This window comes from Brassica napus, chromosome A1 (assembly GCF_020379485.1).
Source record: "Brassica napus cultivar Da-Ae chromosome A1, Da-Ae, whole genome shotgun sequence".
Taxonomy (NCBI): domain Eukaryota; kingdom Viridiplantae; phylum Streptophyta; class Magnoliopsida; order Brassicales; family Brassicaceae; genus Brassica; species Brassica napus.
In genome coordinates this window covers 26,483,687-26,539,549 of record NC_063434.1, presented here as the reverse complement: position 1 = coordinate 26,539,549, position 55,863 = coordinate 26,483,687, and the positions used below count along the sequence as shown (strand labels likewise).

The 55,863-nt window shown below is 32.7% G+C and overlaps 6 protein-coding genes and 1 long non-coding RNA gene across 8 annotated transcripts; 2 read left to right on the top strand and 5 right to left on the bottom strand.

Annotated features, from left to right (window-relative positions):
* Nucleotides 1-1,223: 1,223 nt before the first annotated feature.
* Nucleotides 1,224-3,977, top strand: LOC106380584 (polyadenylate-binding protein-interacting protein 9). Its single transcript, XM_013820377.3, has 10 exons — nucleotides 1,224-1,949; nucleotides 2,054-2,164; nucleotides 2,247-2,291; nucleotides 2,555-2,627; nucleotides 2,712-2,824; nucleotides 2,918-2,977; nucleotides 3,065-3,112; nucleotides 3,210-3,278; nucleotides 3,440-3,501; nucleotides 3,623-3,977. Exons 1-10 carry the CDS (start codon nucleotides 1,548-1,550, stop codon nucleotides 3,681-3,683), a joined length of 1,044 nt encoding a protein of 347 aa, XP_013675831.2. The 5' UTR covers nucleotides 1,224-1,547; the 3' UTR covers nucleotides 3,684-3,977.
* Nucleotides 3,978-7,548: 3,571 nt separating this feature from the next.
* LOC106348970 (terpenoid synthase 25-like) lies at nucleotides 7,549-10,743 on the bottom strand. Its single transcript, XM_013788823.3, has 7 exons — nucleotides 10,128-10,743; nucleotides 9,778-10,051; nucleotides 8,863-9,238; nucleotides 8,552-8,770; nucleotides 8,321-8,459; nucleotides 7,993-8,241; nucleotides 7,549-7,911 (listed from the first exon to the last, which is right to left on the bottom strand). Exons 1-7 carry the CDS (start codon nucleotides 10,383-10,385, stop codon nucleotides 7,618-7,620), a joined length of 1,809 nt encoding a protein of 602 aa, XP_013644277.2. The 5' UTR covers nucleotides 10,386-10,743; the 3' UTR covers nucleotides 7,549-7,617.
* A 7,743-nt stretch (nucleotides 10,744-18,486) lies between these two features.
* LOC125577733 lies at nucleotides 18,487-20,885 on the top strand. Of its 2 annotated transcripts, XR_007316130.1 has the most exons (4): nucleotides 18,487-18,884; nucleotides 19,021-19,094; nucleotides 19,272-19,857; nucleotides 20,680-20,885. It is a non-coding gene; the product is annotated as an uncharacterized LOC125577733 (long non-coding RNA). The 2 variants fall into 2 exon arrangements; XR_007316129.1 differs by lacking the exon at nucleotides 18,487-18,884 and having other exon boundaries at nucleotides 18,988-19,094.
* Nucleotides 20,886-25,148: 4,263 nt separating this feature from the next.
* On the bottom strand, nucleotides 25,149-30,858 carry LOC125577731 (putative geranylgeranyl pyrophosphate synthase 8, chloroplastic). The gene has a single exon (XM_048739426.1). It carries the CDS (start codon nucleotides 28,559-28,561, stop codon nucleotides 28,115-28,117), a length of 447 nt encoding a protein of 148 aa, XP_048595383.1. The 5' UTR covers nucleotides 28,562-30,858; the 3' UTR covers nucleotides 25,149-28,114.
* LOC125578566 (geranylgeranyl pyrophosphate synthase 9, chloroplastic-like) lies at nucleotides 29,505-29,900 on the bottom strand. Its single transcript, XM_048741677.1, has one exon. The coding sequence runs from the start codon at nucleotides 29,898-29,900 to the stop codon at nucleotides 29,505-29,507; it is 396 nt and encodes a 131-aa protein (XP_048597634.1).
* A 254-nt stretch (nucleotides 30,859-31,112) lies between the features above and the next one.
* On the bottom strand, nucleotides 31,113-39,705 carry LOC125577724 (terpenoid synthase 25-like). The gene is made up of 7 exons (XM_048739425.1): nucleotides 36,876-39,705; nucleotides 36,531-36,804; nucleotides 36,065-36,440; nucleotides 35,754-35,972; nucleotides 35,499-35,637; nucleotides 35,179-35,427; nucleotides 31,113-35,099 (listed from the first exon to the last, which is right to left on the bottom strand). The coding sequence occupies exons 1-7, from the start codon at nucleotides 37,122-37,124 to the stop codon at nucleotides 34,806-34,808; spliced, it is 1,800 nt and encodes a 599-aa protein (XP_048595382.1). The 5' UTR covers nucleotides 37,125-39,705; the 3' UTR covers nucleotides 31,113-34,805.
* Nucleotides 39,706-41,159: 1,454 nt separating this feature from the next.
* LOC125578555 (zinc finger BED domain-containing protein RICESLEEPER 2-like) lies at nucleotides 41,160-42,792 on the bottom strand. Its single transcript, XM_048741617.1, has 4 exons — nucleotides 41,741-42,792; nucleotides 41,473-41,662; nucleotides 41,273-41,363; nucleotides 41,160-41,191 (listed from the first exon to the last, which is right to left on the bottom strand). The coding sequence occupies exons 1-4, from the start codon at nucleotides 42,790-42,792 to the stop codon at nucleotides 41,160-41,162; spliced, it is 1,365 nt and encodes a 454-aa protein (XP_048597574.1).
* Nucleotides 42,793-55,863: the final 13,071 nt, after the last annotated feature.

Here is a 55,863-nt window from a genome sequence, read left to right as displayed (position 1 = left end):
ATTCGCTTTATGTTTATCCTACCAGGTTAGCTCATAGTCCCACCCAATTGGTCGACAACTCCACATGTAATAAACGAAAGTATTTACTTTTTTTTTCGAAAGTATTTACTTGAAGAATCATTTAATGTTAAAACTAGACTTGAAACTTATTATCTGAAATTCGGATTCGATCCGAGATCCGTTTCGGATCCGCTCCGAAAATAAGATATCTGGAGTGCCCAGATCCAAATCCGAATAGTAAAATCTTGGATCCGTCCAAACCGAATCTGAATCCGGATATCTTAATTTTTAGGTCTGGATATCCGGATCCGGATCCGGATCCGTATTTTTAAAACACATTAAATTTTTAAATTTCATTAATATTAATATTTTATATATTAATACTTATACATATAAATTAATATTATAATATCATGTTTAGTTTTTACAATATTATAGACATATATATATATATATATCTATATTTATAAATATTGTATAAATATTTAATTAATGTGTTATTTTAAAAAATGTAGAATTTTTCTAATTTTTTTTTAATTATTTTTACGGATCCGGATCTGGATATCCGCGGGTAATAGAATATTGAGACGGATATCCAAAATCCAGATATCTAAAAACCACAAATACGGATCCAGATATTAAATCCACAGATCCGACGGATCCGACGGATCCGGATCCGAGTACTCTAAATATTCTGGATATCCGGATCCATCTCAGGTCTAGGTAAAACTCCATAAAGCTTTTTATATTCACGACGAAGACTGTGGGTTCAGTTGTTGAATCATAAAATTATTTGTTCAAAAATCCATAATCGCCGAGATTTCAGAACCTATACATATAATATTTTTATAGAAAATTAAGTTTAAATATATAAAAATCCTAACAAAACCCAAAGATTTATGCAGCAGTAGCAGCAGGAAACGGACTTATTAGTTATTTAACGAGTCTATTTTGCTGGTCAACTATTTAACGAGTCTATATGAAAAACTTATTTGGAATGTCCATTTTCTTTTAACGTTCTTTTTCTCACTTTATATGGTTCTTTATACAGTAAAATATCAAATTTACTTGACTCGGCTTACTTTGAAATGTCAAACAATACTAACTGAGACATTATAAAAATAAAAAAAAGAACGAAATAGAGGTATGCATTATGCAAGGATATAAAATATATTGCTTAACAACAAAAATAAACCTTTTAGTTTTCACTATTATGAAATTTAACGTCTGAAAATGCCAAAATAGATAGCGGCCAAAACGGAAGCATCATTCCTTTCTTTTACTTCATCTCCTCACTTCGCTCATCACCATAACCACACAACACAACAGAGAAAGCTCTCTGTGATCGCATAATCTTTTTTTTTTCCAATGACCTGATCATTACATTTTTCACTCAACTCCTGTTTATATACAATATATCAACAAGATCAATCACACGTTTTCGGATTTTACTCATCATCTTTGATCAACTATTTGCATTTTACGAAAAGGGGAGAGCTTACTCTTCCTTGTTTTTGATTCGAATAAGTTTTGTCCATTCTGATCCAATGGCTGCGATCACTGAGAATGATCCAATGGCTGTGATCACTGAGAATGTACACACTGAGAAGTACATTGATGTTGCCAAAGATGTTCATGAAATTTGTGTCAAAAGCGATAGCGAAAAGACCATTGGTGATGGAATTGAGAAAGTCGCGATCACGAGTTCCAAAAAAGAGTCTCAGCTCAAACCTGAATCCGAGTTAGATATGAAGAATGTTGTAGCGATGTTCAAGAAACTGAATCCTTTGGCAAAGGAGTTTTTCCCTTCTTACCACAACAACACCAAGAAAAACAATAATACTGGGAAAGACAATCAAATTATGCCGGCTGACGATTTGGTGGCTAAAAAGAATCAATCCGGTGAAGAATTTGATCATGATCTCAAGAAGGATGACAATAACCGGAAGGTATGATTGATCTGATAATTTACATGTGACTTTTTTGTTATTGCAAAGCTAACTTTATTGAATTGTTTTGCTTGTGTTACATTTGATTCTGTTTGTGATTACAGAGAAGAAACGGTTACAGCCAAGGGAGGAGGAGGTTAAATGGAAGAATTTCTAAGGCTGAGAGAGAGGATAGTATTAGAAGAACAGTATATGTTTCTGACATTGACCAGAGTGTAAGTTTGTTACAGTCTTTTAAAGGTTCTTGTAAGAATTAAAGTTAAGAAAAATGTAACACAACTGTGCCTTGTGATTTAGGTGACTGAGGAGGGTCTTGCTGGCTTGTTTAGTAACTGTGGACAAGTAAGATGATCCTTAAGCTTTTAAATACTTGTTAAATATTTTTTCGTCTTGGATCCTGGACAATGTGACTAAGTAAGACAATGTTTTCGGATGTTTAGGCCAATTTTTTCTTAAGCCTAAGCCGATTAAAAAAAAATCCTTAAGAAAAATGGCGCTGCTGAGTTCTTAAGCCTAACATCTTTAGGCCAATTTTTTCTTAAGCCTATACCGATTTTTAGAACACTAATGTTTGTGAAGTAACACTGAGTTCTTGTTATGTGAAGGTTGTTGACTGTCGAATTTGTGGGGATCCACATTCAGTTCTTCGATTTGCATTTGTCGAGTTTGCTGATGACCGTAAGTTTGGCTGATGGATTCTTGAAATGCTATAACAAAGAAATTCCATGTCCGTTCTTTTAACCCATATAGTTGGCATTACAGAGGGTGCAAGGGAAGCTTTAAGGCTTGGTGGAACTATGCTTGGGTACTACCCGGTGAGGGTTTTACCCTCCAAAACTGCTATTCTTCCAGTTAATCCCACATTTCTTCCCAGGGTAAGCTCAAGTGTTCCTCAGAATATCCATTAAATTAATTCTGGTTTGAGTTTTGAAGTTGGTTTGATATCTACTATGTTGGTGTTTATTTAGTCAGAGGATGAAAGGGAGATGTGTTCAAGGACAATCTATTGCACAAATATTGACAAGAAGGTAAATGCTGAACAATCTACGAACATATTTGTTTGGTAGCATCTCCTGGTTTGAGCTTTTTTCTTCTTCTTTTTCTTACTACTTCAGGTTTCTCAAGCTGATGTGAGAAACTTCTTTGAGTCGGCATGTGGTGAGGTCAGAACAGAACCTAAACCTACCTGATCTTATTTCTGTCCCTCGTTCTCTTTCTTTGTTTAACCTGAAGTTTTTCTTTGTTTTATAAATAATTTAGGTAACTCGCCTAAGGCTTCTCGGCGATCAACTGCATTCAACTCGCATAGCTTTTGTTGAATTTGCTCTGGTGAGCTATTTAGCTATTCACTGGATGTGTTTGAATTTCTTTTGCTCGTTTTACTGTTAACTGGAAGTTGCTTGAGCGCAACGTCTCTGACTAAGAGATGCATGAACATTGACAAAATGACATGCAGATTGAAAACCTTTTTTTTTTTAATATATGAACAGGCAGATATAGCACTTAGGGCGCTCAGTTGCAGCGGGATGGTCGTTGGATCCCAACCTATTAGGTAAAATTCATCCGTGCTGTGCCTTAACGCTTCTTTTTTTTTTTGTAACTTAGCCTTAACGCTTCTTCTTCTGAACATCACAACTGGATCAACATTTGTCTTTGTTTATTTTCATTTTCAGGGTAAGTCCTTCAAAGACACCGGTGAGGCCACGAATCACTCAACCATCTTCCACAAACTAGAAAAGAGACCTGACTAGCTGGCTTTCTGGAAGAGAGATGATTTCCTCTGTTTTTCTCTGTTTTTTCGGTTATCTTTGCGTTTTAGAACAGTTATCTCCAGTTATGTTTTTTTTTTATTTTTGAAACACATCGCCAGTTATGTTAGTAGCTGGAAACACTATGATCCTGCTTCTGTCTTTGGAGTTGTTATTAGTCTCCCTGCCTTTTCCACTGAGATACTTTCATCTGTCTCATCATCATTCCTCTATGGGATTTTTTGAGGCTTTGCTTTTGAATGTTGTTGCCTTTTCACAAGCTCTTTGTTTTTTTTTTCCAACAAATTTCATATACTTAAATAATTGTGAAAGTCTACATTCACCGCATCTTTAATAATATACTGAATGTTAGTATGAAAATGAAATCTGAAGTCATTTGGCATATCTGCTTTTGCTAGTAAGTCTGCAACCACATTTGATGTTTGTCGAATCCATTTGAACTGCACTTCTTCAAACTTTGCCTCGCATTTCCTAACTTCTTGTATCCAGTTCATTACTGCAATTTTTTTCACAAACTTATTCAACACATTGTGTAGTTGTTGATTATCTCCTTCAGAGATGATCTTAGTATAATCCAACAGCTTTGCATTATTTAAGCTCTTTGTTTTATTCAACGTTATATCAACATTTCTGAAAGGTCATTACTATATGAGATATAATAGAAGAAAAGCTGAGGAAAGTGTGAATTACAGTGTCGTGTGCTTCAAGTAAGGTCGTTGGGGTTATGTTTTTATATATATGCACAATAATATTACCTTTTTTTTTTACTTCTAGCCGTCGATTTCCACATGTGGAATGTTCAATACCTTGAAGTACTCTGTTTCTGAGTAATTCTTCAGCAAGATTCTCTGTCAACAATTGACACAAGCTTATACGAAGGCAAGAAAAGGAAGGAAAGGCAAGGAAAGGAAGGAGGATGATCTTCACACAGCGCCGGCTAATTAGAGCGACGGTGCGACCACCCCGGATCCAACCCCGAATCCCCGTATATTAATAGTTAAGGGGTCTAAATATAGAGTGTATTCAGATTTTATGAATTAAGGAAATCAATCCTTATTTACGCTCTCTCTTAGTTTTGAAATACATCTCTCTATTTCTCAGATATCTATCACTCTTTCTCTTGTTCTTCAGTGTTCTTCATTTACTTTCATGGTATCAAAGCTTCTAAGCTCCTAAACACCTTTCTACTTCTGCAAATCTACATTACTCTCTTCACTCTTTCGCTTACTCGGTTCAGTTTTTCAAATTTCTCTTGTGAAACACCCTTTTATCTAATGGATATTAAGTGTCTCTTCTCTGTTTTACTCAATTCTCTGGTTCTGTTTCATCCATTTCTCACTTGTTCTTCATATTTATTGAGAGTTTACCTTGTTCTTTCTCGGTTCCTCCCCGATCCAGTTTCAAAACTCAAAGTTCTTGAGAGTTTAGTCTTTTACCCACTGGACAATAAAATTTCGAAATGGAGCTACACAGACCAGTCAACGTTCCGGTTGTTCTTAAGGGTTTAAACTACCTACTCTGGTCAAGATTAACGAAGACAGCCATTGGTGAAAGATGTCTATGAGAGCACATTACTTCAAGTGGAGCACCAAGAAAAATCACTAAAGGAAAAAGATGGCAAGGTGATTGTAGTGACAGATGAAGGCAAATGGGGTTAGGAGGACTTTATGGTGATATTTGTCTTGCAAAGCTCGCTTGAAATCTCTATTATATAGGCATATTCTAACTCTGAAACCGCAAAGGAATTGTGGGATACCTTACACAAGGTTTATGGCAACACTTCAAACCTGACCAGAATATTTGAAGTGAAGAAGGCAATCAACAACTTACAGCAGGAGGACCTTATGGTGCTATTTATCTTGCAAAGCTCGCTTGACATCTCTATTATAGAGGCATATTCTAACTGTGAAACCACAAAGGAATTGTGGGATACCTTACACAAAATTTATGGCAACACTTCAAACCTGACTAGAATATTTGAAGTGAAGAAGACAATCAACAACTTACAGCAGGAGGACCTTATGGTGCTATTTGTCTTGCAAAGCTCGCTTGACATCTCTATTATAGAGGCATATTCTAACTGTAAAACCGCAAAGGAACTGTAGGATACCTTACACAAAGTTTATGGCAACACTTCAAACCTGACCATAATATTTGAAGTGAAGAAGACAATCAACAACTTACAGCATGATGAAATGAACTGTACCAAGCACCTTGGGAGATTCAGTGAACTGTGGTCTGAGCTTGAAATGCTAAGGCCAAGCACCACTAATCATAGCATTCTCAATGAAAGGCGTGAGCAAGATAAGGTCTTTCGGTTACTTCTCACACTCAATCTGACCTTCAATGATATTATCAAACATATCCTGAATGCTAAGGAGCTTCCAAGCATGGATGATGTATGTCCTCAGCTTCAGAAGGAACTAGGCTCATATGGATTGTCTGGTGGAAAAGGAGAGCTGTCTATGACAAGCAAGGCTGAGAAGGTGGAAATTGTTGCAGCAAACAAAGCAGCTTACAAACCAGGAGGAGATAGGCGTGTGACTTGTGAACATTGCAAGAAGCAGGGCCATTCCAAGAGCAAGTTCTGGATTTTTCACCCTCACCTCAGACCAACTTCAGCAAACAAGTTCAATCCGCCTAGAGCTCATGAAGCACCACATCCAAACTACAATCCTATGCGCATGGGAGAAGATGGACGAGCCATGGTCTCCACCACTCATGATGTTGGGTCCACATCCCAGGCCACATCTCAGCTCCCTCATGATGATGCATTTATCTGCAAGTCAGATATTGAAGTTCTCATAAAGGCTCTCAATGCAAACTCTGGTAACATTAGTATTAATGCTTTAAATTCTACTCATATTGCATCATAAACAAATAAGCCTTTGATCATTAATTCATGAGCTTCTCACCCTATGATTAGAGATGCTAGACTGATTAGTAATGTCAAACCAGCTCTAGGTAGTGTAGTGATTGCAAATGGTGATAGAATTCCCTTTGAGAGAATATGAAATCAGTAACTATTTGAAAAGGAGTCACGTTTTTATATGCCCACTTTCACCTCTAACTTACTATATGTTAAGAATGTAACGAATGATCTTAATTACAATGTTATTTTCAGTCCTAATGATACTTGCTTTTAGGATATTAAGACCAGCTTACTGCTGGGAAAATGTGTAAGTAAGGGCGAGTTTTATTTACTTGAAGACACCAAGCTTATATCAGATTTATTTTGTGCTTTTAAGTTTGTTTCTGTTTAGCTAGTATGTGTTATGACATGCTAGATTAGGTCACCCTCATTCTTATGCTTTAGGTTTGATGCTACATGCGGTGGATGCCAAGCGATATCGGTGGATGCCATTTTATCTCATTAAGGAAGAAGCTGAGAGTGCTAAGCTTCTGAACAAATGGGACCTATTCGAATTTGAATTCCTGCAAATATAGCTGTTAAGGCAGAAGGAAATCAAATATCCAATGTGTCTTTCTATGTTCTTCTTTCTCTTCTTTGTCTTTAAATATAGAGTGTATTCAGAGTTTATGAATGAAAGAAATCAATCCTTCTTTATTCTCTCTCTTAATTTTGAAATAGATCTCTCTCTCTTTCTCAGATATCTCTCACTCTCTCTCTTGTTCATCAGTGTTCTTCGTTTACTTTCATCACAAGCTTAAAATCGATAACCGCAGTTTCTTCAGCTCTCGTAACTTATCAGATGAAATTGGGTAGTTTCTTATTCATTTATGAAAACAAACCAAATTATAAGAGGAGGCACGAGCAGTTCTCAATGCACACGAAATAGAAAGAACTAAGGAAAAAAAGTTGAAGAAGATAGAGTAAACATTTTAGTCTATTCATTATTTTATATATCTCCCAAAATCACTCAAACTTTCATAAATTTTCAAAGAGGAATCGGACGGAGGAACAAAGAGGTAACAAGATCTCTTAGGTTTTGATCAGGATGACTAAACCCATCACCGTCCTTGTAATACGAATCCAGCACTCGAGCAATGTTTACGGGTCGCAACAGAATCTGTCGTGGCACATCTTTTGACACAACAAATTCCTCCCTCAGTATCTTATAATTCTCTCGTTCCATCTTGCTCAATACTTCAACCGCTTCTTCTTTGGTAACACCATGTTGCTTCATGTAACAGTTGACGCCATTCGCAACCTCTCCTCTGCCCACTTCTTGCTGCTCATTAGTATGAGAAAAAAGGAGTTATAAATTGGGTAGTAAGACTTGTCCATGTTGAATATATATACACATACATACCTCAAAAGTGGCAATGTCATTTCTAAGACGAAATGCAGTATTTAAAGCTTTAAATATTTTGGGTTTGGAGTTGAACCACTCATTTAATTGCCTCTGATCACAATCGTCCATCGATATATATCCGTAGGCCGACAAGCCATGCAGTCCAGCTGTGGAGATCCCAACCTCCATGTAATCCTCAAAACTTGGCACGTGACCTGCGCGTGCCCATTTTGCTGTCTTCGCATACAATCTCAACAGGTTCTTGGTCTGCAACGATCATTGTTAATCAGGTCAATCATGTCAAATTTGAATCTACTCTGTCTACTACTTGAAATCGATTGCTTACATCATCTATAATTGGTTTCATTGTACCGAACTTTCCTCTAGCTTTCATTTCTCGATCAATATACTCAAAAGTATCTAACACACTTTGGTATATGATTCTCATATAGCTTGGTAGTTCTTCCGTGGCACCAAGATCCCACCTAGACAATTGATTTCTTTGTTAGTTACATTAATCCTTGAAAACACATGTGGATCATATAAGATACTTGTCGATAAGACTCTACATAAATACCTCTGAAAAGCATCATGAAGACTAATAACTTCTGGAAGAGTGGCATATGCATCACATGTATCATCCACAACAGTGAGGACCATTGTAAGTTTAACGGTATGAATTCTTCCAAGTGAATATCGTGGCTCGAAAAACATTCCTAGCATCCCAAAATAGATCTCCACGCTTCGGTCCCTTATGTAAGATAGCTGAGACGCCATACCTAGATCTTTCCACCATCTGAAGCCATACATTAAGTTTAATATCAAGTAGATTGATGGTCATAATTATAAGAATATAAACACAAAAAAGAAAAAAAAAAACTTAATTACTTGGTGATAAGCTTAAGCTCTTTGATGTAGTGCATTTGGCAAAAGTTGAAGTTGAGCTTTGCAAACTTGAGAAGGGTCTTGTCGTGGCCTTCCTCCTGGTCGTAGAAAGATATGTATTGTCGTGCGACCACTATCTCTATGTTATTATATCGAGATCTATACAGTGCACGTTGTATCTGCTTACAGAGATTTGGGCTAGTTTCTTGGCCAGTCAACAACCCCAAGTGATGCCGCGTGAAAGTCAATGCATTGTCCATTATATCTTCAGATGGTAGTCCGAGATGCGCTGCTTCATACAATTGTAGCATTCCTCTAACATCATGTACCAGACTTTCCATGAATTTCCCATCTTCACCTTTAAATCTCTCAAACACATCTATACAAAATCAATATAGTCATATATTTGAGCTGTTAGCTTCAAGAGTATGTGAGCTGAGAGAGAAAGTTTGTTAGATTTCGGAATGTGAAATCTGTATTCTCGTTAATGTTTCTGTAACAATGTTTAAGGCCTTCATATAGGCACGGTTCAACCGGAATAAGTAAACCAATCAATAATACATTGAACTACTAATACGCTAATGTATATGCATTTTTTTTTGACAACACTCTAATATATGCAAATAAGCAAAACTGATGGAACACATTGAAAACTATTTGGGACAAAGACGTTCCACAACCGAAGTTGAAAAGAAGCTTATATAATCTAATATGGTACACCACCTAAGTTGTACTATCTAATTTGATCCATAATCCATACAGTCCAAAATTGGCCACAAATCTTTGCCCGAATATTTTGGAGTTATCATCTCAAATGAACCTGTTAAAGACAAAGTACAACATCCTAGTGGAAAGGAATTTAAGATAATATATATAAGTTATAACACCAATATATTTATCACCAGTTTGTTAATTTACCGCAAGACATCTTGTGTCCGTATAGCCTGAAAACTTCAAACATGATTGCAATTGTTTCCAGGTCATTTTCTTCTGAAATTAAGTCATCCAACTTTAGGAAAGCTTGGTGTAGAATCTCTTCTATTTCGCTCCCAAAATAATGAGCGATAGCGAGGCTGATAAGCAAATGGATAATACGAATCTTCTCCTTGTTATTATTGTGAGGACACATGAGGATGTCTCTTACTTCTGGCTTCATTACAGATTCAATTTCTTGCTCAAGTGCCTCAAATTCCTACAAAGAGAACAATGTGACTTAATTAAAGAAAACTTGTTGATCACCAAATACATCAGATCAGGTGTGTACTTACAGAGTCATCGACGGGAACAGAGAGGAAGTAATCTCCCCAAGTAGATGGAGAAAAGTAGGTCAAGGGACGAGTACTCTCAAGGTCGCCACTACTCTCAGTCTTTACCCATGACAAGTGCTTTGTGGGTTTCTTGGAAAAAGGAGTGTTGTTTTGAAGCAAACGGCGGGGAATGAGAGAGAGGTTGGTCTTATGACAGAGAGGGCCATTGTGAACGTTAGGGAGAGTTTTAAGACCAAAACACATTTTTAATGCTTCCATTTGTAGACACCGTCACTGGAAAATAAACACGAGAAACTCTCTGCTCTATTGTTGTGGTAGGATGTCTTGTTTTACTTCAGTGTTCTGTTTAAATAGAAACGGATTCAAGTGGAGAGGCTAATATGATTAAAGATATATAATTTATTTTTATTGAATTTTAGGAAGTTTTTTAAGTAAGTGAAATCTTTTTTTTTTTTTTTTGTCACGAAAGTAAGTGAAATCTTTTTCTGTTAAAGTCGTGATTGTCGATAATTCTTTTTAGTCTAGTGGCTATCCGGAAAGCCCCAAAACCATCAAAGTCAGTGAATTCAGATGCTGTTTTGAGCTTCAAACAGACTATGGAACGTTACTAAGTGTCGATGATTTGTTTTAGTCTAGTGGCTCACCATTATGAAAATGTTATTTATTATTCCATATAAACAGAGTAATTTCTTATTCGTTGTGTCATAGTATAAGTATATTATATGTCGTTTTGTGTTGCAGCTGATCCTACCGAAGGTCTGAGTTATAACTCATATTTGATGGAGTGTGAAAGAGATGATGAATAGACCTCTTTTACACGTTCTAAGCCTTTCTGGTACCCTAGCTTATGCTGTTCAAATTTGACCAAAGTCAGGTGGTGGTTAGTACTTTATCTAATGCAGCACTTGAAAACTGCAGAATCTCCAAAATATAATACAAATTCCTTATCCAAACCATCTACATTTCATGTAAACATCCCTAAAACTAAAAAATATTAAACCAAAATTAATTATTTTATTATTAGAATTTTTTTAACATCATACTAAACTAGTAAACATAGAGTAATTATACATCCCAGAACACTTTTTTATTGTTTATAAATCATTATAACACATTTACAATTATTCTAAGCGTTTAAATTTATAAAATTTAAAACTATTTTAAACATGTTTAATAAATTTTTAGGAATTCTTTTTAAAATGAGTAAATTGTACTTAAATGATGAAGAAAAAAACACATAAGGAAAAAAGTTAGAAACAAGAATTTGGGGAAAATGTTTTTTTTGTAAAGGAAAATTTGAAACTGGTATGGAAACTGGTTTTTCTTTCACCAGCGGGAATTGAACTCGAGATCTATATTAACTCAGTTGATCTACTAAAACAAAATTCATATCAAACTTAGTGTACAATAAAGCATGCAAATCCCACACGGACCCTTGTATACTTCTATAGTCACCATACCCTTTGACAAAGTACATGCAAAAGTTGATGTCCTTTTCTGAGAGGAAACATAGGTAACTAAAATTACATCAATGGTCAATAGTACTAAATAGCTTAGTGTTACAACAATAATTCCAACTAGATGATAACACCGTGCGCATACGCTGAATGAGTTTTTATAATAATGTTTGTGTATTAAATAGTTTTAATATTTTGCAACACTACAATCTTTATCGATTATAAAATGACGATCCAATTCTGAAACAACCCATGTTCATGTCCTTTCTTTGTTTTGTTGATCTATTCATCTTCACATTGTCTTTTTGAAAAAGACTGAAAGTATAGGCTATTGACTCCATGGTCATAAAGAGATTTGAGGACTTTTCTAAGTCCCGTTTTGTATTGGTCTCTTAAATATATCATCGTTGTTGAAGAGTTAATGTATTACATCTCATTTTAATTATTTTAAAACTTCATATGCACAAAAAATTAAGTTTTGCGGCTGACACAACCAAAACCAAATAGGCAACATTGATTGTATAATGACGAAAGAGGATTAGGTTTTCTGCTCTCGATTTGTTTACTATTAACTCTCCATAATTGAGTTCATTTTCTACCTCTATAAAATTATGCTTTCATTCTCGTCTTTGTTTTATTGATATGAGTTAAGTTTCTTTTTTTAACTTATATGAATTCGGTGAACTAAATAAGTGTCAATTTTTTTTTAAAAAAATGGACATCTGTAAAAATTAGTTTCACTCCAGATACATATCTAAGAATCAAAATTTTAAAAAAAAATCACTGGCAAACTATATTAACATATTAGTGTTCAAATCTAATATATCAAGCTGTTATAGAATATATAAGTGTAGACTCAAAATATAAATGTCTGTCTAGTATATTTTCACCAGCCCGGTCTAAAAAACAATCTAATTCTAGAACAGCAAAATATATTACTTATTTCACCAGTTCGGGTAATATTTGAATACAAACGAGTAATATTTAAATCCGGATGGATATCGAAAAATAACCAAACATTAACACCATGTTTCTAGTTTACTTCTCTCATTTAATTCAAAATATTTATATTAATGATGCTTATTGCTCAAAATTAGATAATATACATATAATTATGAACGAAATTATTTGCTACTCACTTAAAATATATATCAAGCTCTTGTTTCTTTCATTAACAAAAGTTACATCTAAAATTTCAAAACAACAACTAAATTAATGTCTTTCTATTTTTAAAGTTTTATCTCCAAACCTATTAATTTTTTAATTTTCTAAAAATTAGAAAACCAGTTAAAATATATTTTAAATACAAAAAAAACTTAATCAATAAATCATTTATTTATTTTTTCTTCAAAATTTAAATATTCGAACCCAACCCGAAATATCCGAATCTGAACATAAAATATCCGAACCCGGCTCGAAGTGTAGAAATATCTGAACGGATTTTATACTTTTATACTGAAATATCCGATACGAACCCGAACGTGTATCCGAACGCCCACCCCTATGATATATGATCATCATTTGTATTTTGCTTAAACAAAAAAAGTTAAACCATTGACCCCAAAAATTTCAATGTGGGACTTTTACCATTTTTAGTAATTTATAGTCGTTTTTAAAAATTCAAAAAACATAACATGTAAGAAAAAGTCTAATTTTTTATTATATGCTTAATGTGATTTTTAATTTCTTTTAATAGTATAAAATTAAACAAAAAAGAGAGAGGTTAGAAAAATTGTTATCAAATATGTATATTCATAATAATTAATTTTCATATATATCTTAACCATATTAGGTAATTTCGTAGCTTTTATCTAAGGAAATAAAAAATATTCTTTTGTACACTACTAATTAATTTGATAGTTAGTTTAATAAAAAGAATAATATATGTTTATATGAACCAACTTATTTTTCTAAGAATTCTAAGAATCATTCTCGTGATGACACGTGGCTATGAAAATATGTTGTAATGCTCCATGATTAATATATAGGGGGATTAGCTTGAGTAAATACAAGATTATGTCATACCAAAAAAACACAAGATTATGAATACTTTCAAACAATTATACTCCTTCCCGTTTCAAAAAAATCTATATTTTAGAGAAAAAATTGTTTCAAAAGATACATGTTTACATTTTCAATGCATAAATTAATTGTAAATTGTAAACTTCAAATAACATAATAATGTTTATAAATAATTTATTGGTTAAAAGTTGTGCGGAATAGTTGATAACGGAAGATAATGCATTGGTAACTAAAATCTGATATTTTTTTAATAAGTGTGAAAAACCTAAAACATACATATTTCTGAAACCGAAGGAGTATATATTATGTTAGACTTTTCAGGTTGGAAAGGCAGCAATAAACAACCTGTCCATGCAAGTATCTCTCTAATAGACTGCTGCTGAATCCAAGACTATGCAAGAGACAACTTAGGGAACTGAAGCATCTTACTAGACACTGATGTCTTGAGATTTTACATAGTTTTAAGCATGATTTTCATACACATTTAGATAATTTAAGATGCATTTAGAGTCTAATTAGGTACATAGCATATGCATGTGTAGCATGTTAGGTTTGGAAAAGCTCAAGTTGAAGTTTGGAGAGTTTGATGGGTAAGCATGAAGAAAAGGGGCAAAGGCAAAAAGATGGACCTTCCCGCGGACGGAATCCGCGAACAACACCAGTCCGCGGAATCGGACCAGAGGGCTCGAGGTTGGTGTGGTCGGCCGCGGGCGTGTACTGCGGACGAAGGCAGTCCGCGGATTCTTGCCCGAAAAGTCGAGTTTTGATGGGACAGACCGCGGACCACGGCTGCGGATTGAAGCCGTCCGCGGTCGATGCCAAAACCAACTCACCCATTTGCTTTTCGGGTCAAACCCGGGCGAAGTCACCAAGAGTCTACTATCTCACATTATATTTTGTTTTGTCTACTTGTCATTAAGTCTCATGCATTGCATTGTGAACAATTATTTGCATGAAACTTAATGACAAGTACACAAAACAAAACATAATGTGAGATAGTAGACACCAAAGAAAAGCTTGGACTTTTTCTCTATTGGAATAAGAGTCTTTGAAAGTTGTAATCTTTTCCAAAAACACGAGGCGTCAATTCAGATAATCTGGATCTGACAGACTGAACACATGTCATGAAGGATTTAAAATAAAAGCAACGATTACTTACTGAGGAATCTACACGATCAGGTTTTTATTGCACATTGTTTTCAATCCACAACACTGCTGATCATTTAAGGTTTCACTCTCTCACATTTTAGTCTTTAAGGAGTTTTTCATTAGGAGACTGATTGGATAGCTCTCTGAGAGTAAAAAATATGGAATAAAAGGCTTTACTCAAGTTTCCATTAAACTTTACCAACCAAGTGAAAAAATAGAAACCAAGGTTTACTTGCATTTTCGCTGAAATATTTGTCCTTTCTCAATTTATGCCAATATCTTTCCTCTCTTCGGTTAGAGAGAAACTCAGAATGACAAAAAGTTATAAATATAATTATAGACAAATAATTTAGATTACGCAAAATATATGACAACAATATACAGGAGCAGAAAAAATTTCAAATAGCATTAAATAAACGAAAAATGACTAAATTATTCCAACCTAACTGCTAAATACTAAACTTTAAACTATAATCACTTAAAACCAAATAAAAATAAAAAATATCTTTTCATTTTTAATTAGTGCTATTTTACGAATTTTTTCATGCGATTATTTTTAAGTAGAAAGATGTTTTAAATGACCATCAAAAGCAAGTAACATATCACGCTAGAGATGCTTCACTAGGTCGCCTAATCGACTAGTAGCAGAATTCTGTGGTGTAAATATGGGTGGCGCAGAGTTTGAGAGATTTGAGGATCCAGGATGTGACAGTTGCTTCAGACTACCATGAGATAGTAGAAGCTATAGTTAAACCTGATCTATAGCCATGATACAAAACACTCCTGGAACAAATTTCTGCGCTGAAAGATGGTTTCCATAGCATATTTTTTGAAGTGGAAAAAATGGCTGAATACTCGATTGCAAGAGACATTGCTCAAAGTGTGCTGCGGGATGAGCGTTTCAGGTCTTACTTATCACTTGGAGGCCCCTCACATGATCGGATTCAAAGAGAAACAGCAAGAGACGACGTGTGACTCTTATTTAAAATGTTGTCGTATTAAAGGTTTTTAATTTCCTTAGCATACTAAGGTATTCGGTATGTATTTGAGGCTCATAACCTCCCTATTATTGGAATAAATTCAGATGTTAAAAAAATGTTATTATTATTCCATCTACACGGAGTCATTTCTTATTCATTGTGTTATAATATAAGTACTAGATCTCGATCCGCGCAACAGCGCGAGTTTTTGTTTTCATTTATTTTTATATAAATATTTTGTTTTCAATTATAAATTGGTATATATTATAATATATATATATATATATGTCTATCAATTTTTAAAACATGATAAGTATACGGTATATTTTTTATTGAATAAATTGTTTCAAAATTTCTATGCATTTGTATATTTTTCTATATATATATTTTCGGATTATTATTTCATTATTAAAATCGTAACTATATATATATATATAGATTAGTAAAATATTGTTTTATTGTCATATTCAAAAATATTACACATATAATTATTTGTTTTATTTACCGGATCAGTGTAAAACGACCGTAGTCAGAGAAAGATCTACATCTCGACCCGCACAAGGTATTTTTTCCATTTATTTTTATATAAATATTTAGTATAATGAGTATTTTGTTTTGTTTACCGGATCAGTGTGATGAATATGTAATCATCTATGTATATAATGTGTAAGAGGTTGAAAATTAAAACCGCCGGTTTAATGTTTCTTTACAAGTGAAATGCTTCAAGGGGATGTGTAAGAGGTGGATCATCACTTGATCATATATTATATAACGTTTAAGTGAATATAACAGAGGTTCTAATGCATTTTTTAAATAACAAACAACTCACATTTACAATTCTAGAACTATACGTTAATGTTTTAGTCTAAGGACTGTTTGTTAATGATTTATATTTACGGTTGAGCAAAAACGTTGATGCATTGGTTTGATAATGATTTACAATTACAATAATTAAGGAAGCAAATATTGGTTTGTAAACCAAACCGAAATTGTAGGCGTGTAACTGAATTTTAGGGAATGATTTAATAAGCCATATTAGTAGTAATAAATAAATAAATGATAACTGATTTCTAGTGATGGTCCACTAAGGGGGTGATTGGTAGTTGCTGTAGGTGCTGTCCACAGCCCTATTTTTTTCCACAGCACCAAATTCAGAGCAATCAAGCTTTAAATTTTTTTTTGAAACCACAGCTCTTAAAATATCCTACAGCTGTACAAGTGCTCTGCAGAGCCAAATATCCAAAGCAATTTTTTAGTGCTTCAATAAAATTCTACAGCAATAAAATCTAAAGCCACAGTAAAAAGTCTACAGATTTTTTTCTACAGCAAAATATTTAAAGCTACAGCCATTACCAATCGGACCCTAAGTCTATTTTTTTAAAAATCACACGTGAATCAAGGTTGTGACTTCTGTTTTAATATATAAGATATTAGATGTGGTTTTATGTTGCAAGTGATCCTGCCGAAGGTCTGAGTTATAACTCATATTTGATTGACTGTGAAAGAGATGATGAATATACCTCTTTTACACGTTCTAAGCCTTTCTGGTACCATAGCTTATGCTGTTTGAATCAAGCTTCTGTGCTTCTAGTAGAAATCCAGCCGCAAGTAACTTTTTTGGGTTTAGTTATCTGATTTATGAAATTTAAGTGTGCATAGTGTCGATCGAACCATTTTCGGTTCAGGAGGTTGGTTTTTGCCCTTTGTTTCTTCTTTTTGCTCTATTTCGACACCAGCGTAACCGTTTCTAATATTCTTATACATTTCTGCAGAACTAACCATTGTATTGTTTTCAAACAACTTAAAAGATAAAATCTAGCATCATCAACTATTTTGTTTTTAAATTTGAGCAAAGTCAAGTGGTGGTTAGTATTTTATCTAATGCAGCACTTGCAAACTGTAGAATCTCCTAAATATAATACAAATTCCTTATCCAAATGATCTACATTTCATGTAAACATCCATAAAAACTAAAAAATTATTAAACCAAAACTAATTATTTTATTATTAAAAACATGTTAAAATCATACTAAACTAGTAAGCATAGAGTAATTATACATCCCAGAACACTTATTTATTGTTTATAAATGATTACTAGATTTTGACCCGCGCTTTGAAAGCACGGGATTTGTTATTTTGAAAAATATATATGTTTATTCATTAATATGTTTATGCATTTGCATTAAATTTTCGGTTTGATTGTAACTTTTGTTTTCTTTTGGTTTTTGATTTCGGTTTGGTCGTGATTTTTTTTTTGATTTAAGAGATATGATTTTTTCTATTATTTTTGAACTTAGTTTTGGTTTCGGATGAATTAATTTTGTTCTTGGTTTAACTGGGATAAAAATGTTAATTTTATCTAAACTGAAGTTGATTTTAATAATGAAAATCAATATTCTTAAAAACTCTTACAATATAGAATAACTTCACAGCAACTATCAAGATTTGTTTTATGTAACATTTAGAATATAAGATAAGAATCAATTTTAAAATCAATACCATTGAAAGATGATCATTCCCCTTCATGAAAATTACAATTTTCTCAATAACTTATAAAAATTTATTAATGACATTTAAGTCTTTTGGTTTTGGGCCTACATATACACCGAAATGAATTTATAAATAATGAACATATATATATATATATATATATGTAAACGATATGCTAACTTTAAATTTAATATAAATATTCTAAGTATAAATATATTATGAACAATAAATAAATTAACAAACACTATTATTTTCATAAACACTATTATTCTTTTTGCCCTTCCAGAATAATTTTTTTTTTATTGATCGAAAATGATAAGTTAAGGGCACACCTAAAAAAAATTCTTCGCTTCTCTCTCAAAATAATAATCGAACGGAAGCAACATGATGCATCATCACCGATCTACGAAGGAATAACACGAATCCTTTTTTTTTTGTTGATCAATAGACTGTACGCTCATAAAAACCAATATTTTCGAACTAAAAGTTAACGTTTTTTACTTTTCAGATAAAGTTGCATGTTTTCTCCGATGATAGATCTGTTTAATCAGATGAGAATCTGTTGTTTTTGTTTATGTCCAAAGACAATATGATAAAATAAATCACTTAATACAAACCAAGCTCGGACACCTCGGATCCAGATTTTCCTATCTCTTCAGGTAAATTGAGTTTCCTCATTTATCTTAATATGTATTCGTATGTTCATTGGGACCGATTAATAAGTAAATAAAATTTGAAATCTAACACTTTTTACTATTTTTTTTTTTTTTGAAATTTTGCATGTGATTTCTTCAGTTAAAAATTTTCTGGATCTACAAAAGAAAAAAAAATCGGGTGAAACATGCTCAAAACTCACCGATCAAGTGCAGGTACATCAAAAGGATCGAACTCTTTTCAATGTTTTTCCAAATGTCTTATAAGTTAAAGAATGGGTTTTGTACTTCATCGGAGTATATTAAGATGGTTTCGGAGGTGTCCGAGACAATATGTAATAGGTGTTATTCTTTCACTGGGTATAATAGATCCGTTTTTTCTTCATTTTACAGAATAAAGTACACAATGTATGATGATGAAGGACCTGAGAAAATGTCCAACCAAATCTTTACAGTACACAGATAAGTCTCAGACCATAGGGTTATTGAGCTGTCTTATAACTATCTAGGCTGTTCTATAATTTTTTTATTGTCTTTTTAATGCTTACGATTCATCTGCAGGTCGTGCAGTGACAGAAAGTAGAGACATAACTTTATTCATGTGACTCTAACCTCAATCACAAAAACCTCAAACCTGAGAAAAGATAAGTTTTTATTTGTAGACATAAATTTCAATGCATAAAATGACTATAATATCTTTAATATTGTTACATATATAAACTGTTAACATATAAACATTTACTCCCCAAACTAATCAAATAGACCTGTCTACATGTTGCGTGAATTTTGTCACCCTGCAACATAAAACGATTTCACGTTAAAGCCTTATAAAATCAAGATGTGAAACTCCATAACTTAAATTACTATGAATTTGTTCAGTTTACCTTGTCAGCGAAAACGATTTCAAGGGTTTCACCAAATGTTGCGTTTATTTGCTTCCAGGTGTGAATTACCAAGGATTTCAAGGGTTTCACCAAAGGTAAGAAATTTTCTGCATTCTACTCATTTTCGAAGAGAAAAATGAAATTTTGTTTGTGAGGATTGTTGGTTGATCACGGTAGTTATATATAGCTTCCAATAGATAGGTAATGATTAAATATTTGAACTATTTTTAGTTGAGATTTTAACCACATAATCTAGATGTAAATCGATTTATTAGTTTGGAGTTAGGAGATTTCGGTAGGATAATAAGATATATTCTGTAAATAAACTAAGTGAAAATCGTTAGAAGGGAGGATATCTGGTTGATATTAAGTAAGAGTTATTAACTGTAAATTGGTGAATAAAGAATATTATTTGGCATATACTTAGTTATTGTTTAACAAAATATTTTCAAAACATAATATATTGTTATTAGAGTTACGCAAATTTTGGATGTGTTGGTTTTATATTTTGAGATTTAAATTGCTCATATTTTGCGTGCGATTACTTTTTTATCCATTTAATAAATTCGCTTATAATTAGATAACTTAATGGTTTTAATAGTTAGGATCTAATTGGTTGTAAACTATATTATTTGTTCATTATTCAAAGTAAACACAATATCAAATTGGGTTTAGGGTTTCGTTAGGTATTAAGTTAGGTATTATCAATGGTTCTTCACATATCAACGAATCTGTAATATATTGACTGATGGTTGGACTTATTGTCTTACTTGATAGGTCTTACATGTAAACGATAAGCTATTGGTCATTTCGCAGTTTATACAAATTATATACATAGTCACTTTATATGTTTCGTTCTACACATTAATTAACAAAAACAAACCTAAATGATACATGGACTATATATTGGTTTGCAGGTTCTTTTGTGTGCGCATTGGCCTTACGATTGGGAAACTTCTTTGGAAATAACTACTAATCTAAGATAAGGTTCTTTCCTAACTAAGAGAAATGTGTAGATGTATACTGAAAAATTTGGTACATTTATTTTTTAAGCAATGAAAATCAGTGTATTCAAGAAACTATCCTGATGGTTTTTATTATATGTACAGTTTTGATTGCATACGTAATGTGATCGGAACAATATATACCGTGGAGCCCTGTTGGTTTAAATGATCATAGTTTAAATCGTTTAAATACAATAAATGGTTTAAACAAAATATCTGTGATTTACGAAATTAAAAAAGAAACATTTAATTAAAAGCATAGACTTAAAATATTCTAGTGGCAGAGAGTTGTAAATATTGTTGAAACAGGAGGGCACCTCAAAAAAAGGCCCTTCAGTTTTAATAGTATTGATAACACATTTATAATTATTCTAACCGTTTAAATTTATAAAATTTAAAACTATTTCTAAAAAAATTAATAAATTTTTAGGAATTCTTTTTAAAATGAGTAAATTGCACTTAAAGGATGAAGAAAAAAACACATGAGGAAAAAATTGAAACAAGAATTTGGGGAAAAATATTTTTTGAACAGAAAAATTTGAAAATGGTATGGAAACTGGTTTTTCTTTCACCAGCGGGAATTGAACTCGAGATCTTAACTCAGTTGATCTAATAAAACAAAATTCATATCAAACTTAGGGGGCCTTATTGGAATAGGGGTTTGAGAAGGTTTTGAAGATTTAAGTTTTTGTGGAATTTTGAGAGGTTTAATTGAATTCATAGATTCTGATGGAGATTTAGTAGGAGAATTTGGTAGGATTTGTAAGATCTATTTTTTAGTATTTTAATAACAAAATTAACATTCAGACTATTTTCTAGCACCAATTTATTTTTTTTTCATTTTCGATGTCCACCTTTGTACACCCAAAAGAAGAGTGAACAAGTCTCCATTTTTTTTTTTTTTTTTGTAACAGAACAAGTCTCCATTATGGTTGCAGAATTGTACCCGAAGATTACAAAGAGAAAAACTTCACACTTCACACTTCACAATTCTGTTTACTGATTTGTTAAGGCCCTTTCGGATCAAAGGATCTCACATTCAATGCAATCATAATTCCTGCTTAATTTTCTGACGAAGAATACAATAGAATGTAAATAAGCAGCAGGTACAAGGAGAGGAATAATGCTCAGACCAAACAAAAAACTCAAGCTTCTTCTTCCACGTAAAAATAGAACGAAGAAGAATAGGGTTTTTGAATAATCTGACACGTCAATAATCTCTTCTCGTTGATTTTTTTAAAATACCATCTATGTAGATGGTATTCTCTCTTATTGAATTTAAAGGGAAAATGATGTTTTTTAATTACCCAAAAGAACTTTTTATGAATCCCTTTGATAAAATCCATATTTTTCAAAATCCATATTTTTCAATAAGAGGAGATTTGATAGGATTTTTATAAATGCTATTTCCAATAACCTTAGATTTGTAAAGGTTTTTATAAATATCATATTCAATAATGGAGGATTTGAAAAAAACCTAAATTTTTATGAAATCCCTAATCCAATAAGCCCCACTTAGTGTACAATAAAGCATGCAAATCCCACACGGACCCTTTATACTTCTATAGTCACTATACCCTTTGACAAAGTACATGCAAAAGTTAATGTCCTTTTCTGAGAGGAAACATAGGTAACTAAAATTACATCAATGGTCAATAGTACTAAATAGCTTAGTGTTACAAGAATAATTCCAATTAGCTTGAGTAAATACAAGATTATGTCATACCAAAAAAAACACAAGATTATGAATCCTCGCAGAACCTTTCAAACAATTATATATATTATGTTAGAATTTTCAGGTTGGAAAGGCAGCAAGAGACGACCTGGCAGAGTCGTGCTTATAGGCTTTTGAAAAAAGCATTTACCTAGGGCCTCCAAGTTTTGTAGAAATTTTAGGACCCCTAATTACAAAAAATACTTTTACATGGTAGTTAACATATTTTCTAGTTAGATTTTTATTATTTGAATTGTACTTTTGTTTAAAGTAACTAGGTTTGTGATCATTTTTGCTATATTTTAAATAAAACTATAAAGATTCTACTTCTAAAAAACTGTAGATATTTGATCCATATTGGTCTTTTTTTTATATGCTATGAGTTAGAATTATTTTATATATTTATGAGAATTGTAAAAATATATTTTTGTAATAATATATCATATTTTTAAATATTAAAATAAAGGATATCATATTTTTGACACATGTCACAATCTTAAAAAATTTATTGACACATGCCGCGATTATGTTAATTATCAACTTTGAAGAACCAAGCTTTATATAGTAAGATATTTATGAGAATTTGATCAAAAATTATAATATTTTCAATATATGGTTTACTATAGTTAATTTAAATGCCAAGATGTACCTTTTTGACAGCTACCAACATTTCAATCAAAAATTTGTATCTTTGTATTTATATTACAAATTCATACTTTTTGTTCATGATTTAAAAAAAAATTATTTTATAAAATATTGGTGAAGAAAATTTAGAAAACGTTTATGTAATAATTCAAAACTTTTGAGTGTTATATATATATATATATATATATATATATTATTAAAAATATATCATATAAAATATATTTTTGAACTCGCCTCGGGCCTTTGAAAACCTTCGCACGGCATTGGCTATGCAAGCATCTCTTTGATAGACTGCTGCTGAATCCAAGGCCATGCAAGAGACAACTTAGGGAACTGAAGCATCTTACTAGACACAGAAAGAAAAGCTTGGACTTTTCTCTATTGGAAAAAGAGTCTTTGAAAGTTGTAACCTTTTCCGAAAACACGAGGCTTCATCAATTCAGATAATCCGGATTTGCCAGACTGAACACATGTCATGAAGGATTTAAAATAAAAGCAACGATTAATTACTGAGGAATCTACACGATCAGGTTTTTATTGTACATTGTTTTCAATCCACGACACTGCTGATCATTTAAGGTTTCTTTATCCACTCTCCCACATTTTAGTCTCTAACGAGTTTTTCATTAGGAGTCTGATTTGATAGCTCTCTGAGAGTAAGAAATATGGAATAAAAGGTTTTACTCAACTTTACCAACCAAGTAAAAAAATAGAAACAAAGTTTTACTTGCATTTTCGCTGAAATATTTGTCCTTTCTCAATTTATGCCAATATCTTTCCTCTCTTCGCTTAGAGAGAAACTCAGAATGACAAAAAAATTATAAATATAATTTATAGACAAATAATTTAGATAACACAAAATATATGACAACAATATACAGGAGTAGAAAAAAATTCAAATAGCATTAACAAAATGATAAATGACTAAATTATTCCAACCTAGCTGCTAAATATGACTAAATTATTCTAACCTAATTGCTAAATACTACTCCCTCTGTTCCTAAATGATCTATGTTTTGGAAAAAATATTTGTTTCAAAAAGATGTATATTCTATGTTTTCTATGAAAAAATTGCAAACTTTAAAAAAATTAATTGGTTTTATTAGATTACTATTGGTTAAAAGTTGTTGAAAATTGAAAATTACATAAAACGATAAATTTATTATAGCGATTTAATGCGTTTTCTTAATATGTGTGAAAACTCTAAAAAGTCTATCTTTTAGGAACGGAGGGAGTAAAACTTAAATTCTAATCTCTTAAAACCAAATATAAAATAAAAAGATATTTTAATTTTTGATTAGTGCTATTTTAAGAATTTATTCATGTGATTATTTTTAAACAAAAAATGTTTTAAATGACCATCCAGGGCAAGTAAGGCATTACGCTATAGATGTCTTCTCTAGGTCACCTACTCAACTAATTGCAGAATTGCGTGGTGTAATATGGGTGATGCAGAGTTTGAGAAATTTGAGGATCCAGGATGTGACAATTGCTTCAGACTACCATGAGATAGTAGAAGCTATAGTTAAACCTGATCTATGGCCACGATACAGAGCACTGCTGGAACAAATTTCTGCGCTGAAAGATGGGTTCCGTAGCATATATTGAAGTTGAGAAAGTTGCAGCCAACTCGATTGCAAGAGACATTGCTCAAACTGTGCTGCGGGATGGGTGTTTCAGGTCTTACTTATCACTTGGAGGCCCCTCTTGGCTACATGATCGGATTCAAGGAGAAACAGCCAGAGACCACTACGACGTATGACTCTTATTTAGAATGTTGTCGTTTTTAAAGGTTTTAAATTTCCTTAGAATACTAAGGTGTTCTGTATGTATTTGAGGCTCCTAACCTCCCCATTATTGGAATAAATTCAGACGTTAAAAAAATGCTTTTGAGGATACTTCTTTTTATTATTTATATTTATTTTCCTCTTTGTTTTCTTTTTTTTTTCGCTTAGTTAGCCTATACTATAAATATATTGTATAACAATTATTCTATAATATATTGGAAGCCTCATTGATCCAATAGTTTCGACTTCCAGCAAAGATGAATTATGCATAATATTGAAAAAAGGCTTACCAGATATTTCACTTAGTAACTAAGCATTATATTTATATCAAGTATTTTAAAAGTGGAATTTTTGGTTGTTAAAAATATCGAATAAAAAAATAAAAGTTTTTTTTAATATAAATATTGTCACTTCCTAAGGTTACATTCTGAAAATTTCTTTACTTTTTAAAAATTAAACTATTTTTAATACAGTGTATTAAATATCGGACTAAAAATCAGGATTTAATAAGATATTTGGTGGGACAACCAGAATGGAAAGAAAAAGATGGCTTGGACTTCATGGGATACGATGACGCAGCCAAAGGAGATCGGAGGCCTTGGTTTCAGGACTTCCAAGCTTTCAATGATGCATTCCTTGGAAAACTAAGCTGGAGAATCATGAATAATCCAGATATTCTACTACCGCGAGTCTTACTTGGTATATATTGTTCAGACGAGAGCTTCATTGAGTGTACTGATAAGTCTTCATCATCGCATGGCTGGAAGGGGGTACTTATAGGAAGATATCTACTTGCTCAAAACCTTGGATGTGTAGTTGGCAGTGGAACTTCCATCACGGCGTGGTATAGCCCATGGTTGAGCTTAACATAGCAAGAAGGACCGATAGGACCAGCGCCGGAGGCAGCCATGAACATGAAGGTATCTGATCTATTCTGCCAGGGTTCAAATGAATGGGATGAGGAAAAAATCCGCAACATGTTTCTGCAGCTAGAAGCAAAGAGTAAAGCGATCAAACCAAGCTTAATGGGGGCTCCTGATAACGAGTGTGGCTAGGAACAGCCACATGTGAATATTCAACCAAATCAGGCTATAAAACTGCAATCAAAAGCAAAACAGTAGAGATGGTTATCAGAGTTGAACACCAAAACTTAGATTGGTTCAAGAGCGTATGGAAGTTGCGCACAGCACCAAAGATCAAACTATTCTTATGGAAAGTGTTCCAGAATGCCTTACCTGTTGGAGAGTTGGTTACTGCTAGGAACATCAATGTCGACACTCGATGCAAAAGATGTGGTACACTTGAATCTATAAATCACCTCTTTCTCCACTGCCCTTATGCCCAAAGAGTATGGGGAGCCGCCCTGTGACGCCGGCGGTGGAATTGAGTGGATCTATAGATTTAAGGGCTGTATGGGTGAACTTATGCAGAAGAAATTGTCTCCCTCCTACAGGAGTTTCTGAGGGGCAATTGGCGCCGTGGATTTTATGGCAGCTCTGGATATCAACAAACAGTTTGTGTTTCAACAAGACTATAATGGAGGAGGAAACAATCACCAAAGCTCTGAGGATGGCGCGAGAATGGATTGGAAGCCAAGAGAAGATCACTAAACCAACACCAAAGAAGCAACCTACACCTAACAACCCGGAGAACTGTGCTCTACTTCGTACTGATGCGGCTTGGCGAGCGACAAATCAACAGGCAGGTCTAGGTTGGAAAATAAAACATCAGACGGGATCCAGCGGAAGGAATGGCAATGAGAGAAGCAATATCAGAGTGTAAAAGATCTAGGAGGATGAGTCTGGTGTGCGAATCTGATTCTACCCAGTTGATTAAATCCCTTAATGGTGTGGAAGTCCCTTTGGAGCTGTACGGAATTGTGGTCGACATTGTTGAGCTATCTTGTCATTTTGAGTTTATTTCCTTTCATTGGATCTCTAGAGAGAAGAACTCTGAAGCTGATTCATTAGCAAGACAGAGTCTTGTAGATAGTGAAGTCTTAATGGCTATCACCTAACTCTTAAGTCGACATTAATATAAGTTGTGTTTCAAAAAAAAAAAAGATATATGGTGTTCGGATATAGGTTAGCTGAAAATTAATATAGATCATAACACTTTTAATCCCGGCAGAAGGAAACAGATATCTGTTCAGTGTAGCTAGCACATTTTATCCAATGTTTCTTAGAAGTCAATTGTTGATGAGACGAATATCAATTTTCAAGCAGACACCACTAACACAAGATCACTTTAAAAACATATCACACAATGACACAAAAACAAGTAACCTGTCTCACTTTTAGTTTTAGGTTCTGTACACATGAGAAGCTGTAATCTAGGAGAAGTGGAGGAAAAGCAGCTAACCTTTTTCTTTCATGTGATATAATAACATAAAGAGAAAACATAAACAAACATGACGAAAGATCGAGCTCACGCAACTACACTTCCTGCAAAGAATTAATTGTTTCTGCTGGCAATGTAGCTAGCCAGAGCCACTAGAGGTGCTACCTTATCCGAATCAAACCCTAGAAGCTGTTCCTCCGCTTTTCTGCTCAGTTTCTCCGCCAGTTCCCTCGATTTCTCCAAACCAAGCAACCTTGGATACGTCCAGTGCCGTGCCAACCCTCTCAGGGGCCCGAAGCAAATACGATGACTTAGCATTAAATTTTCACTATAAAAATTATTTATAATCAAAATATTAATTATATTGTAATATAATATAAAATACTAAAGAAAAATAAAATAAAATAACATTAAAATGATTATAGTATTTAAATGATTTCACTTTTCGTTTTTTATAAAGCATTTTCTTTTTCTTTTTTAAGATATGTTCAATATCTTAAAAATTATAAGGAAAAAAAAGGCATTCTAATTTATATATGTTAAAATAGGGTAAAGTATGCTAACCATCAATATTCACACCACTAAATTAATAAATAAATTATTTTAAATAGAAATACAATTTTTTGGTAGAAACAAATTTGAGAAAACAAAATTAACTAAAAAAACTTGAACTTGAACAAATAAAAGGTTATTTTCTTTTATATAATTTCAAACAAAATTTTTTATTTTTTTGTAATTTTTTGGTTTTGAGTTCAAGTAGAAAACATAAGTTTAAACAATTTTCAAGGATTTTTTAAAAAATTTAAGACCCTAATTTTTGTAAATTATGTGGGGGCCTAAGGCTAATGCCTTTTTGCTAACACTATAGACACGCCTCATACGTCAGTTTTCCCGCGATAGCGTCTTTGCCGGTGATCTTACCCAGTTCCTCAGTAGATTTAGTCACGTCAAGAATATCATCAACCACTTGAAACAACAGGCCGATACATCTCGCATACTTTCTAAGCTTCTCCATCTCTTCATCTGTTCCACCTCCCATTATAACCCCTATAACCGCCGCTGCCTCCAACAACGCCGCCGTTTTGTGAAGATGGATGAACTCTAGACGCTCTATTCCAGCGACCTCTGGATTTAAACCTTCACTGCTTAGGTCAATAACTTGCCCTGCCACTAGCCCTTTTGTACCTATGGCCTTGGCAAGCTCAATCACCGCACGGACCGTCCTCTCGGGAGAGACCAACCCACTTGACACAACCGTCATGTTCTCAAAGGCCAAAGCAAGGAGTGCATCACCCGTCAAAACCGCCATGCCTTCTCCAAATACCTTGTTTGAGTAAAATTTGGTTCAACACTAGTCAGCATGCATTAACACCAATGAAAAATTCAGCATTTGTGAATATCATGGACAAAGTCCGAAGTTAGAAAGGTTCTTCAATAATATATTGGATTTATGGTTTGTTTTAGGTTGAAAACCCATCTAACTTATTAGTGAGCATTTCTCTAAGTCATTTTATGATTTAATAGCATACCTTGTGGTTGGTAGGCTTGCCCCTGCGGACGTCTGCATTGTCCATACAGGGAAGGTCGTCATGAATAAGAGAGCTCACATGGATCATCTCCACTGCACAAGCGGCTGACATGGCTGTAGCCTCGTCGCCACCCACGAGCTCGCATGCAGCAATCAGAGGCGTGTCTATAGTGTTAGCAAAAAGGCATTAGCCTTAGGTCCCCACATAATTTACAAAAATTAGGGTCCTAAATTTTTAAAAAAATCCTTGAAAATTGTTTAAACTTATGTTTTCTACTTGCACTCAAAACCAAAAAATTACAAAAAATATTTTTTTTGTTGAAATTATATAAAAGAAAATAACCTTTTATTTGTTCAAGTTCAAGTTTTTTTAGTTAATTTTGTTTTCTCAAATTTGTTTCTACCAAAAAATTGTATTTCTATTTAAAATAATTTTTTTTTTAATTTAGTGGTGTGAATATTGATGGTTAGCATACTTTATCCTATTTTAACATATATAAATTAGAATACCTTTTGTTTTTTGTTTTCCTTATAATTTTTTATGATATTGAACATATCTTAAAAAAGAAAAAGAAAATGCTTTATAAAAAACGAAAAGTGAAATCATTTAAATACTATAATCATTTTAATGTTATTTTATTTTATTTTTCTTTAGTATTTTATATTATATTACAATATAAATAATATTTTGATTATAAATAATTTTTATAGTGAAAATTTAATGTTAAGTCATCGTATTTTCCTCGGCCCCTGAGAGGGTTGGCACCGCACTGGCAGCAATGCAGAGCAGAGGCCTCACACGTTTTCCACCCCTTAGCAATGAGTACCGCACAGCCTCTTGGATCGTGAGGGGTTTCAGAAGCGGTACAGAAACGTCTAGAGCTGCGTTTACAGATTCGGCTTTACGTATCATATATGACTTGAAGTCAAAGGTGAAGTTGAGATCATTGCATGTTCCCTCTGGTAGAATCATGTCTCCGCCTTGTGAGGTGAGAACAGACGAGACAGACAAAACGGTGCGTTTTTGGAGACTCTTGACGGAGGATATGGAGTTATATGTATATCTTCTTCCTTTGGATTGGATGAAGAGGGAGGATGAGATTAGATGAACAGTATCCATTGCTGATCCACTTTCTCCCAAATACAATTTTATAATTGGGTTTGCCCATTAAGAGCATGTGAAGGCTCTGAATAGGTTTCTTGGATGTGGAGGCAATGAAGGTCTTTCCTGTTATTTTAAATTGTATAACCAGCGAACAAGTTGGTATGAATATTCAATTATGGGATGGAAAGGTCTCGCATGTACAAATCTAACACAATAATAGCAGAAGGTTCTCTCCAAGTGTTGACACATCAGACTTTTAGAGTCTTGAGAGACTTACATGTCATTAACTGAAAAAACTTGTAAAACCAATCAAAACATTTCATTTATACAACTCAGTATTTGGTTAAGACACGTAAGCTGACAACTTCATCCCAACGAAGAATCAATCCATTCGACATCTTCATAGCTATCTTTAGCATAATCAAAAGTAGAGAGGAGCTGAACCAGAAGCTTGGTCGTTGTTTTCCACATGAGGAGCCAGATCAATGAGTACCCAGGGATGGCTTGGCTTTTAAGATCGCTTTTGAGTTTACCTGGATTGAGATGGATCTGTACGTAACTCGCGGGTTGCTCTAAGTCGCGTCCGTAACCCGCAGTGAAGCTCTCCAATCTTCAATTCTCATTCATCGCAATCGGTAATTGCTCAGCCACCACAAACTCCGTCTTCATTGTGGCGTGCTCTGGTATGCGCCAGGAACCTCACTGTCGTGTCTCTGCTCCATCGTAGCCGCCGGAATCGTCGTCAACCAAATCTGGCGAGGAGAACAATTAAACGCTACAATGGTGGAATTTGGAGTATTTTCAAAACCACTCCCTGACCTTTTGCTTACTTTCAGTTCGAGACCCAGACTTTGGAATGTGCAGAAATTCCCCCGCAAATCAAACCCAAAGTTCCAATTGTGCAATTTAGCCCAGGCAAATATTTCAAATTTGCAACTTTGGTCCGCCGTCTCTTGATGGTCTTCAAATTGGCACAAACTTTTTAATTTGCAAAGGTAACCCCACGATTTCGCCTCAAACTTCTCAAGTGTGCATTTTAACCCCTACCAAATGCAATACAGTATATACATCTAATTGCATCCTAAAATGAATAAAATGTACTAATAACAAATGGTAAAACTCATAAAAATAGTGTGATATCAATTTACATGTCGTCTTTTATTCTGCTGGAGAATATCATGTAGTTTGGCTAAAGGATCAGGATGGTCACACGGAAATGACGATTGATCTTCAGATGAAAGTTTACTAAATTCGTCGTATAGTGATATCGGTTTACATTAATTCTGGTCCTGAAACGGTTACGGTAAGGGATGGGTTTGTGGTATCTGGGCCGGGTTCATCTGATAAAGTGGTAAGGTTATCAGCAACGATTACTGAGTGAGCCAACGTCGAGAAGAAAAGGTGACGGTAACGGTGAACTTGGCCATTGTTAAAAACGTCTATATGATAATCTGCTTTCTTTTGTCTCCTTCAATATGGGGAATTTTACGGTAATATTTAGTCATTCATTTGTTTTTCAATCCTGAAATAGTGACTATGAAGCATAAGAGATTTTTATAATAGAGTATTTAGGCCATGGAGGCAATGAAAGGTGTTTTGTATAAGAAGATTAATGTTGTGAAGAATGTTGAGGAGCTGATGAAATTTGAGCCTCATGAAGTTTATTTAAGCTGATTTTCTCAAGTTTTTTCGTAACACTAAATGTGTTCTCACCTTTTCATCGCTCTTAAGAATGATCTTTAATGAAACTGAGATTTCGAGATTGTGAGAACTTTTGTTTGGCAAATTAGGAGATGAAGGTTCTAAAACTAAAACAAAATTGCAGTCCAAGACCATGAGGAGGCCCGATTAACCACAGTCAAACTTCTTTATTTTTTTATGTTTTCAATGTCAAAATGTGAGAGACATCGAAGAAGTAAGCGAAAGAGAAAGTAACATTTGTCATTTTGATGGCCTTAAGAGTTAATGGTGAAGCTATATCATCCGAGAGAATCCAAGTATGAAATCTCTAATATTCCTTCAACCTTTTTTGCTGGTTTTGATATTTGTTTTTTTCTTGCCATAATTTATGGTCATAATGTTTACCTTTAAGGAGGCTGTGTACACATTTCCTCTTAGTGTTGGAAATGTGTTTAGGTCTTTTTGACTTTCTCCTGAAATTGTTAGAAGAATATTTCCTACATGTCATCGTCATGTGCACATTAGGAATGAAATTGTAGAGTTTGATATTTTGATCAAGGATTTACTTTCTATTATCAATATACGAAAAATAAATAGACAATTAGAAAACTAAAATTTCTTTTACTTTTTACTAAGTTTCAAGTTTTAGAACCTCTGCACAAGATTCTCAATGAATCATGAGTACTGATTCTGGAAATGGAATTACTTTTTTTTACAAGGATTTCATCTGTTACAACATTTTCTTGCTGTATAATTTCACAATGTTCCTTTTTCTAAAAGAGCGAAAGGAATTTGTTCTTATTTTTCATGTTGAAAAGTATTATGTAGATCATATAGAGTTTCTTTTTTAAAGACAAAATATTTTTCATATCTTTAATTTGTTTTCAAACTCAGGTTGATGTTCAATCCATATGCGAAAGTTGTATATGACTATCTCAGATTAATAAAAAGCACCGTAAAAGCTAAAGTCTGAATGTATATTGTAGGTACACGGTATACCTTTCCATGCTAGCACATTTTTTTCAATAGAATTTTGGTGAGTTTTCTAAAAACAAACCACCTATGTAACATGTTCAGATCAGATTCTTCTAAAAACAACTCTTGATAGCCATAGAAGAAACAAGTCACACCTTAAAATGCCACCTTATCAATAAGATAAAATTTTATAATATCTATTGGTGTGTATACTTTTTAAAATTGTTTAAGCAAATTTGATACACTATCAAGAGTTGCAGAAATTACATTATGAAATTAGCTTAGTACTAATTCTGTAAAATACAAAATTTATATAGAATCTCTGTCCGCAGCGTAGCGCGGGTATTAACCTAGTATATTATAACGTAAGAAGTTCAAGTAATAATTAGAATAACTGTATGCATAGTAGTTAGTTCTAAAAAAGAAAAATTACCAATTTACCGTCAGGTACAAATCAGGAATGCGAGATTTGATCTTAGAGCATGCTCACTTCGGATTCCTAGGGCTAAAGGATATCCTAAGCCATGCCTTGTTTTTGGATCTCTCTTGCATTGAATTCCAGAAACTTCTGAAATCCCTTTGTTATATGTATAACCTGCAGGCTGCAGCACTTTTTTAGGCATACTGTTCTAGTCTAAAGGAGCTACCTACAACATCTGCAACCTCATTAAGCTGTGGTATCTTGATCTGATTGGGACGAAGAAATAAGGTGCCGCGGATATTTGGTAGACTGAAGAGCATCTAGACTCTTAAAAATTTGTTCTTCACTGCTAGTGGTGGGACAAGGATTTGTGAACTTGGAGAACTCAATGAACTTTGTCTAGCTACAACGAGTTGTGGACGTCGCTGATGCTGCAGGAGAAAATTTAGACAGAAAGAAACTCATCTAAAGGAGATAGATTTTGTCTAGAGAACTGGATCTAGTAGCTCAGATAGCAACACAAAGAGAAACAACGGAAGAAGGTTTCCAGGTTGGTTGAGTGATTCCACATTCTCAAGATTGGATGCAGGGCCGTCTAACAGCACGCGCAAGTGGAGCGATCGAACAAGACCCCGAAATATAAAAATAAAAAAGTCTAAGAATTTTAAAAAATATATAGATAAATTATGGTCAGAAACTTCAAAATTTTAGATATAATGTTAAATTTAGAGTTTATAATTAAAAAAATCAGATAAAATTATTAAATTTTAAAATTACTTGATAAAATGTACGATTAATATATTTTTTTGAACAGGGTCTAAAATTAATTTGAGACGGCCCTGATTGGGTGCATACGCCTAAGCGAATGTAGCACTATTCCAGTTTGCCATCTCTTCGTCAACTACTAGCCTAGTACTAGGTCTCAAAAAAACTTCACATTTCAGGAATAGCCGAGCTTAGAAGCATCGGTTCCGAATTCTGCTCAAGTCCATCCCTTGAAACACTGCGATTTGATAACCTGCCTAATTGGGAAGACTGGTTAGACACACAAAGGTCACTAAAGGAGACTTATTCCCTTCTCTCAAAGTACACTTTTCATACTAAGATGTCCGGAGCTAACATGGAATTTACCGACCTTTCTTCCTTGTCTGATTTCTCTTAACATCCATAAATGTGGGGTCTTAGATTGCCAGCTAGACCACCACGAGTCTAGTAGATGTGAAAGTGACCCTAAAACTTGGTTAGTGTATCAATAAACTTTGGTGACCCAAATTTTAAATTATAAACTTCTCGCGACCCATTGTAAAAATGGACTCGTCTAGCTACGAGAATCTTCAAACCCTAAATACAAAGATCAGCTTTGACTCTCTCATTACATTTCCTTTACGTCATTTCAGCTCCCGAACTAGCATTCAGTTTTAGAATCAGAAATTTTTTCTTAGTGGGGTCATATACATTAGAAAACTGAAACTGAAGGTGAAAAAAAAAGAGAATAAAAAGTTGAGGACTTGAAAAAAACAATAAAAGGTTGAGGACTTAAACAGAAAACAAAAGAGGTCAGAATGTAATTCAGTGGGGTCAGTAATATTTGAATAAATACAAAGCAATTTTGTAAATTTGGTGGGGTCAGACCCCACTATGTTGTGAATAGCTCTGCACATGTGTAGTTGACAATTACTTATTAGATAAAACTGGAAAGTTTCTTATTCAATTTTTAAAACACACAAAAAAGTATGAGAGAGGGCACGAGTAGTTCTCAATGCACATGAAATACAAAGAAAAGATGTTGAAGATAGTAGAATGATTATATATCTCCTAAATTCACTCTTAACTTCCATAAGTTTTCAAAGAGGAACTGGATGGAGGAACACAGAGGCAATAATGTCTTTTAGTTTTTGATCGGGATGGCCATATCCATCACCTTCCTTGTAAAACAAATCAATCATACGTGCACTGTTGGTGGCTCGCAGCAGAATCTGTCGTGGCACAGCTTTCGTCAAAACAAATTCCTCAATCATTATCTTAAATTTCTCTCGTTCCATCTTCCTCAATACTTCAACAGCTGCTTCTTTGGTAACACCATGTTGCTTCATGTAACAATTGACGCCATTCGCCACCTCTCCTCTGCTCATTTCTTGCTGTTCATTTATATATAAAGAAAGCTATAAATTTGGTAGCAAGACTTGGTCCATGTGTAATATATATACACATACATACCTCAAAAGTCGCAATGTCATTTCTAAGACGAAATATATTATTTGAAGCTTTAAATATTTTCGGTTTGGAGTTGAACCACTCTTTCAATTGCTGCTCATCACAATCGTCCATCGATATATATGCGTAAGCTGCATAGTCATCCAGTCCAGATGAGGAGCTCCCATTCTCCATGTAATCCTCAAAGCTTGGCACGTGCCCTGCACGTGCCCATTTGGCTGTCGTCAGATACAGTTTCATCAGACTCTTAAACTGCACATGATCAATGTAATCAGATTAACTGTATATCAAATTGGAATCTACTCCAAATTGATTGCTTATACCTCATCTATAGTTGGTTGCAAACGACCAAACTTTCCTCGAGCTCTCATTTCTCGATCAATTTCTTCAACAATTTCTGACGTATTTTTGTAGACAATTCTCATATTGGTTGGTAGTTCCTCCATGGCACCAAGATCCCACCTGGACAATTGATTTCTTTGTTAGCTACATGAAAACACATATATTGATCATAGATGCATAAGATAGTGGTAGATAACTAGATATGCATGCTTGTAGATAAGACTCTACATAAATACCTTTGGAAAGCATCATGAAAACTAATAACTTCTGAAAGAGTGGCATATGCATCACATGTATCATCCACGACACTCGCGATCTTTGAAAGTATAGTGGCATGAATTCTTCCACGTGAATACCTTGGCTCGAAAAACAATCCTACTGCAAAAATAAATGCCTCCACAATCCGGTCCCTTATGTAAGATAGCTTAGGCGTCATACCTAGCTCTTTCCACAATCTGTAGCCATAAATTAAGTTACACATCAAGAAGACTGATGATCAGAATCATATAAATATATACACTTAAAAAAGGGAAAAAAAATTAATTACTTCGTGACAATCTTAAGCTCTTTGATGTAGTGCATTTGGCAAAAGTTGAAGTTGAGCTTTGCAAACTTGAGGAGCATCTCGTCGTGTCTTTCCTCCTGTTCGTAGAAAGAGATGTATTGTCGTGCGACCACTATCTCGATGTTATGATATCGAGCTCTATACAATGTGCGTTGTATCTGCTCAAAGAGATTTGGGCTAGTTTCTTCGCCAGTCAACGACCCCAAGTGATGCCTCGTGAAAGTCAATGCATCGTCCATTATATCTTCAGACGGTAGTCCGAGATGCCCTGCTTCGTACAACTGTAGCATTCCTCTAACATCATGAGCCACACTTTCCTTAAATTTTCCATCTTCACCTTTGAATCTCTCAAACACATCTATAAGAAACAATTTTTTTTACTCATATATACATATACATGCAAATAAGCAAAACTGATAGAAATACATTTAAATAGTCGTTAATTTACCGCAAGACATCTTGTGTTGGTATAGTCTGAAAACTTCAAACATGATTGCAATTGTTTCCAGATCATCTTCTTCTGATATTAAGTAGTCCAGCTTTAAGAAAGCTTGGTGTAGAATCTCTTCTATTTCGCTCTCAAAATAATGAGCGATGGCGAGGCTGATAAGCAAATGGATAATACGAATCTTCTCCTTGTCGCAACTGTTAGGACAGATGAGGATGTCTCTTACCTTTGGTTTCATCACAGATTCAATTTCTTGCTCAAGTGCCTCAAATTCCTACAAAGAATATGATTTAATTTAAGAAAGCTTGTCGACCACGAAACACATCAGATCAGGTGTGTACTTACAGAGTCATCGTTGGGAACAGAGAGGAAGTAATCTCCCCAAGTAGATGGGGAAAAGTAGGTCAATGGACGAGTACTCTCAAGATAGCCACTACTCTCAGCCTGTACACATGACAAGTCGTGTTTTGTCATGAGTTTCTTGGAGGAAAGAGTGTTGTTTTGAAGCAAACGGCGAGGAAAGACAGAGAGGTTGGTCTTATGACAGAGAGGGCTGTTAAGAACGTTAGGGAGAGTATTAAGACCAAAACACATATTTTATGCTTCCATTTGTAGACACTGACACTGGAAAATAGACACGAGAAACTCGCTGCTCTGTTTTTGTAGTAGGATGTCTTGTTTTACTTCAGTGTGCTATACCGGGAAAACCATCGGGTCTTGGACTCGTGGAATTTGAGGGATAACCCCAATACGGTGAATCTGCAATTCGACCCTTGTTGACTACCCGATAATTTAACATTGCATTGCCTATAGAGTAGTTGGTTGATCTCAGTCGCCGGACACTGTGGTTAATTAAAAAGAAAAAGTAAATTTAAATTAAACCGGAATAACTGGAGAGAGCTTATGATAAAAGATAAAAAATGTTAATTTAGGAACTTTTAAGTCGTGATTGTCGAGGATTTGGTGTATTCTGGTGGCTTACTAATTGAACGCCATGTTCTGTAATCAATAATTTCCACTGTTTAAGCTGTAATGGATTGTCGATGAGTAACAAACCCACATAGTATCTGCATTGGTACTCTTTCAAATAAAGTCTCTTGCCCAAAATAGTAATTAAAAAGTAAGTGATGAAGAGAATATTACATTGGTTCAAAAAAAGAAGAGAAAATTACTACTGTATTAATTTTAATAACATAATTAAATTATTTTAAAATATTAATATCTTAATTTAGAAAAACTTGTGAAGAAAATCACCATGCTGATGCCTAAGATTTTGACATGCAATTTAATTAATAACCCCCTTTCTACTTCTATTGCCGCCTTCACCTCAAAATAAAAATTAATCTCAAAAGTCAATGTCCACGAAACAGTTTTTAATACTCAGTAGTACTAAATACTGTTTCAACTTTCAATAATTCCAAATCTAAATCGTGAAAGAACCTTTCAAACCAATGTGGTATTTTGTTAGATTTTCAAATTGGAAAGGAAGCATATTCTACGTTTGATCTCTTCTGCACTCTGTTTTTAAGCTAAACTAATCCAACTTGTATCACGTTTCAATTCCACTAATCTGGATCTGCCAGACTGAAACATGTGATGACTCTTATCGTTACAAATGGGATCCGAAAAATGGGGGTAGATGATTAATTACACAGGAACACGCTCATGTTTTTATTATACTACAAGTCTACAAGTTCTGTTGGCACATTAAAGAAAAGACACGAGACACGTCACATTAGGAATGGATTTTGACTGACGAAGGGAACTAGGAGGAATACTATGTTCCTTAATATTCATTAAATTTTTTATCATTCATGAGGAATGTATTTTCCTTTTCATTCCTCTTCATTCCTCTTCATTCCTTTGTTCGTAGAGAATTATAGAACAAATATATTCCTCATTAATTTTGATAAGGAACCATCATTCCTAAAATTTTATTCCTACTCATTCCTTTTCTATCTAATCCTATTGTTCCTATGATGGTTAACAGTCATGAAAATTCACTAATTTGATGTAATGTGTCTCACTAATCATAACGCTCTAACTCCCATGCAGGTGCAAGCTTATTTTTATGGTTTGTACGTATTTTTTCGACTAATATTTATTATGATTACTGAATGATGGAGTTTAGATTGTCTTATCCTAATTGATAGAAATCTTTTATGAATTTTCCTATCAATTAGGGTTTATACGTATATATGAGAAGCATAAAAATGGAAAGAAGGGTGGTGAAACGAGGAGGAATGATGAAGTGGAGTGACCCATCCATCTTATATATTGCTAAGGATCACATCCAATATCCGATGTAGGACACTTTGTGTCTAATACACCCCCTCGAAATGATGGCTCTTTGAGCGTCAATTTCAGAATGCTCGGACAAGGATCGATGGGCCAACTTTGGGCCAGATCGATGTGGATCGGATTGGACTGTGTGGATCGGGCTCTGATACCATGTTAAGCTAGATGGACTTCCAACCCAAATTTGGCCCATCGATCCTTGTCCGAGCATTCTGAAATTGATGCTCAAAGAGCCATCATTTCGAGGTGGCGTATTAGACACAAAGTGTCCCACATCGGATGCTGAAAAGGATCCTTAGTAATATATAAGATAGATGAGTCACTCCACTTAACACCAATTGGTCTTAGGTTGGAAGCTCATCTAGCTTAAGAATTCGAAGTTCTACACAGGACGATGGTGGTTTTGAAGTTCGAAATAGGTTGGTTAGACCGATTCTAGATGAACCTGAAGATTTCTCTGCAAAACAACAACAATCTCACGATTTACTCAGTAGTGATGATTCTAACTAGATTCCCATGACGACTGAGTCCTATGACAGTACGCATAGCCGATTCTTTCTTCATTCAGGAGATCATTACCAATAGTCTCAATCTCATGCTCATGATGGAATTATACTAGTTGGTCAACAGCTATGATAATTAGTCTTGATGCTAAGAGTAAGTTAGGATTTGTTGATGGATCTCTCTCTAGGCATGCTATTGATAATTGTTTCTTCAAGAATAGTATGGTAAAATCATGGCTATTGAATATTGTCAGCAAAGAAATCTACTTTAGTATTTTGTACTACGATGATGATGCTCAAGTGTGAGATGATTTGTTCAAAATATTTAAAGTTAAGCAATTTTCCTCACAAGTATTAGCTTGAACATGCAATTATGAGCCTCAAACAAGAACAACGTGATTTTTCTACATACTTCACTCAAAAGAAGATTCTATGGAAACTATTGGCTAATGCCAAGTCATATAAGAAGTGTGATTGTGATAATGTGAAAGAGCTATGTGAAGGCAGAAACTAGTCAAATTAATACAATTCTTTATGTGATTAAATGATAGTTTTAATAAAATCTCTTGTCAGATGTTTCATATTAAGTCTATGTTTGGTTTGAATGGCATATATAACATGTTGGTGTTAATTTATTCCTTCACCAAGACCTAATTTAGATTTGCCTTAATTCAATCCTAACATGTTTCTAGAAGCACTAACCTTGATCCATGCTTGGATGCAATCTCACCAATTGATATTCTCCTCTTTAACCTTCTCCTTTTGGTGATTTCCTTGATGGACAAGAAATCAGTATTATTGATAATCAATATTATTATTATGTGTTTTGAAAGACTCTCGTTTTCTTACGTGCGTATAAGACAATGCACACGAGGCTTTTATATCAGTTAAAGGGTTGTGTGTTGCAACACAACTCTTCGTAATTATAATAACCGTAACACAACGTACACTGATATATATTATATACCATTATTTAATGTATATAACATATATGCATATAATCATGAGATTAAAAACATTTATAAATATAAGGTAAAGTAGGAGGATTATCAGTACACCCGAATTTTAATTCTTTAATCGAAACCGATCCATCACGGTATTGTCTTTTATATTAGAATCTAAAAACATTAATATGAACTGGAACTTTATATTAAACCAATAGATACATAGGTCATATAGAATATAAAATATTCTTACATTCTCCCACTTGACCTTTGTATCGACTTAAGGGTTCAATAACTCTAATGTGTACTTTTATATCAAGTTCACTTGATCTTTACTAAAATTAAAACTGATCGAATCATGGCGATTGTATGTCATTTAATCGGGATAGTCCCTTCCATGTACCACAAACCAATTCTAACTTTATATTATCCTTACATGAGAAGAACCTTTATTTCTCAAACCAACTATATGTTATCTACGAACTAGGCCTGGACGTTCGGTATACCGATCGGGTTTGTTTCGGTTATTGTGGATTTTGGTAATTCGGATGCAGGCTTAAAAGTCCCATTCGGTTTTTTAACCTTTTCAGTATGGTATCGGTTCGGAACCCATCGGGTTCGGACCGGTTCGGAGCAGCTGTATAAGAACCATGTAAATCCGTAATATAATCGGATCATTTTCGAATTCGGTTATTTTGTAACTAAAGTAACCAAAGAAGTCATTTAAAGCCCGAAAAATACCTTAAGTAACTTAAGAACCAAAACAAGAACACACAAGTTTGAACACACCAAAACACTTAGCATCCATAACGAAATCAATACATAAAAAGTACTACAGAAACAACTTCAAAATGCTCAAATTCCAAACATAAAAAGTAGAACTCTTACTCCAAGACTGTTGATGCATCTCCATTCTCTGCAAAATATAAATAAAGTTGTTCATTCAGAGAGTAAGAGTGATCCATTCATGTAAGAGAGTAAGAGTGATCAGTGTTACCTCTTTCAAGCTTGTCATCCTCCTCAAGTTCTTCAAGAATTTTTGCATTTGATGGCAGTCTTGACTCTATCTTCAGATCTTGTTTCATCCACTGCTGAACACATTAAAACTTCAATCATAAAGTGAGTAAGACAACTCCTATGTGGTGAAAGCATCCTCCCACTAGTGCTAAAATCACTCTCCGAAGCAACTGAAGAAACCTGCATTGCCAAAACATCTTGAGCAATCTCTGATAACACTGGGAATCTGGCTGCATTCGATCTCCAATATGACAGAATGTCATACTCCATTCCAGCCATCAACTCCGAGTTTTCCACACTTTCTCTGAGGTAAGTTTCTAACTCATCCTTTTTCTCTCTAACTCCAATCTCCTTCAGCTTCTGTTTGTACCTATAAAAAATGTATAGAAATGTTCAGTTTAAATTACTGCATAGAAAAAAATGTATAGAAAATGTAATAAGGTAGTACCTAACACCAATCCGCTTGTAGCCAGCACAATCATCAACTATCTCCATTCTTTCAATAGACTTCTCTCGAGAAGACTGTGATGTTTTGTTACGCTGAGATGATTGGTCATCTGGATCAGTATCACCTCCTAATCTTGTATTGTATTCCTTGAACAAACTTCTCAAGACATTGAGCAAGGAGTCGTACATCTCCTTATACTCGACAGTGTCATTTCCATACAATTCCTCAAAGCACAACTTCACAAGCTCTAACTTCTTGCTTGGATCAAAGACAGTAGCAACCATCAACATCTTGTTCAAATTCTTGAGACCATCCCAATACTTATCAAATTTTTTAAACATTTCTGTTGCCTTGGACTTCAACTCAGGATCATAGCTGTTGACGAGTGCCATCAGATTTGTTGCAATGGTGACCACCTCTTCATAACACTTGTGGGAATTAAGAGAAGTTGAAGCTGATACCACCAAGGTTGAGTTGTAAAATATCACAAGAAACCTGCACAATTTATCAACTGCATTCCAATCGCTATGATCAGGAGGACCAATCCTTTTAGCACCAGCTTCAATCTCACAGAAATAGTCGTTGTACAGCTTGTCTTCTGCCACTATCTTGTTGAATGCCACCTTGAACTTCTGAGCTGTTGTCAACATCAGGTATGTTGAATTCCATCTTGTCTTGACATCCAAAGGCAAGCTTCCTCTTGATATCTTACCCGTCTCAACCTTAAGCTCAAAAGAACTCAACCTATTTGTATGTGATCTAACATACGAGATAGCATTTCGGATAGCCGTGACATTCTGATCTATTTCAGCCATTCCATCCCTCACAATCAGATTTATTATATGAGCACTACATCTCATATGCAAGAACTCACCATCTAAAACTAGAGACTGATCAGAAACTAATGAAAATGCACTATGAAACTTCCTTAATGCTGATGTATTTGCAGTTTCATTGTCAACGGTAACACAAAAAACCCTCTCAATTCTCCATTCAGCCAAGCAATCCAGTAAAACAGAAGCTATAGTCTGACTTTTTGTGATCCGTGACATGTTTGAACCCGATGATCAGCTTCTTCAGTCGCCAGAAAGGATCAATATAATGCACCGTAATCACCATGTAACTAGCGCCTACAAAACATAAAGACAGAAAGAATGTGAAATCCATATATGATAACTTGGAAATCAAGTATGTTTCTAATGTATTACCTGTGGTTTGGGAACCTTTGTCGTCTCCGTTTATCAAGAAAATAATAACCTTATAGTGGTTATTCCATCGATTTAGGGATTATTATGATGTTTTACTAAATTATTTGATAAAAACTATTGAAAGATGCTCATTTACCATGAAAAAGAGTTTAGCATACATTAATACAAATGTAGAATATGGTAGAAATTTTAAAACAACACTAAATATTATTGGCTTCATTATATAAAATATTTACCAAAAACTCAATATTTTTGTAGGGGTTAGCCCATAGATTTTGAGAAAATTTCAAAAAATATGACAATATTGTTTTAATGCCTAGTTGCATCCTGCACTAACATATGATGATGTTCAAAGAGGTTTGGAGCCTTTGTGCTCTCCGTTTATCAAGAAAGTAATAGTTTTATATTGGTTATTCCATCGATTTAGGGGGTATTATGAAGTTTTACTAAATTAATTGATAAAAACAATTGAACGATGCTCATTTACCATTAAAAAGAGTTTAGCATACATTAATACAAATGTAGAATATGGTATAAATTTTAAAACAACACTGAAGATTATAGACTTCAGTATATAAAGTATTTACCAAAAACTCAATATTTTTGTAGGGGTTAGCCCATAGATTTTGAGAAAATTTCAAAAAATATGACAATATTGTTTTAATGCCTAGTTGCATCCTGCACTAACATATGATGATGTTCAAAGAGGTTTGGAGCCTTTGTCTTCTCTGTTTATCAAGAAAATAATAATTTTATAGCGGTTATTCCATCGATTTAGGAGGTATTATGAAGTTTTACTAAATTAATTGATAAAATCCATTGAACGATGCTTATTTACCATGAAAAAGAGTTTAACATACATTAATACAAATGTAGAATATGGTAGAAATTTTAAAACAACACTAAAGATTATAGGCTTCAGTGTATAAAGTATTTACCAAAAACTCAATATTTTTGTAGGGGTGTTAGCCCATAGATTTTGAGAAAATTTTTAAAAATATGACAATATTGTTTTAATGCCTAGTTTCATCCTGCACTAACATATGATGATGTTCAAAGAGGTTTGGAGCCTTTGTCGTCTCCGTTTATCAAGAAAATAATAACTTTATAGTGGTTATTCCATCGATTTAGGGAGTATTATGATGTTTTACTAAATTATTTGATAAAAACTATTGAAAGATGCTCATTTACCATGAAAAAGAGTTTAGCATACATTAATACAAATGTAGAATATGGTAGAAATTTTAGAACAACACTAAAGATTATTGGCTTCATTATATAAAGTATTTACCAAAAACTCAATATTTTTGTAGGGGGTTAGCCCATAGAATTTGAGAAAATTTCAAAAAATATGACAATATTGTTTTAATGCCTAGTTGCATCCTGCACTAACATATGATGATGTTCAAAGAGGTTTGGATCCTTTGTGCTCTCCTTTTATCAAGAAAGTAATAGTTTTATATTGGTTATTCCATCGATTTAGGGGGTATTATGAAGTTTTACTAAATTAATTGATAAAAACAATTGAACGATGCTCATTTACCATGAAAAAGAGTTTAGCATACATTAATACAAATGTAGAATATGGTATAAATATTAAAACAACACTAAAGATTATAGGCTTCAGTATATAAAGTATTTACCAAAAACTCAATATATTTGTAGGGGGTTAGCCCATAGATTTTGAGAAAATTTCAAAATATATGACAATATTGTTTTAATGCGTAGTTGCATCCTGCACTAACATATGATGATGTTCAAAGAGGTTTGGAGCCTTTGTCGTTTCCGTTTATCAAGAAAATAATAACTTTATAGTGGTTATACCATCGATTTAGGGAGTATTATGAAGTTTTATTAAATTATTTGATAAAAACTATTGAAAGATGCTCATTTACCATGAAAAAGAGTTTAGCATACATTAATACAAATGTAGAATATGGTAGAAATTTTAAAACAACACTAAAGATTATTGGCTTCATTATATAAAGTATTTACCAAAAACTCAATATTTTTGTAGGGGTTAGCCCATAGATTTTGAGAAAATTTCAAAAAATATGACAATATTGTTTTAATGCCTAGTTGCATCCTGCACTAACATATGATGATGTTCAAAGAGGTTTGGAGCCTTTGTCGTCTCTGTTTATCAAGAAAATAATAATTTTATATTGGTTATTCCATCGATTTAGGGGGTATTATGAAATTTTACTAAATTAATTGATAAAAACAATTGAACGATGCTCATTTACCATGAAAAAGAGTTTAACATACATTAATACAAATGTAGAATATGGTAGAAATTTTAAAACAACACTAAAGATTATAGGCTTCAGTATATAAAGTATTTACCAAAAACTCAAAATTTTTGTAGGGGTCCCCATAGATTTTGAGAAAATTTCAAAAAATATGACAATATTGTTTTAATGCCTAGTTGCATCCTGCACTAACATATGATGATGTTCAAAGAGGTTTGGAGCCTTTGTCTTCTCTGTTTATCAAGAAAATAATAATTTTATAGCGGTTATTCCATCGATTTAGGAGGTATTATGAAGTTTTACTAAATTAATTGATAAAAACAATTGAACGATGCTTATTTACCATGAAAAAGAGTTTAACATACATTAATACAAATGTATAATATGGTATAAATTTTAAAACAACACTAAAGATTATAGGCTTCAGTATATAAAGTATTTACCAAAAACTCAATATTTTTGTAGGGGTTAGCCCATAGATTTTGAGAAAATTTCAAAAAATATGCAATATTGTTTTAATGCCTAGTTGCATCCTGCACTAACATATGATGATGTTCAAAGAGGTTTGGAGCCTTTGTCGTCTCCGTTTATCAAGAAAATAATAACTTTATAGTGGTTATTCCATCGATTTAGGGAGTATTATGATGTTTTACTAAATTATTTGATAAAAACTATTGAAAGATGCTCATTTACCATGAAAAAGAGTTTAGCATACATTAATACAAATGTAGAATATGGTAGAAATTTTAAAACAACACTAAAGACTATTGGCTTCATTATATAAAATATTTACCAAAAACTCAATATTTTTGTAGGGGTTATTAGCCCAAGATTTTGAGAAAATTTCAAAAAATATGACAATATTGTTTTAATGCCTAGTTGCATCCTGCACTAACATATGATGATGTTCAAAGAGGTTTGGAGCCTTTGTCGTCTCCGTTTATCAAGAAAATAATAATTTTATATTGGTTATTCCATCGATTTAGGGGGTATTATGAAATTTTACTAAATTAATTGATAAAAACAATTGAACGATGCTCATTTACCATGAAAAAGAGTTTAGCATACATTAATACAAATTTAGAATATGGTAGAAATTTTAAAACAACACTAAAGATTATAGGCTTCAGTATATAAAATATTTACCAAAAACTCAATATTTTTGTAGGGGTTAGCCCATAGATTTTGAGAAAATTTCAAAAAATATGACAATATTGTTTTAATGCCTAGTTGCATCCTGCACTAACATATGATGATGTTCAAAGAGGTTTGGAGCCTTTGTCTTCTCCGTTTATCAAGAAAATAATAATTTTATAGTGGTTATTCCATCGATTTAGGAGGTATTATGAAGTTTTACTAAATTAATTGATAAAAACAATTGAACGATGCTCATTTACCATGAAAAAGAGTTTAGCATACATTAATACAAATGTAGAATATGGTAGAAATTTTAAAACAACACTAAAGATTATAGGCTTCAATGTATAAAATATTTACCAAAAACTCAATATTTTTGTAGGGGTTAGCCCATAGATTTTGAGAAAATTTCAAAAAATATGACAATATTGTTTTAATGCCTAGTTGCATCCTGCACTAACATATGATGATGTTCAAAGAGGTTTGGAGCCTTTGTCGTCTCCGTTTATCAAGAAAATAATAATTTATAGTGGTTATTCCATCGATTTAGGGAGTATTATGAAGTTTTACTAAATTATTTGATAAAAACAATTGAAAGATGCTCATTTACCATGAAAAAGAGTTTAGCATACATTAATACAAATGTAGAATATGGTAGAAATTTTAAAACAACACTAAAGATTATAGGCTTCAGTATATAAAGTATTTACCAAAAACTCAATATTTTTGTAGGGGTTAGCCCATAGATTTTGAGAAAATTTCAAAAAATATGACAATATTGTTTTAATGCCTAGTTGCATCCTGCACTAACATATGATGATGTTCAAAGAGGTTTGGAGCCTTTGTGCTCTCCGTTTATCAAGAAAATAATAATTTTATAGTGGTTATTCCATCGATTTAGGGGGTATTATGAAGTTTTACTAAATTAATTGATAAAAACAATTGAACGATGCTCATTTACCATGAAAAAGAGTTTAGCATACATTAATACAAATGTAGAATATGGTAGAAATTTTAAAACAACACTAAAGATTATAGGCTTCAGTATATAAAGTATTTACCAAAAACTCAATATTTTTTTAGGGGTTAGCCCATAGATTTTGAGAAAATTTCAAAAAATATGACAATATTGTTTTAATGCCTAGTTGCATCCTGCACTAACATATGATGATGTTCAAAGAGGTTTGGAGCCTTTGTCTCTCCGTTTATCAAGAAATAATAATTTTATAGCGGTTATTCCATCGATTTAGGAGGTATTATGAAGTTTTACTAAATTAATTGATAAAAACAATTGAACGATGCTCATTTACCATGAAAAAGAGTTTAGCATACATTAATACAAATGTAGAATATGGTATAAATTTTAAAACAACACTAAAGATTATAGGCTTCAATATATAAAGTATTTACCAAAACTCATATTTTTGTAGGTATTTTTATAGTATTTGTTAGACCATAGATTTTGAGAAAATTTCAAAAATATGACAATATTGTTTTAATGCCTAGTTGCATCCTGCACTAACATATGATGATGTTCAAAGAGGTTTGGAGCCTTTGTCGTCTCCGTTTATCAAGAAAATAATAACTTTATAGTGGTTATTCCATCGATTTAGGGAGTATTATGATATTTTATTAAATTATTTGATAAAACAATTGAAAATGCTCATTTACCATGAAAAAGAGTTAAGCATACATTAATACAAATGTAGAATATGGTAGAAATTTTAAAACAACACTAAAGATTATAGGCTTCAGTATATAAAGTATTTACCAAAAACTCAATATTTTTGTAGGGGTTAGCCCATAGATTTTGAGAAAATTTCAAAAAATATGACAATATTGTTTTAATGCCTAGTTGCATCCTGCACTAACATATGATGATGTTCAAAGAGGTTTGGAGCCTTTGTGCTCTCCGTTTATCAAGAAAATAATAATTTTATAGTGGTTATTCCATCGATTTAGGAGGTATTATGAAGTTTTACTAAATTAATTGATAAAACATTGAACGATGCTCATTTACCATGAAAAAGAGTTTAGCATACATTAATACAAATGTAGAATATGGTAGAAATTTTAAAACAACACTAAAGATTATAGGCTTCAGTATATAAAGTATTTACCAAAAACTCAATATTTTTGTAGGGGTTAGCCCATAGATTTTGAGAAAATTTCAAAAAATATGACAATATTGTTTTAATGCCTAGTTGCATCCTGCACTAACATATGATGATGTTCAAAGAGGTTTGGAGCCTTTGTCGTCTCCGTTTATCAAGAAAATAATAATTTATAGTGGTTATTCCATCGATTTAGGGAGTATTATGAAGTTTTACTAAATTATTTGATAAAAACAATTGAAAGATGCTCATTTACCATGAAAAGAGTTTAGCATACATTAATACAAATGTAGAATATGGTAGAAATTTTAAAACAACACTAAAGATTATAGGCTTCAGTATATAAAGTATTTACCAAAAACTCAATATTTTTGTAGGGGGTTAGCCCATAGATTTTGAGAAAATTTCAAAAATATGACAATATTGTTTTAATGCCTAGTTGCATCCTGCACTAACATATGATGATGTTCAAAGAGGTTTGGAGCCTTTGTCGTCTCCGTTTATCAAGAAATAATAATTTTATAGTGGTTATTCCATCGATTTAGGGAGTATTATGAAGTTTTATTAAATTATTTGATAAAAACAATTGAACGATGCTCATTTACCATGAAAAGAGTTTAGCATACATTAATACAAATGTAGAATATGGTAGAAATTTAAAACAACACTAAAGATTATAGGCTTCAGTATATAAAGTATTTACCAAAAACTCAATATTTTGTAGGGTTAGCCCATAGATTTTGAGAAAATTTCAAAAATATGACAATATTGTTTTAATGCCTAGTTGCATCCTGCACTAACATATGATGATGTTCAAAGAGGTTTGGAGCCTTTGTCTCTCCGTTTATCAAGAAATAATAATTTTATAGTGGTTATTCCATCGATTTAGGAGGTATTATGAAGTTTTACTAAATTAATTGATAAAAACATTGAACGATGCTCATTTACCATGAAAAAGAGTTTAGCATACATTAATACAAATGTAGAATATGGTAGAAATTTTAAAACAACACTAAAGATTATAGGCTTCATTATATAAAGTATTTACCAAAAACTCAATATTTTTGTAGGGGTTAGCCCATAGATTTTGAGAAAATTTCAAAAATATGACAATATTGTTTTAATGCCTAGTTGCATCCTGCACTAACATATGATGATGTTCAAAGAGGTTTGGAGCCTTTGTGCTCTCCGTTTATCAAGAAAATAATAATTTTATAGTGGTTATTCCATCGATTTAGGGGGTATTATGAAGTTTTACTAAATTAATTGATAAAAACAATTGAACGATGCTCATTTACCATGAAAAAGAGTTTAGCATACATTAATACAAATGTAGAATATGGTAGAAATTTTAAAACAACACTAAAGATTATAGGCTTCAGTATATAAAGTATTTACCAAAAACTCAATATTTTTGTAGGGGTTAGCCCATAGATTTTGAGAAAATTTCAAAAAATATGACAATATTGTTTTAATGCCTAGTTGCATCCTGCACTAACATATGATGATGTTCAAAGAGGTTTGGAGCCTTTGTGCTCTCCGTTTATCAAGAAAAAATAATTTTACATTGGTTATTCCATCGATTTAGGGGGTATTATGAAGTTTTACTAAATTAATTGATAAAAACAATTGAACGATGCTCATTTACCATGAAAAAGAGTTTAGCATACATTAATACAAATGTAGAATATGGTAGAATTTTAAAACAACACTAAAGATTATAGGCTTCAGTATATAAAGTATTTACCAAAAACTCAATATTTTTGTAGGGGTTAGCCCATAGATTTTGAGAAAATTTCAAAAATATGACAATATTGTTTTAATGCCTAGTTGCATCCTGCACTAACATATGATGATGTTCAAAGAGGTTTGGAGCCTTTGTGCTCTCCGTTTATCAAGAAAATAATAATTTTATAGTGGTTATTCCATCGATTTAGGGGTATTATGAAGTTTTATTAAATTAATTGATAAAAACAATTGAACGATGCTCATTTACCATGAAAAAGAGTTTAGCATACATTAATACAAATGTAGAATATGGTAGAAATTTTAAAACAACACTAAAGATTATAGGCTTCAGTATATAAAGTATTTACCAAAAACTCAATATTTTTGTAGGGGTTAGCCCATAGATTTTGAGAAAATTTCAAAAAATATGACAATATTGTTTTAATGCCTAGTTGCATCCTGCACTAACATATGATGATGTTCAAAGAGGTTTGGAGCCTTTGTCGTCTCCGTTTATCAAGAAAATAATAATTTTATAGTGGTTATTCCATCGATTTAGGGAGTATTATGAAGTTTTACTAAATTATTTGATAAAAACAATTGAACGATGCTCATTTACCATGAAAAAGAGTTTAGCATACATTAATACAAATGTAGAATATGGTAGAAATTTTAAAACAACACTAAAGATTATAGGCTTCAGTATATAAAGTATTTACCAAAAACTCAATATTTTTGTAGGGGTTAGCCCATAGATTTTGAGAAAATTTCAAAAAATATGACAATATTGTTTTAATGCCTAGTTGCATCCTGCACTAACATATGATGATGTTCAAAGAGGTTTGGAGCCTTTGTCGTCTCCGTTTATCAAGAAAATAATAATTTTATAGTGGTTATTCCATCGATTTAGGAGGTATTATGAAGTTTTACTAAATTAATTGATAAAAACAATTGAACGATGCTCATTTACCATGAAAAAGAGTTTAGCATACATTAATACAAATGTAGAATATGGTAGAAATTTTAAAACAACACTAAAGATTATAGGCTTCAGTATATAAAGTATTTACCAAAAACTCAATATTTTTGTAGGGGTTAGCCCATAGATTTTGAGAAAATTTCAAAAATATGACAATATTGTTTTAAGGCCTAGTTGCATCCTGCACTAACATATGATGATGTTCAAAGAGGTTTGGAGCCTTTGTGCTCTCCGTTTATCAAGAAAATAATAATTTTATAGTGGTTATTCCATCGATTTAGGGGGTATTATGAAGTTTTACTAAATTAATTGATAAAAACAATTGAACGATGCTCATTTACCATGAAAAAGAGTTTAGCATACATTAATACAAATGTAGAATATGGTAGAAATTTTAAAACAACACTAAAGATTATAGGCTTCAGTATATAAAGTATTTACCAAAAACTCAATATTTTTGTAGGGGTTAGCCCATAGATTTTGAGAAAATTTCAAAAAATATGACAATATTGTTTTAATGCCTAGTTGCATCCTGCACTAACATATGATGATGTTCAAAGAGGTTTGGAGCCTTTGTGCTCTCCGTTTATCAAGAAAATAAAATTTTATAGTGGTTATTCCATCGATTTAGGGGGTATTATGAAGTTTTATTAAATTAATTGATAAAAACAATTGAACGATGCTCATTTACCATGAAAAAGAGTTTAGCATACATTAATACAAATGTAGAATATGGTAGAAATTTTAAAACAACACTAAAGATTATAGGCTTCAGTATATAAAGTATTTACCAAAACTCAATATTTTTCTAGGGGTTAGCCCATAGATTTTGAGAAAATTTCAAAAAATATGACAATATTGTTTTAATGCCTAGTTGCATCCTGCACTAACATATGATGATGTTCAAAGAGGTTTGGAGCCTTTGTCGTCTCCGTTTATCAAGAAAATAATAATTTTATAGTGGTTATTCCATCGATTTAGGAGTATTATGAAGTTTTACTAAATTATTTGATAAAAACAATTGAACGATGCTCATTTACCATGAAAAGAGTTTAGCATACATTAATACAAATGTAGAATATGGTAGAAATTTTAAAACAACACTAAAGATTATAGGCTTCAGTATATAAAGTATTTACCAAAAACTCAATATTTTTGTAGGGGTTAGCCCATAGATTTTGAGAAAATTTCAAAAAATATGACAATATTGTTTTAATGCCTAGTTGCATCCTGCACTAACATATGATGATGTTCAAAGAGGTTTGGAGCCTTTGTCGTCTCCGTTTATCAAGAAAATAATAATTTTATAGTGGTTATTCCATCGATTTAGGGAGTATTATGAAGTTTTATTAAATTATTTGATAAAACATTGAAATGCTCATTTACCATGAAAAGAGTTTAGCATACATTAATACAAATGTAGAATATGGTAGAAATTTTAAAACAACACTAAAGATTATAGGCTTCAGTATATAAAGTATTTACCAAAAACTCAATATTTTTGTAGGGGTTAGCCCATAGATTTTGAGAAAATTTCAAAAAATATGACAATATTGTTTTAATTGCCTAGTTGCATCCTGCACTAACATATGATGATGTTCAAAGAGGTTTGGAGCCTTTGTCGTCTCCGTTTATCAAGAAAATAATAATTTTATAGGTTATTCCATCGATTTAGGAGGTATTATGAAGTTTTACTAAATTAATTGATAAAACATTGAACGATGCTCATTTACCATGAAAAGAGTTTAGCATACATTAATACAAATGTAGAATATGGTAGAAATTTAAACAACACTAAAGATTATAGGCTTCAGTATATAAAGTATTTACCAAAAACTCAATATTTTTGTAGGGGTTAGCCCATAGATTTTGAGAAAATTTCAAAAAATATGACAATATTGTTTTAATGCCTAGTTGCATCCTGCACTAACATATGATGATGTTCAAAGAGGTTTGGAGCCTTTGTGCTCTCCGTTTATCAAGAAAATAATTATTTATATTGGTTATTCCATCGATTTAGGGGGTATTATGAAGTTTTACTAAATTAATTGATAAAAACAATTGAACGATGCTCATTTACCATGAAAAGAGTTTAGCATACATTAATACAAATGTAGAATATGGTAGAAATTTTAAAACAACACTAAAGATTATAGGCTTCAGTATATAAAGTATTTACCAAAAACTCAATATTTTTGTAGGGGTTAGCCCATAGATTTTGAGAAAATTTCAAAAAATATGACAATATTGTTTTAATGCCTAGTTGCATCCTGCACTAACATATGATGATGTTCAAAGAGGTTTGGAGCCTTTGTCTCTCCGTTTATCAAGAAAATAATAATTTTATAGTGGTTATTCCATCGATTTAGGAGTATTATGAAGTTTTACTAAATTAATTGATAAAAACAATTGAACGATGCTCATTTACCATGAAAAAGAGTTTAGCATACATTAATACAAATGTAGAATATGGTAGAAATTTTAAAACAACACTAAAGATTATAGGCTTCAGTATATAAAGTATTTACCAAAAACTCAATATTTTTGTAGGGGTTAGCCCATAGATTTTGAGAAAATTTCAAAAAATATGACAATATTGTTTTAATGCCTAGTTGCATCCTGCACTAACATATGATGATGTTCAAAGAGGTTTGGAGCCTTTGTGCTCTCCGTTTATCAAGAAAATAATAATTTATAGTGGTTATTCCATCGATTTAGGAGTATTATGAAGTTTTACTAAATTATTGATAAAAACTTGAACGATGCTCATTTACCATGAAAAGAGTTTAGCATACATTAATACAAATGTAGAATATGGTAGAAATTTTAAAACAACACTAAAGATTATAGGCTTCAGTATATAAAGTATTTACCAAAAACTCAATATTTTTGTAGGGTTTAGCCCATAGATTTTGAGAAAATTTCAAAAAATATGACAATATTGTTTTAATGCCTAGTTGCATCCTGCACTAACATATGATGATGTTCAAAGAGGTTTGGAGCCTTTGTCGTCTCCGTTTATCAAGAAATAATAATTTATAGTGGTTATTCCATCGATTTAGGGAGTATTATGAAGTTTTATTAAATTATTTGATAAAAACAATTGAACGATGCTCATTTACCATGAAAAAGAGTTTAGCATACATTAATACAAATGTAGAATATGGTAGAAATTTTAAAACAACACTAAAGATTATAGGCTTCATATATAAAGTATTTACCAAAACTCAATATTTTTGTAGGGGTTAGCCCATAGATTTTGAGAAAATTTCAAAAAATATGACAATATTGTTTTAATGCCTAGTTGCATCCTGCACTAACATATGATGATGTTCAAAGAGGTTTGGAGCCTTTGTCTTCCGTTTATCAAGAAATAATAATTTTATAGTGGTTATTCCATCGATTTAGGAGGTATTATGAAGTTTTACTAAATTAATTGATAAAAACATTGAACGATGCTCATTTACCATGAAAAGAGTTTAGCATACATTAATACAAATGTAGAATATGGTAGAAATTTTAAACAACACTAAAGATTATAGGCTTCAGTATATAAGTATTTACCAAAAACTCAATATTTTTGTAGGGGTTAGCCCATAGATTTTGAGAAAATTTCAAAAAATATGACAATATTGTTTTAATGCCTAGTTGCATCCTGCACTAACATATGATGATGTTCAAAGAGGTTTGGAGCCTTTGTTCCTCCGTTTATCAAAAATATAATTTTATAGTGGTTATTCCATCGATTTAGGGGTATTATGAAGTTTTACTAAATTAATTGATAAAACAATTGAACGATGCTCATTTACCATGAAAAGAGTTTAGCATACATTAATACAAATGTAGAATATGGTAAAATTTTTAAACAACACTAAAGATTATAGGCTTCAGTATATAAAGTATTTACCAAAACTCAATATTTTTGTAGGGGTTAGCCCATAGATTTGAGAAAATTTCAAAAAATATGACAATATTGTTTTAATGCCTAGTTGCATCCTGCACTAACATATGATGAATGTTTGGAAGAGTTTTGGAGCCTTTGTCTCTCCGTTTATCAAGAAAAAAAATTTTATAGTGGTTATTCCATCGATTTAGGGAGTATTATGAGTTTTATAAATTAATTGATAAAAACATTGAACGATGCTCATTTACCATGAAAAAGAGTTTAGCATACATTAATACAAATGTAGAATATGGTAGAAATTTTAAAACAACACTAAAGATTATAGGCTTCAGTATATAAAGTATTTACCAAAACTCAATATTTTTGTAGGGTTAGCCCATAGATTTTGAGAAATTTCAAAAAATATGACATATTGTTTTAATGCCTAGTTGCATCCTGCACTAACATATGATGATGTTCAAAGAGGTTTGGAGCCTTTGTGCTCTCCGTTTATCAAAAAAATAATAATTTTATTGGTTATTCCATCGATTTAGGGGGTATTATGAAGTTTTACTAAATTAATTGATAAAACAATTAACGATGCTCATTTACCATGAAAAAGAGTTTAGCATACATTAATACAAATGTAGAATATGGTAGAAATTTTAAAACAACACTAAAGATTATAGGCTTCATTTATAATATTTACCAAAACTCAATATTTTTGTAGGGGTTAGCCCATAGATTTTTAGAAATTTCAAAAAATATGACAATATTGTTTTTAATCCTAGTTGCAGTCCTCCTGCACTAACATATGATGAT

Excerpts from the sequence above, each read along its gene's own strand:
- LOC106348970 (XM_013788823.3), bottom strand. The coding sequence starts at position 10,385 with ATGGAAGCATTAAAAATGTGTTTTGGTCTTAAAACTCTCCCTAACGTT. Across the intron at positions 10,052-10,127 it reads CTGTTCCCGTCGATGACTCT|GAATTTGAGGCACTTGAGCA; the intron begins GTAAGTACACAC and ends TTCTCTTTGTAG. Across the intron at positions 8,242-8,320 it reads TGAAACCAATTATAGATGAT|ACCAAGAACCTGTTGAGATT; the intron begins GTAAGCAATCGA and ends TGATCGTTGCAG.
- LOC125578566 (XM_048741677.1), bottom strand. The coding sequence starts at position 29,900 with ATGGATACTGTTCATCTAATCTCATCCTCCCTCTTCATCCAATCCAAA.
- LOC125577731 (XM_048739426.1), bottom strand. The coding sequence starts at position 28,561 with ATGGCGGTTTTGACGGGTGATGCACTCCTTGCTTTGGCCTTTGAGAAC.
- LOC125577724 (XM_048739425.1), bottom strand. The coding sequence starts at position 37,124 with ATGTGTTTTGGTCTTAATACTCTCCCTAACGTTCTTAACAGCCCTCTC. Across the intron at positions 36,805-36,875 it reads CTGTTCCCAACGATGACTCT|GAATTTGAGGCACTTGAGCA; the intron begins GTAAGTACACAC and ends TATTCTTTGTAG. Across the intron at positions 36,441-36,530 it reads CCAACACAAGATGTCTTGCG|ATGTGTTTGAGAGATTCAAA; the intron begins GTAAATTAACGA and ends TGTTTCTTATAG.
- LOC106380584 (XM_013820377.3), top strand. The coding sequence starts at position 1,548 with ATGGCTGCGATCACTGAGAATGATCCAATGGCTGTGATCACTGAGAAT. Across the intron at positions 2,825-2,917 it reads ATCCCACATTTCTTCCCAGG|TCAGAGGATGAAAGGGAGAT; the intron begins GTAAGCTCAAGT and ends GTGTTTATTTAG. Across the intron at positions 3,279-3,439 it reads CTTTTGTTGAATTTGCTCTG|GCAGATATAGCACTTAGGGC; the intron begins GTGAGCTATTTA and ends ATATATGAACAG.
- LOC125578555 (XM_048741617.1), bottom strand. The coding sequence starts at position 42,792 with ATGTCACGGATCACAAAAAGTCAGACTATAGCTTCTGTTTTACTGGAT. Across the intron at positions 41,663-41,740 it reads TACAAGCGGATTGGTGTTAG|GTACAAACAGAAGCTGAAGG; the intron begins GTACTACCTTAT and ends CATTTTTTATAG. Across the intron at positions 41,192-41,272 it reads GGATGACAAGCTTGAAAGAG|AGAATGGAGATGCATCAACA; the intron begins GTAACACTGATC and ends TATATTTTGCAG.